Genomic DNA, 72,089 nt, shown 5'->3' on the forward strand with positions numbered 1-72,089 from the left:
CTTTTGAACATCTCCATAGAAGAGCTTTGGTCGGAGTGACAATGGACTTAGGGATGTTGAGAAACTTGAAAAGTTTGCTAAAGGATGCTGGGATCGTTGGTTTAAACATTCATTACATTGGTGGTTTCCATGTCCTTCTTGCCTTTGATGGCTTGACGGTTGCGGAAGAATTTTTGAAAAAATAAAGATATTTGGCACAATGGTTCACTAAATTGGATGAATGGAGGGGTCAGTCCCTTCCGTTTCAAAGGATTGCTTGGCTACGAGTTATTGGGGTTCCTTTACATTTGTCTGACGAGGAAGTGTTTAATTCGGTGGGTGCCATGCTAGGTAAGGTGATACATAAGTCTCAAATTTCTTGGAACAATGGAGACATGTCAGTCGACTGTATCGGTGTGTTAGTCGGAGACGGGCGAAGAATTACTGACAAAATCAAGTTAAAATGGAGGAATAAATCATTCTTGGTCTGGGTAACGGAAGAAATTGGCATTTGGGATCCAGAATGTGTGGGGAGAATAGAGGATGCTATGGTCGAAAGCGGAAAGGCGGATTCCGAACAATCAAGATTGAGGAACACGACTTCGATCAGAAATGTGGAAGAAGAAGGGTCAGTTGAGAAGGTGAAGGAACACTCGGGAAACAATAACGAAGTTAATGATATGTTGGAAGGTTTGCAATAATCTATTCCCGAGGGGGAATGTCGGCCGGAATTACATAGTAAAGATATAGCAATAAATGAGGAGGTGTCTCAAGAGGCTGACTTTAGTTTCAATTCGAATAGGCTGGAAGGAACCGAGCCACCTCGTAAGTCAGTTATTGGGCCTGGGGATTCAGGATACGCAAGCCCAGTTCTGGATAAGCCCAGATCTAAAAAACGGCCCAGATACGATGATTTTTTTGGGTTAGATGAATTGTTAGGCATGAATAGGGATAGAGTCATCATTTGTAATGGGATTTCTAAGCCCAAAGAAGTGGCTCAAGAGGGTAAATTGAGATCTGTTACTAGGTCAAATTCAATATCGAAGGAAGCGGACAAGGAGGAGGCACGAGAAAAGGTTCAATTACAGGAAGATGAGGATGAATAATGGGAGTTGCAAATTGATCAGATGGAAGAGACTGATGAACATCAGGAAGGGTTGGAGAAAGAAGCGACCGCCACTATAAAGGTAGTTCTCTAAATTGGCGTGGAGATGAATAATTTCACAGAGATGGTTAAGGATAAAATTAGGGGTGAAGGAGTTGTCGAGGTTAAACAATGAATTTCCTTTCCATAAATATTAAAGGTATAGGGGTGGAGTCTAAAGCTGCTTGGATCAGGGATATTAAACTTAAAGAAGCTTTGTCGTTTCTAGCCTTTCAAGAGACGCTAGCGGTTGATCTTGAAAGTCGCCAGGTTGCTAGATTCTGGGATAATTCTTCGTTTGATATGGAATATGTGGGGGCGACTGGTAGATCGGGTAGCCTTCTTTGTATGTGGGATAGCTCGGTGTTTAAAATGTCCGATTCTATCAAAGATAGGAATTTTTTATTGCTAAAAGGAAGTATAGTGGGGTGTGGAGATCCACTTTGTATTCTGAATGTGTATGCTCCTCAAGGGACGATAGAAAAGAAAGGTCTTTGGAATCGAATTTCGGATCTTAAAGATAAGCACTCAGGTCTTTGGTTTTTGTTAGGAGATTTTAACATTGTTAGAAATGAAAATGAAAGGAGAAATTCCAGTTTTAACCCGGTTAGAGCTAGAGATTTTAATTCCTTCATTTTCGAGAATAACTTGGTTGAGTATGCGATGAAAGGGGGAAAATATACGTTTTCGGTGGGCAAAAAGTTGAGTAAAATTGATAGGTTTTTGGTCTGTCCGGGAGTGATGAATTTATGGCCAGAGGCGTGTCTTAGAGTGTTGCCCAGATTTTTGTCGGATCATAGGCCGCTTATTCTCATTATGAAGGAATCCAACTTTGGGCCTCGCCCTTTTCGATTTTTTAATTCCTGGCTTGATCGTAAAGATTTTGAAGAAACGGTTCGGGTGGCTTGTGGGAAATGGCAGTCTTGCGGACCTGCTGATTTGGCCTTGGTGAATAAGTTCAAAATGTTAAGAAATGTAATTAAAGTTTGGTGGGGAATTACTAAGGGCAAAAAAGGAGATAGAGAACAAACTCTGAAAGATGAGTTGGAGAATTTAGAGACTGAAATGGAGTCGAGAGATTTGTCTGAAGAAGAGGAATGGATTAGGATGGAAAGTTTGAAAGATTTAACGGAGTTGGCAATGTTAAAAGTCAAAGACCTTAAACAAAAGTCCAGGGTCCGGTGGGCTATGTTTGGGGACGACAACTCAGTTTTTTTTCACAGTTTCATTAATAACAGAAAGAGAAAAAAATTACATTCCAGGGATGCTTATAAATGGGGTATGGTGCGACAAACCAAAAATCATCAAAAAGGAGATTTTTGGCTTTTTTAGAAACATATTTAAAGAAGAGGAGGAGAGACCGAATCTGAACTGTCACAACCTTAAAAAACTAACTGACGAGGATGCTTTGTCTCTTATAGCCAAGTTTACTAAAGAAGAAATTAAAGATGCGGTGTTTGAGTGCAACGGCAATCGGGCGCCAGGTCCAGACGGGTTTAACTTTCATTTTCTAAAAAACTTCTGGGGGGCTGTTCGAGGAGGATTTCGGTAACATTTTGGCCGAGTTTCACGATCGTGGTTGTTTTAGCAAAGGTGTTGGTTCGTCCTTTATTACTCTGATTCCTAAGTGTGTTGACCCGGTTAGTCTTAACGAGTACCGGCCTATTAATTTGGTGGGGCTAATTACCAAAGTGATCTCCAAAGTCTTGGCAAATCATTTAAAAAAGGTGTTGGGTTCGGTTATTTCCGAGTCTCAATCAGCTTTTTTAAAAGGGAAGGACTTCTTCAAGGTCCGCTTATTGTCAACGAATTAATTAGCTGGGCCAATAAGTCTAAGTATAAAGCTTTCTTTTTAAAAGGGTTACGCAAGCCTCGGCCCATCTTGGCTTAGGAATAACAAAGTTAAAACAACATCATTATAAAATCGAGTCTCTACACTAGGTCACCCCAGCAAAACACCGCAGCGTTTCGACGTACTTAGGTACCATAAATATACACAAGGTCATTCTCACTCGAACATACTTTGGTTCGGCCCATCGTGGATGGAGGTCGTGACCAGGCGTGGCACGATGTGCCCACCGCATTTAACCACATATGTAAGGGTCCAGACAAACGTATACTACAGCCTGAGGGCTAGGCTTTTACTCTTATTCATATTGTTTTTAGAGGCACTTGGTCTCATGTAAAGTTTTACACATAACACATTTATTTGTTTGAAAACAAGTTTGTAAAAGTGGGGCGTATTCACCTTTGATCGGGATCGGTTTCCAACACCGTCCTTAAATTCTCTTTCTTGCTATCTCGCACCTATAGTACGAAAATAACCTTTTGTTAGTCGGATATACAATCCGGCTTAAGACCTTTGGTCTTTATTTTACCTCGATGAACCTTTAGTCCATTTCTCAATTACTTGAAAACCTTTAGTTTAAAAGTATTGTTTATAAACCTTTAGTTTATTATAACAAAAAACCTACGTTTCTTCTTTTTTAAGAAACGTATTCTTTTTATTATTTAAGAATACTCATTAAACTTAAATAATATTTATAACAAAGAATTATATATATATATATATATATATATCATCATACACATATATATATGTATATACTTTTTATTTCTCTTTCTTTTCTTTTCTTTGTTATTTGTTTTCTTTTTATAATCATCGAGTATAATTCCGACTTAGGGCATTAAGCCTTTATAATATTTTATTATTATTTTAGTCGGGCATTACACTTACCTTTACTCGGCTTATAAATCTCTAGACACTCGAGCAGCACTTCTACGCCGCTTGGTCTTTTCAACACTCGCTTTTATCGCCACTTCACTTCGGCACGCTTCTCGAGGCACCAACACTTCACGGCACGTACTTCGAAGTGATCGTCGGGATGTCGGTACGGGATCACCTTCTTGATATACTCTTCGTCGGAAAATGGTACGCTTATCGAGGTAGGACACGAAAAACGAGGATTTGGGCAAGGTTTTCGAGGTGTAGTGAGATGTTTAGAGAGAGAGTAGAGTGTGAATTTTGGTGTGTCAAATGGAGGTCCCGGACTTGCTATTTATAGGCAAATTCTGGGATCCCATCGCGGTACGCGACAGCCTTCAAGGCACCCTTCGCATACCGCGACGTAGCCTTGGTGACGCACACAGTTGGTCTGCCACGTGTCGCCACGTGGCAGACGGTGTGCCACGTGTCGCCACGTGGCAGACGGTGTGCCACATGTTAACACGTGGCGGACAACATGCCACCTGTGGCCACGTGTCAGGACACGTGGCGACCGGTGTGCCACGTGTGGACACGTGGTGAAAAGGTGTCAGACGTGTCAGGCCACGTCATCGCGGTACGCGATGACGTAGGCTCAACAGCGATCGCATATCGCTGTTGACCTCTTCTTGAAACTTTGACCAAGCCCCATCGCGGTACGCGATGGGCTTGTCTTTTGTCCTATCGCGTATCGCGATAGGACAAGAAAACAGAATTTTCATTTTAGTCCCCGAAGTTTGAATTTTAGCGGATTTGGTCCCTATACTTTGGAAAGTTGATACTTTTGGCTCAAAATTCCCGTGATATTACAATCTCCCCACCTTGAAATAAATCTCGTCCTCGAGATTGCTTCACGAGAATAAGTGGGGGTATTTCTTTCTCATTTCGGACTCGAGTTCCCAAGTATACTCGGGTCCTCGTCGGGAATCCCATTTTACCTTCACGATTTTCAAGGTTCGTCTTTTGAGTTTCTTTAATTTTGAATCTTCGATTTGAATTGGTTTTTCAATGAATTTTAAATTCTCGTTTATTTCTACATCTTTTAAAGGCATCGAGAGAGATTCATCGGCTAAACATTTACGCAGATTCGAGATATGGAATACATCGTGTATCCCTTGCATTTCCTCGGGTAGTCGCAATCGGTATGTGATGGTACCAATTCGTTCAAGTACCTCAAAGGGTCCAACGAACCGAGGACTTAACTTTCCTTTCTTGCCGAAGCGAACTACGCCTTTCCATGGCGAAACTTTCAAACGAACTTTATCACCGACACTAAACTCTAACGGCTTACGACGGACATCGGCGTAACTCTTTTGGCTATCACGTGCCGTTTTAAGTCGTTCATGGATTTGAATAACTTTGTCGGTAGTTTCTTGGACTATCTCGGGTCCAGATAGTTGATTATCTCCAGTTTCAGACCAGCAGGCGTCCTACATTTTCGACCATATAACGCATCGAATGGTGCGGCTTGAATGATCGTGTGATAACTATTGTTATATGAAAATTCCATTAGGGGTAAGTGGTCATCCCAGCTTCCACCTAAGTCTATCACACAAGCTCGGAGCATATCTTCCAACATTTGAATTGTTCTTTCGCTTTGCCCATCAGTTTGTGGGTGATAGGCGGTGCTAAGGTTTAGTTTCGTACCGAGTGCTTGTTGGAAGCTTTTCCAGAAGTGAGACGTGAAACGACTGTCTCGATCAGAGATTATGGATAGCGGTACTCCATGCAAAGCAACGATTTTGTTTACATAAATACGAGCTAATATATCCATTGAGTACGACTCATTGATGGGTGTGAAATGTGCGGACTTTGTTAGACGGTCCACAATTACCCATATAGCATTATGTTGTCGAGTCGTTTTTGGGAGTTTGGTAATGAAATCCATAGTGATTAACTTCCACTTCCATACGGGAAGTTCGGGTTGCTGAAGCAATCCCGAAGGCTTTTGGTGTTCAGCCTTGACCTTCAAACATGTAAGACATTTCGCAACATGCGAAGCGACATCCCTTTTCATCCCATTCCACCGATAGTCTGCTTTTAGGTTATGGTAAATTTTGTCGCTTCCGGGATGCATCGTATATTTAGACTTATGGGCTTCGTTTAAGATTTTCTCACACAATCCTCCAACGATTGGTACCCAAATTCGGTTTCCCATTCTAAGAATACCATCATCACCTTTGACTAACGTGTCAATGGTGCGATTACGTTTTTCATTGGAGATTTGGTTCTTGTTGATCGCTTGAGTTTGAGCGGATATGATTTGGTCAATAAGATCGATTTGAAGTTCTGGCCTTAATGGTCTGACTCTTTTTGGCTTTTCATGCTCTTTACGACTTAAGGTATCAGGCACAACGTTGGCCTTACCTTCATGATAAACTGTTTCGCAGTCATAGTCGTTGAGAGTCTCTATCCAGCGTCGTTGGCGCATGTTGAGCTCCTTTTGATCAAATATTTGCTTTAGGCTCTTATGATCAGTGTACATGGTAAATCTTACTCCATAGAGATAGTGCCTCCATATCTTAAGTGCGAAGATTATGGCGCCTAACTCTAGATCGAGAGTCGTATAGTTCTTCTCGTGTACTTTCAATTGACGAGAGGCGTAAGCGATTACTTTCTTTCGTTGCATCAATACATATCCCAAGTCGGAATGAGATGCATCACAAAAGACAACGAAATCTTCAATACCTTCTGGCAAGGCCAGTATAGGAGTTTGGGTAAGATTTTGTTTAAGTATATCGAACGCCTCTTGTTGCTTTATTCCCCATTCGTATTTGATGTTCTTTCGAGTCAAGGAGGTTAGGTGAACATCGATTCGAGAAAAGTTTTCAATGAACCTTCGATAGTAGCCAGCCAATCCCAAGAAGCTTCGAATCTCGGTTGGCGACTTTGGGATCTCCCACTTAGAGATGACTTCAATCTTAGCGGGGTCCACTTGAATACCATTGACGTTGATGATATGACCAAGAAATTGCACCTCGTGCAACCAGAATTCGCATTTCGAGAACTTGGCGTACAATTTCTCGGTCCTAAGAATTTCAAGTAACATTCAAAGGTGATTTTCATGATCGGCCTTAGACTTAGAATAAATTAATATGTCGTCGATAAATAAGATCACAAATTTATCTAAGCAAGGCTTACAAATACGATTCATCATGTCCATGAACGCAGCCGGCACATTAGTAAGTCCGAATGGCATAATGGTGAACTCGTAATGGCCGTACCCTGTTCGAAACGCGGTTTTCGGGATATCTTCGGATTTGACTTTGAGTTGGTGATAGCCGGAACGAAGATCGATTTTCGAAAAGAAGCTAGCACCTTGAAGTTGGTCGAACAGATCATCGATTCGCGGAAGTGGATTACGATTCTTGATTGTAACTTTGTTGAGAGCTCGGTAGTCGATGCACATTCGCATGGATCCATCCTTCTTCTTGACAAAAAGTATTGGCGCTCCCTATGGTGATGAACTTGGTCGTATGAATCCTTTCTCGAGAAGCTCGTCAAGTGTTTCTTCAATTCTTTCATCTCGGTTGGTGCAAGGCGATACGGATCTTTGGCGATCGGAGCAGTTCCAGGAATAAGATCGATCCTAAATTCTACTTCACGATCGGGAGGAATGACGGGAAGTTCATCAGGAAAGACATTGGCAAAATCGGAGACTACAGAAACGTCTTTGATTTCTTTGGGTTTTGATTCCTCGGTGACGTAGGCCATGAATGCTAAGCATCCTTGATACAAACATTTGTTAGCCCTTACCATGGAGATTAGGCTAACTTGTCCAGCGTCTTTATCCCCTTCGACTCGTATGGTACGTCTGTCAGGGGTTCGAAGTTCTACGGTCTTGCTATCGCAAAGGATACGATCATGGTTGTCGGATAACCAATCCATACCCAATACAACGTCAAAACCAGCAAGAGTCATAGGTAGCAATTGAATAGGTAAAACGTAACCGGCCAATAAGATTTTTCCGTTTTCTATAGCTTCAGAGATTTTAATGATTTCGCCATTAGCGGTCTCGACGCTTAGAGTTTTATTAAGTTTGACTAAAGGTTCGTTAATAGACTACAGAATTTATAATATGTAAAACTTAAATTGGCTCCTGAATCAAACAAGACTCTAGCATAGGCATTGTTAACAAGGAACGTACCGGTGATGGTTTTCGGCATGTCGGCCGCTTTCTTATTATCCAAGACGAAGACTCTTGCGTTGCCCTTCTTGGGCTCGTTCTTTTGACCGCTACCACCGGCACCACTAGTCGCGGGCTTATTCTTGGGACACTCGAAACTAAGATGTCACATATCCTTGCAGTTGTAGCAGGTCATCTTCTTCTTCCAACAATCGGCCGTGGCGTGGCCGGGTTTTTGACACGATTCACAAAGTCGTGGAGTTAAGTGGCATCGACCCCTATGGTATTTCTTGCAAATTTTGCATTGTGGGATGCCGGGGTTGAAGCCAGATCTTCGTTGGTTAACTCCTTTACCCTTGAAACGGGTATTTCCTTCCTTCTTCGGGTCTTGTGTCGTCGCGAGCCTCTTGTCCTCTTCTTTATTGCGGATCATTCCGCCCATCAAATACCCAGCCAACTCCATCGCGGAGTCAGTGGTTTGTGGCAAGTGTGACCTCACCATGTCACAAATCTCTCGTGGTAGTCCCCAAATGTAACGTGTAACTTTTCTGGATTCCGGGGTAACCAGCTGGGGAACCAAACGACAATATTCGTGGAATTTTGTATTATACTCACGAAGGTTCATTCCGACAACCTTGTGAGATAGAAATTTGGTTTGAATCTGGTCCGTTTCATGCATCGGACATAATTTCGACATCAGCAACTCCTTAAACTCTCTCCATGACATGTTGTACATAACCTCCCTTCCTCTACTCATTATCAAAGTATTCCACCATTCTAAAGCCTCGCCTTTAAACATCAGGGCAGAATATTGAATCTTTTCTTCTTCCGAACACTTTCTCGTAATCACGATTGTCTCCATCTCTTCAAGCCACCTAACGGTCGTGATGGCTCCCTTATCACCATGGAATTCTTTTGGCCCATAGTACTTGAAGTCTTTGAACGAACATCCACCTATTTTGAGCATTTTTAATTCTTGACGAACGCCACAGTCGGCGTTTGATTCATGAACACTTTCCTCTCTATGCGAAGGTCTAGATTGAGGTTTAGAAACAGATTTTCGGGAAGGATTAGCTGAGTGAGAATGTTTTGTTTGTCTAGATTGAGATCTAGCCATGGATTCTTCCCTAACTTCATCTTTGATCATCTTTTGAATTCGATCCATAAATTTTTCGGGAATTCGATCTTCTTGTTCGTTTTCGGGTCCCTTTCCTTTTTCTTTTTGTTTTTCGGCTTCCTTTCGGGAAGCCTCAAAGTTATTACTTTGTTGAGACATATTATCTTTGCTTTTATTATTTTATATCTGAAATTTAACGAATGTTCTTTATTAAACACACATCTTATTTCAACATTTGTATATACCATACAAGGTATATACAAGGATTATTACAACACCAAATATATATACACATTCATACTCGATGTATATATATATTCTTATCCATACATCTCTTAACACATTACACACAAACTAGATTACACACATACACTTCATCTCTTGAAACACGCCATCACCACCATCTTCTCTTTCCGTCACAAACTTCTTAACAACCTTCGTCAGTTTGTTGCATTTGTGAAGAAGCTTCTCTCCCATCTTCTTCTTTTTCTTCCCTTCCTCAACCACCTTCTTCCTCCAGTCATTAGTCTCGTGCAGAGCGCGATCCAGGTGTTTTTCATATGACTGCGGGACTACGTCGGGGTATCCATATTGTGGAGGTGGGTCGCGGTAACCTAATGTCACCATCTTGTAGTGATTACTTGGTTCAGGATACGGGACCTCAGTCATGTCAGATGCTAGGAAGAAGAAATTCTTTGCAGCTTTGTTTTGCTCACGAATCTCATCGGCTTGTTCTTCTTCAGTTGGAATTACACCTTGAAACGGTGGGAAGCTTGACGAAGCTTGGTTCTTGATCTTCTCAAGATACTGAACATACGGATCGACGGAACCGTAGCTTGGGTTGTGGCAACTGAGTGATCCATCCATGGATGTTGATATCTCGTTAAGATTGTCGGGCTGCTCTTCTTCCGGTTCGGATTCTTATACAGGATCCTCCTCTTCCTCGGGGTCCTCTTCTTCTTCTTCCTCCATAGGTTCTTTCTCCTCTTCCATATATTGGGCGGTCTCATTGATCATTGCGGGCATTTTAAAACTCTCGTCAGGCATCGTCACCCTCATTCTTGGTTTGCGGGATGATCCTTCGCCATGGTTGGGTCGTGAGTGGACTTCGTTCATGGTGGAGCTTCGAGTAAGCAACCTTCATGGGTCAGATGGGCACTACATCCAGTCGGAGGATGGGGATCTTGGTTCTTCCTTTATTGGTCGGTTTGAAAGGAAGGCATAGGATGGGTGTGCATTTGGGAAATATCCAGTGGGAAAATATTGCGGGATCTCCGATGGTTGGTAAGCAGGGATCTCTGATGGGTGGTACGTCGGTATTTCAGATGGATGATATATAGGCATTGTAGGTGGATGATTGCTTGAATGTCTTGATGGTTCGATTTGTTTGGGTGGGCTATCAGGTAGTTTAATTGGGCATTGTTCAGTCCCGAGGAAGTATATTGGTTTGGGACGTTCGATGTATTGGTCTCGGCTGAAGAAAGCCTCAAAGTAATCTTCACTTATAACGTCTTTTGGGAATTTGTAGTATTTTCTTGCTCTTCTTGCTTCACGATCATAATACTCCATTAATTTCTCATAAGACATCTTTGGTGGGTGGTTTAGAATGTAGAGAGGGAAAGAAAGGGTTACCAGCCAATCTTATCCCTATTCAAATAAACAAGTAAGATATTTTTCCTGTGCTTGGATCGAAGCTTGGGTATTGTTTTATGATACCCAATTCGCTAAGATCGATGGCTCTGATACCAACCTGTCACACCCCCATCTTGGGCCTAGGAGTGCGACTCGATAGTTGGTACCACATTCGTAATAAATCAGAGTTACGGGTTATTAGCGGAAGACTTTATAAAACATGTGGATTAAAACTTAAATATTTACATTACAAAAGGACGAGACAAAAGTCTCGTTTAGATTTACTTGTTTATAAGTGTTTAACAAAATCATCATATTTTAATATTCAACAAAATATCCGAGCCATCGGATTCTTGAGCCTTCGTCCTTCAAGCTCTATTCTTGGTCACCTGCAAAATGTTATAAAAATACGTCAGCAAACATTTGCTGGTGAATATGCTGACGCAAAAATATTTTCTTTTACTTTGTTACCCCTCGAGGGTTACGCAAGCCTCGGCCCATCTTGGCTTAGGAATAACAAAGTTAAAACAACATCACTATAAACTCGAGTCTCTACACTAGGCCACCCCAGCAAAACACCGCAGCGTTTCGACGTACGTAGGTACCATAAATATACACAAGGTCATTCTCACTCGAACATACTTTGGTTCGGCCCATCGTGGCTGGAGGTCGTGACCAGGCGTGGCGCGATGTGCCCACTGCATTTAACCACATATGTAAGGATCCAGACAAACGTATACTACATCCTGAGGGCTAGGCTTTTACGCTTATTCATAATGTTTTCAGAGGCATTTGGTCTCATGTAAATTTTTACACATAACACATTTATTTGTTTGAAAACAAGTTTGTAAAAGTGGGGCGTATTCACCTTTGATCGAGATCGGTTTCCAACACCGTCCTTGAGTTCTCTTTCTTGCTATCTCGCACCTATAGTACGAGTATAACCTGTTGTTAGTAGGATATACAATCTGGCTTAAGACCTTTAGTCTTTATTTTACCTCTATGAACCTTTAGTCCATTTCTCAATTACTTGAAAACCTTTAGTTTAAAAGTATTGTTTATAAACCTTTAGTTTATTATAACAAAAACCCTACGTTTCTTCTTTTATAAGAAACGTATTCTTTTTATTATTTAAGAATACTCATTAAACTTAAATAATATTTATAACAAAGAATTATATATATATATATATCATCATACACACATATATATATGTATATACTTTTTATTTCTCTTTCTTTTCTTTTTTTTGTTATTTGTTTTCTTTTTATAATCACCGAGTATAATTCCGACTTAGGGCATTAAGCCTTTATAATATTTTATTATTATTTTAGTCGGGCATTACACTTACCTTTACTCGGCTTATAAATCTCTAGACACTCGAGCAACACTTCTACGCCACATGGTCTTTTCAACACTCGCTTTGATCGCCACTTCACTTCTGCACGCTTCTCGAGGCACCAACACTTAACGGCACGTACTTCGAAGTGATCTTCGGGACATCGGTACGGGATCACCTTCTTGATATACTCTTCGTCGGAAAATGGTACGCTTATCGAGGTAGGACACGGAAAACGAGGATTTGGGCAAGGTTTTCGAGGTGGATCGAAGGCTCGATTTTCGAGGTGTAGTGAGATGTTTAGAGAGAGAGTAGAGTGTGAATTTTGGTGTGTCAAATGGATATCCCGGACTTGCTATTTATAGGCAAATTCTGGGATCCCATCGCAATACGCGACCGCCTTCAAGGCACCCGTCGCGTACCGCGACGTAGCCTTGGTGACGCACAAAGTAGGTCTGCCACGTGTCGCCACGTGGCAGACGGTGTGCCACGTGTTAACACGTGGCGGACAACATGCCACGCGTCGGGACACGTGGCGACCGGTGTGCCACATGTGGACACGTGGTGAAAAGGTGTCAGACGTGTCAGGCCATGTCATCGCGGTACGCGATGACGTAGGCTCAATAGCGATTGCGTATCGCTGTTGACCTATTCTAGAAACTTTGACCAAGCCCCATCGCGGTACGCGATGGGCTTGTCTTTTGTCCTGTCGCGTATCGCGAGAGGACAAGAAAACAAAATTTTCATTTTAGTCCCTGAAGTTTGGATTTTGACAGATTTGGTCCCTATACTTTGGAAAGTTGCCACTTTTGGCTCAAAAATCCTGTGATGTTACATATCGAGACTAACAGATGTTAATAAGTCGTTATTAGTGAAGTGGTGTTGGAAATTCAAAACTAGTGAAGGGGGTTTGTGGAAGAGGGTGGTAGAGGCTATTCACTCGCAGAAAATTGGTTGGGAAGTGGTCCCGGTTAAAAAGCAGATCACTGGAGTTTGGTTAAATATTGCCAGAGTGGTTAACAAAGTAAAACTGGCAGGAAGCAAGTTGGGAGATTTAATTAAAGGCTATCTTGGTGATGGAAAGAAGTTAAAATTTTGGTCCGATGTTTGGGTTGGAAGTACATGTTTGAGAGATGTGTGTCCTAATTTGTATAAACTTGAAAAAACAAAGTTTGTAAGGTCAGCGATCGGTTTTGGAGACAAGGAAGTATGTTTGGATGGGACAAGGAAGTATGTTTGGATGGGCTTGGGAATGGTCCAGAAATCCAATCTCGGAGCAAGAAAGGACCGAGTGGGAGAAATGTTTTCAATTAATGAATTCGACAGTTTGGAAAGGAGGCTCGGATTGTTGGGTGTGGCTGGGAGATAAGGAAGGTTCCTTCAGGGTGAGTTCGGTCAAAAGATCTTTAGTATATAATAAAGATTATAGCAACAACTATGTTATGAAATGGAGTAAGTGGGTCCCGGCGAAGTACAATATTCATGGTTGGAGAGCAGAAATGAATAGAATTCCCACGAAGGACGTCCTTGAAAAAAGGAACATCCCGGTCTTGAACAACAGCTGCAGTTTGTGTGACTCGGGCATTGAATCGGCCAATCATATTTATACCGGTTGTACGGTGGCAGCGGTGGTGTGGGAGCACATTTGTCGTTGGTGTAAAGTTCCTCCTATCTTTTGTTTCTCGGTTAGGGATTTGTTGGAGCTTCATAAAGTCAATTATATTGGGGCAAACAAGAAGGAGGTGCTTCATGGGATTATTATCATTGCTTGTTTGACAATATGGAAGGCTAGGAACAAGAAAGTTTTTGAAGGTAAAGATGTGAAGATTGAAGAAATAATTGCGGACATCAAGTCTTTTGGCTTTTTTTGGTTCAAACATAGGTCTAAAAGTAGAAGCATAGAATGGTCGAATTGGTGTAAATTCTCGTTCATGTAGTTTTCCCTTTTTGCTTTCTTTTTTGGTGGCTTCTTTCCGAGTTGTGGAGGTGGCGAGTTGTGGAGGTGGCTTTGTAGGTGTTTGTTTGGCTGTTTATAAAAGTTCACAGTTCGGAAAAAAAAAATTGGCTGGTATTATAAATATATTTTTTTAATCTTAGTTACGATATGACTAGTTATATTTTAGAAGAAATTATTTTCAAGTAAAATGTTTTCTTGAGTTATTTTTTTCTTTTCTAAATTCTCAACTTTAAATGAAACATTAGATCGAAATTATTTGATAAAATACGTTGTCCAATAAAAATAGGAGATAGAAACAAAAAAAACCAATTTGGTTAATATTTTAAAATCATCAATTTTAATAAGTATTTTTTTCATCCACCTTGTTTGGTATAAAAAAAACTCAATTCTAGGTGGTCAAATGTTTGTTTTTAATGATTATCAATTTCTTTAAATTAAAGTGAAATTTATTTATAGTAAAAGCAAATATGAAAAGTGTTATATGCCATTTTCGGTTATTTTCTAATCATTATCCAATCTATATATATATCCGTTGTAGTTGAGCACAACATTAATCAAACCATTTTCTCTTCCTTAATCCTTACCACAACCACGACAATGGCTGTTGAAGCAAAGAGAAAGAAATCAGGTATTTTGATGAAATTTGTCAAATGTTTTCGTGTTTTAAGGTGGTCGATCAAATGTTTATTTTGATGTTTTTTCCCTTTCATTAATTTTAAGTAAAAGTATTTATAGTATTTGTATAACTATACAAAGTGTAACAATGTTTTTTTTGCCAATGTTTTGAAACTCCTGTCGGGAGATAGGTTATGGGCGTTTTCGGTTATTTTCTAATTATTCTTCCAAGCTATATACGTAGCATTTTACCACAACATTAATCAAACCATTTTCTCTTAATCGTTATCACAACTACAACAATGGCTGCAAAAGCAAAGGGAAAGAAATCATGTATCTTAATGGAAGTGGTGAACTGTGATTGTGGCGAAGCTTCGAAAAGAACGCCAGGAGGGGGCTCAAATTTTTGATCGAAAACGGGTAAATTTACATTACATATAAAAGTTTTCGGACGAAAAACGGCTAAGTTGACACTCCCGTGCCAAAAAACCAGTGGCTGGGCCATTTCTGGCCTTGCTATGATTCGCCCATCTCGTGATTGGCTTCTTTATTATTGATTACCTAATTTATATACATTTATAATTACTTTGATATAATTTTTGAAATACCTTTAACGAGCTTGTGTAGTACCTTAAACAAGCTAAAGTTTAGCTGCGCAGTGTAAAATTAATACGCAGAAGTTCAAAAAGGTAAAACTTAAAATTATTTAAGGGCAGACAAGTTTAAACGAATCTACAAGTGTTTATATAGTATTATCAATATTTTCTCTTATTGAAAGAAAACCTCTTAATATATAGGGGCGGATAACAACACGTATAAGAAAACCTAATAAATGGAAATCTAAACAAATCTATTTTAAATACAATATACATGAATCTATCGATCTTTATCCTCTAATCTCTGTTAGAAAATAAATCATATCCATGACGGTTTTTGTTGGAAAAGTTTCCAATTATTTTCGTGTAAAAAGCAGCTTGAGAAAAAGTGAAAAACACATGTTGGAATTCATTTTCAACAACTTTTTCTACAAAAATGATGCAAAAGTATGTTGTTGCAAAACTTTTACAATTTTTCAACAAAACCTATTTTATTTGATCTTTTTGATACAAAATTGCGTCTATCAGCACAAGTTATAATATCTTATCGTGTCATGTCTAAAGAGTTATACCGATTTTACTTTAAAACTGTTTATAGTATCAATATTTAGTGTTTCTCTTATCAAAACAAAACCCTTTAATATACTGGTTAGGAATTACAACACAGATAAGGAAACCTGATAAATATAAATCCAAACAAATCTATTTTAAATATAATATACATGAATCAAATTTATCCTCTAATCCCTACTAAAAATTTGAATCATATAGTTTTGGCGATTTTTGTTGGAAACTCCAATTTTCAATGATTTTCATATAATATAGCTGTTTGTGAAAAACAAATGTAGGAAGAATCATCTCCTAACAATTTTCCTACAAAATTGCTATAAAGGTATGTTATTGCAAAGTTCATATAATTTTACAACAAAAACCATCTTTATTTATTTATTTGCTACAACTTTCAACAAAAGTATAATACTACATAGATAGCACGAAGATAAGGTTGAGTTACAATAAGAAGATTAGTTTTTCTTAGGAAGGATAGAAAATAATCTTATCCATTCATTTTAAAATTGAATGGTTGAGATTAGATTAGAGAGATCATAAGGTGTAAAACAATGGTAAGGGCATAATAGGGATAACATATTTGTTGACTTTCTCTCTCCACATGCAAGGCACATGTTAAATACCCCCATCATTTTAAAACGACCATAACTTTTTTATACGGCATGTTTTTTTCAAAACAGTTTCACCATAATGAGTGTTTTTTTATCTTTTATATGAGTACCATATTTTTTTATAAAAATAAAAAAAAATCATGGGTTTTTACAAGGTGTGTTTTATCATAATTGTGTTTTACAAAATTGTGTTATACAAGTGTGTTTTGTTTTTTCATAGTGTTTTTTGCATTGCGTTTTTTACATTATGTTATTTAATTGTGTTTTCATTGTGTTTTTATTTTCATAGTGTTTATTCCATTGTGTTTTTTACATTGTGTCTTTTTCATTGTATTTTTCATAGTGTTTTATTTTCCGGCGAAATTTCCGAAGACTTTTCCGGCAAGGTGGTGGCGGTGGTGGAGGTGGGCGGTGGTAGTTGTAGGAGATGAGTGAAAATTTAAGTGTGTTTCAATTAAGTGAGTTTTTGAAATTAAATTAAGTGGGTTTCAATATTAAGGTAGTAGATTAAAATACCATCCTTTCTAGCCTTCTTAGGAAAACCAAACTTCTTATTTGATCCTTTCTCTAACTATATATATTCTTTGTGGTAGAATTAACACCAATTTTCCAATGAAAAATCATATAGTTATGATTTTGTTGCAATAACATAGCAAAATCAAGCCAGTTTATTTATTTATTTTTTTCAGAAATTTGTCTAAAATATGTTGGGGATTACATGTTGAGGAATTTATAAGAAATAGGAAAATGAGATGTTTTCTAATAGTGTTAATAAACGAGCTTTATTTGAGGCTCAACCTCATTTCGAGCTCGAAAATGTTCAGCTCGTTTCGATCTATTTATCATCCAATCTCCGGTAGCTCATAATTAACCGTTATTAGAAACATTTCAGGTATTTTGATGAAATTTGCACTCGTTTTCTTTATTGGGCTTTTAGCATGGGCTTATCAAACAGTATGTCCACCTGCTCCGAACAAAGTTGGGCCTCCAGATGGGCTTCCAATTACAACACCAAGAATCAAGCTTCGTGATGGAATATATTTATCCTATAAAGAATATGGTGTCCCAAAAGAATCAGCAAAATACAAAATAATATATGTTCATGGCTATGACTCTGACAAGCATTCTACTGTTATTGCCACGTCTGATTCTTCGGTATGATTCCTTCCTTGTCTTTTTGATCATTTGTTTAGTTTTAACCGCGCGTTACGACGAAAATATGATTAGGTTGACATTCGGTAAAAAATTATCGAAACATGTATGTGTTTTAAAAAAATTATAAAAAAAGTGTAAAAGTGTTATAATAACTTAGGGAATATAAAACAAACCATAAGGTTTATATGTTACTTTAATTGGTGGGGCATTAAAATACCTAAAAGAAACCATAAAATTTGTACATGCAAAAAAGGTTGTCTCAAAATGAATAGTGTTTATGTAAGAGAACAAAACATTGGTAAATTATACATGGGATGTTAGTGTCGACAAAATACTTTTGCAGGCTATAATTGAAGATTTGGGGATTTATATTGTGTCATTTGATCGACTGGGCTATGGAGAGAGTGATCCGGATCCTAAACGGACATTAAAGAGTTTGGCTTTAGATACGGAAGAACTTGCTGATCAACTTGAACTAGGATCCAAGTTTTACGTGGTCGGATTTTCTATGGGCGGGCAAGTGATTTGGTCTTATTTGAAGTACATTCCTCACAGGTATGTGTACATATAGGTTTTAACATGATAAAAAAGACATGTAGACACTTTTGTAATTATAACGATGAATAGAGTAATTACGCTACAAAAATATAAAATAAAAATTGAACTACACGCTAATCTGGTCAAGTGTAACGGGGCATCCCCAACTCGTTCGGCCTATAGTTGCGACTCATGTATATATGTGATGAAAACAGGCTAGAAGGAGCAGCTCTTATAGCTCCAGCAGTTAATTTTTGGTGGCCAAAGTTACCATCAAACTTATCACAATAAGCATTGTCAGAGCAGTTTCTTCCGGTTCAATGGAGTCTACGAGTCTCGCACTATCTTCCATCATTGTCTTACTGGTGGAACACGCAAAAATGGTTTCCAAGTATGAACGTTATGAATAACAACCCCAATATTCTTTCTCGTCAAGATTTGGAACTCGTGCCACTATTTTTAGCGAGTAGAAAAGAGCCACAGGTACTAAAAATGCAATTTCAATAACTATATTGTTTTAATAATAATAATAATGTAAGTATTATGTGGACATATTGTTAATTTCTTTGTTGTGTGCTATAAAGGGACTAGTGAGACAACAAGGAGATTATGAGTCGCTTCGCCGTGACTTGAGAATTGGATACGGTTCATGGGATTTTGATCCAACTGAACTTGAGAACCCGTTTCCAGAAAACAAAGGGTCCGTTCATATATGTGAAGAAACACTAACCGGACCCCGGGCAGATTACTGGTAACCTGGGGGTTAGATAGATGTTTCCCACGAGGGGTTAGACCCAGAGAAGATGGTTCTTCTGATAACCTACAAAACAGACACCGTGAGCTTGTCACTGAGAAGGGGGGGTTCCTCCTTGTGACCACCCTCCGGCGTGAGAATCAGACTAGATTGCTCTTTAAATATAAATGTATATTAAGAGATTGCTAGAGCAGATATCAGGTATAATATGATGATACAAGATAAGATGAGATGGTCATACCATTTGTGGTATTTATAGCCGAAGGTAGGTTTCCAAGGAGGTGTGGCCGGCTGCAACAGTGTTCCTGTTCCACCAACAGTGGCCTACGCACGTGCCCTGCTGGTAGTTGGTGGGTAGGCAGCGGCTGATAGTGACCAGGCCTGCTGTGTACTATTCCTTTTCGACCAACTGCCGGCTATGCACGTGGTATGGCAGTAGTTGGTGAGTAGGCAGCGGCTAATAGTGACATACAGTACAGGAGCATGCTGCTCGCCATACTGTTTTCAATAAGCTGTCGTATCTTTAGTCAGATCTTTTTCCCATACCTCGTCAGGTACAGTACAGAAGATCTTCCCGTATCGTACGGACTGGCTTATTTGGGCGGGAGTATTCCCCCTCCCGCCCTTGTGCGGGGTTGTTCCCGGCTTTGCTCATTCCTTCAGGTGACACTAAGTGATTGAGAGCTAAGTACCTTGTGCGTGTAGCCTTGCTGCGCGGGTGGCCTTCCCTGATGGCTTGTATCCGAGGCTGCGGGGACAGGCGGAGTCCTTCACCATTGGGAGGCATTTCCTGCGGGAACAGCTTGCGTACTGCGCGTAAGGACGTCACGTCTCTGAGCATGGTTGGTCCTGCGGATCCAGTTGGTTTCTGCGCAGACGTTCCTCTTTTAGGTGAGTCTTGCGGGTCCAACTGGGCTCTGCTGGGACCTACCTCTTCAAGTCCCCCCAGTCCAATGTTCTTCTCATGAGTGTTTAATAAAGTGAGGTGAACTTTTGGACTTAAGCAGAGGGTTTTGAAAAGGGTTTTTTAAGGTTTTTCATGGGGATTCCTCCCGCGGAAGTCCTTGTCACTTGCAGAAATTCCCGAGTTTCCTGCTTGGTCTTTGGGTATGATGCGGGTAGGTCTGTAACCTCCTCGCAAGTCAGGAGCGTTGAGTCCCACTTGTGTGGATTCTCCATGAGGTTTTGGTAGTTTTGAACATAGTGATCAATTATGTTAAAACCACCAATTCCATCCTGGAGCTTCAAACAACGTAGTTCTCGACGTTCCCGCTATGCGGGGATGTTATTTCTGTTTCCGCAAGCATTGCCCAGAAGATCCTTCTTGGTTTCAATTCCCAGCGGAGCGCTAGGTATGTGAAGGGTTTTGCCTTAACACTGTACCTGCGCTCGTCTTACGGTTACTTTACTTCCAAGGTATTCCTGGCGTCAATTCCCTGCGGGTGCTAGGTATGTGAAGGGTTTTGCCTTTACACTGTGGTTGCCGAGGTATACTTGGCTTCAATTCCCTGCGGGTGCTAGGTATGTGAAGGGTTTTGCCTTAACACTGTACCCGCACCCGTCTTATAGTTACTTGGTTGCCGAGGTATACTTGGCTTCAATTCCCTGCGGGTGCTAGGTATGTGAAGGGTTTTGCCTTAACACTGTACCCGCATCCGTCTTACGGTTACTTGTTTGCCAAGGTTTACTTGGCTTCAATTCCCTGCGGGTGCTAGGTATGTGAAGGGTTTTGCCTTAACACTGTACCCGCATCCGTCTTACGGTTACTTGTTAGCCAAGGTTTACTTGGCTTCAATTCCCTGCGGGTGCTAGGTATGTGAAGGGTTTTGCCTTAACACTGTACCCGCATCCGTCTTACGGTTACTTGTTTGCCAAGGTTTACTTGGCTTCAATTCCCTGCGGGTGCTAGGTATGTGAAGGGTTTTGCCTTAACACTGTACCCGCATCCGTCTTACGGTTACTTGGTTGCCAAGGTAAGGGGTATTTTCCCGCTTACTTTTAGATCTTTTTGAATTTTGAATTTTGAAATTCGAAGAGTTGGTGGAAAGATAAGAACAGTCCAAACCTCTGAAACGTCGTGCGACGGTTTCTTCTGACTGTGTCAGGACGTGCAGGAAGTTATGGTGACGTGACAGTACATGGTCATTCCAGACGCTTTTTCAGGCGCATGGGCGCGATTTTTCTGGCGCGTGGCCGCGAAATTAATGGTATGCGTCCTGTCAACAGCTGTTGCCAGCTTGCTTTTTGCCACGTGTCATAGTTTCATTGCACCTCCGTTTTCTCTCTCTTCCGCATTAATTTCATCGCATTAATTGCGATTAGTATATAAAGGGGGAGAGGGCTCTTTGTAATCCACACTTTCACTCTTCTCTTCATCTTCTTTGCGATTTCCGGCAAATACTCACCTTTTCAGGCAAGCATTCTCCCGAAATCGATTTCTTCTTCTTTTACAAGATGTCTCGTGATCTCGAATCTACAGTCGATGACAAGAGTACTGCTGGCGAGTGCCAGTGTGCTCTGCCTGGCGATCTGTATCGGTACGTCGTCAGGAAGTTCATGCTCGAGTCTCTCGAGCCTGAGTTTCCTGAACCCCACCAGATGGTGTACGATGCCCCCAGAGGCAAGATCGGGGTTTATGCTGCATTCTTTGTCTATGGGAATCTTAGGTTCCCATTGACAAAGTTTGTTTACCGTGTCCTTGAGAGGCACGACGTTCATTTGACCGAGTTGCACCCCATGGCGATCGCCAAGATTCGTCACTTCGAGTGGGTGTGCCGGATTTTGGGCATTGAGCCCTATGTTGACCGCCTGATGACCTTCTACACTTGGAGGTGCATCCAGGGGTGGTATACCCTGATAACCCGAATCAAGGGTTTGAAGATTTGCGCGACTGAGCGCAGTCTTCGCGCGTGGAAGCGGGAGTTCTTCTTCATCTCCGCTCGCGCCATCCCCCTTGCCATGAAGTTTAAGAACGGGCAAGTACTTCCCAGCCTTCACGCCTCCAACTACGAGGAGGCGGAATGGTTCTCGAAGATATCTCGGGTCCAATCTCCGGTTTACCGGTTTGCGGAATCCGGGATGGTGATGCTGGGGATGAGCCGGGTGTGGAAGGCTGCCGATGCGCGAAAGATCCCAATCGTCCTCGAATACGGTTCGAACTCTGTTCCTTACGGTATGCTTTGTTTCTTTTTGTTGATTTTGAATTTCTTCTAACTTCTTTCCTGTTTATTTCAGAGGGGAACGACTTGCAGTCGCTCCTGAACCCGCGGGAGGCTGACGGTCCCGCTCGGATGGGTACTCGCGCTCTAGACGAGAACGAGTTGCCCATCCTAGAACAAACGGCGGATCGGTTCGTGGATGTCTATCCGCTAGGCCACGAGATCCTTAGCGCCAGGAGGCCAGGTAAGGCGCTATTCGACCCTCGACCCCTCAATGTTGAAACCTCTGCTGGAATTCCTTTAATCGTATGTTCTGATGAGGAATCCGCAGATGGTCCTCCATTGGTGCGGAAGAAGAAGGCTGCCGGCGTGAAGGGGAAGGAGAAGGTGGCCTCCACTGCCGATCCGGTGCCTCGGTCTGGCTCGGAGACCGAGAGCGAAGAGGTGGCGGGGAATCCCGGTGGTGATAAGGTCACCATTCCGGAGGCTGTGACAACTGTCACCGAAGAGCCCAGGATGACGACGGTGACCGGCGTGAAGAGGCCGGCTCCATCGGGTTCATCCCCGCCCGTCCGTACTTTCAGGCTTAAGAAAACCCGTAAGTACAACTTCCTTTAGCTTTTATCTTCATAGTTTAATATCGTTTTAATACTTATCTTCTTTACGCAGGCGTGGATGTTGACGCATTCCAGGGTGGAGCGCAGAGGAGTACCTCTCCGCCAATGACGGTAGGCTTGGTCAGCCTACCTGAGGCGTCGACCCAGGCGCCTGCGCCTGCTTCCGCTGGTTCAGTTGCTCACTCCTTTGAGCCGACTGTTCCAGCTGAGATGACGTCACCGCCGGCTGTGAGTGCTATTTTTACAGCATCTTTCACCGAGCCGGCGGTTACTTTTGCTGCGGATTCCGCGGCGGCGACCGCGGCGGCTGCTACCATGCCCCCGTCATCGGCAAAGACGGCCGATCCATCAGGTACGCATGGGGCTTCTCGCCAATCTCTGCCACCTTCCCATCTGCCTGACCTCTTGGATGGATTTCCCTTGGGTTCAGGTGATGGGTTCGGCGGCTATCGGCCTGTTATTGACCCTACAGGTGCGTAGGGTTCTTTAGGCCCTTTCAATTTTTTTTTTTTTTTTTTTTTTTTTTTTTTTTTTATCTTTTCCTAACTGCTTTATGTTTTTTGCAGTGTCGGATTCCAATGAAGTGTATGTTCCACGATGGAACATTCGCCGAAGAACAACCCTTCGCACCCCTGTGGAGTGCGTGGATTGGGCTCGTCACGCTGCTCCCAGTGGTGCGTTGGGGGAAGCCATGGCTAGCTACCAGGAGGGTAGGCTAACCAATGAGCTTCGGGTTCTCTTGGCCCGGATGCAGCCGCGCGTCGAGCTGCTTTGTCGTGAAAACGACAAGTTAAAAGCAGCTCGCGTTAAAGAAGTAGCTCAGGCGCGGGCTGTCCGGGAGGAGAACCAAAGGCTTTCCGCCGTAGCTGCGGAAAAGGAGAAGGCCTTCAAGGCCCTCGAGGTTGAAGTTCAGGCACGACTCGAGGCCCGTTCCAAGGCTGCCCAAGCTGTTAATGAACAGCTTCGGCTGGCTAAGGAAACTGCAAGGAACGCAACCGAGAGGGCCACCAAGGCTGAAGCTGTTGCTGAGCCTCTACGCGTGGAGAATGAGGAGCTTAAAGCCAAATTAGAGGCTCTCCAGCAGGCTCATGATGCCTTGGCGATGGAAGACGCCAAAAAGCTCCAAGAAATCCTGGACCAGAGGGGGGTGCTTGACCATGCTGAGCGTAAGCTAAAGGGCGTCGAAGAGGCTGCTGCTATAGAAGTGTTGCTTGCCAACCTCAACAAGAGTGAAGCCGATCGCGCCCGTAACGAAGCTCAAGCTGCCCTCCAAGAAGCTCTGGTCGCCAAGGAATGGCTTCTTCGAGAAGCGTTGTCTCAGGTATGTTTTTCATGTCTTTACGCTTTTCTTTGTAAATAGAAAAGGTTTTGACACTTGTATGTTTTCTTGTAGGTTGTGCATCGGGTCTTTGCTGAGACCTCTTATGATGATGCTATGAGCGCAGCCTCAACGCTTCTCACGAGGATGGGGAAAATGTCGGCTTCCTGCTTGGTCTAGGGTTCGTTGAGAAAGGCGTCCCGCCTTCCAACTTCCCTTTGTACAATGTTGATACTGAATCTGTTTACGACCAAGCAGTGAATCAGTACGCCGCCTTCCCGCATCCGGTGGTGGAGAAGGTGAATGAAGTTGCTGCTGCTGATGATGGGCTAGCTATCCTTAAGGCTTTCCTTGAACTGCCACGCTCTACTGACGGTGCTGGTCCAAGTGGAAGTCGCCCTGAAGCCTGATCCTGAAGATCCCTTCCCACTGCTAGGATAGATTTAGCTTGTATAGATTTATTTTCCTGTAGGCGGGTAGTTACCCGGCCATTCTTGTAATGAATCATTGTGAAATATAAATCTTTGTGCGGGTAAGACCGCTTCTTTTATTGGATTCCTTGCTTTATAAACGTTATATGACTTGCATACTTTAGTTTAAATTAGCAATTTTCCAAGTGTAGAATAAATTAACCTTTGAACGTGGTAGATAATAGGTTGAAGTTTTGCTTCCTCTTTCGTGATTGTGCGGGTAGGACCGTCACTTGCACTTAGTAGGATGGCTAAACTTTACCTGCGTCTAACCTGCGTGTAGGTTTTCCTCATCTTTTCTGAGGATAAGTTAACCTTTGAACGTGGTAGATAATAGGTGTGAAGTTTTGCTTCCTCTTTCGTGATTGTGCGGGTAGGACCGTCACTTGCACTTAGTAGGATGGCTAAACTTTACCCATATCTGACCTGCGTGTAGGTTTTCCTCATCCTTTTTGAGGATAAGTTAACCTTTGAATGTGGTAGATAATAGGTGTGAAGTTTTGCTTCCTCTTTCGTGATTGTGCGGGTAGGACCGTCACTTGCACTTAGTAGGATGGCTAAACTTTACCCATATCTGACCTGCGTGTAGGTTTTCCTCGTCTTTTCTGAGGATAAGTTAACCTTTGAACGTGGTAGATAATAGGTGTGAAGTTTTGCTTCCTCTTTCGTGATTGTGCGGGTAGGACCGTCACTTGCACTTAGTAGGATGGCTAAACTTTACCCATATCTGACCTGCGTGTAGGTTTTCCTCATCCTTTAGAAATTCTCTGTTTTGAATAGTTTAACCGTTCGACGCGCGGTTGTCAATAGGTTAGTGTTCAGTTCCCTTTTTCATGATTCATGCGGATAGACCGGCACTTTCATTTAATGGGATAACTGAACTTTTCCCCTTCAACTGACCTGCGTGAAGGTTTGTCGTTTTTTGGGTTTATGCGGGTTTTGCCGCCTTCCCCACGCAACGACTTCACGTAATTATGCGGTGAAAACCGGCATATCCGTGTTGAATAAATAACCGTTCGACGCGCGGTTGTTAATAGGTTAGTGTTCAGTTTCCTCTTTCATGATTCATGCGGATAGACCGGCACTTTCATTTAATGGGATAACTGAACTTTTCCCCTTCAACTGACCTGCGTGAAGGTTTGTCGTTTTTTGGGTTGCGGGATTTGCCGCCTTCCCCATGCAACGACTTTCCACGTAATTATGCGGTGAAAACCGGCATATTCGTGTTGATAGTTCATAAAAGTATAAATGTAAAATCATCAGCGTCGATGTTTTAAAGAGAATCATTTCCATTAGAAGTGGCTCTTGGCCTTTTCTTTACAAATTTGGAATTGATTTACATGCAAACTGTGTAAATGAGCTCCCTTCCATGTTGTTAGGATGGGAGTGCCATCGAGCCGATACGCACCTGGTTCGGGATCTCGTTCTTTACGCAGCATGTAGTCTCCACATTGAAGCTGGAATTTTATTCGTGTTTTCCCCAGCTGGGGTTCTACACGCATCAGCCTGCTCAGCGTTCATTGCGCCACGAGGTGCGCAAGCGTCCCATCTCTAACAAATGCTTCGACCATGTCCTTTACGTCTATGCATTCTTCGGTGTTGTGGCCTTTTGTCCTTTGAAAGTCACAGTATTTGCTCCGATCAGCATTGTGACGATGTCGGATTATTTGAGGCTTTGGCCATGGGAGCTCCTCGGTGGCGAATATCTCGGTGACGCTTTTTGTGAGCGGCGTCCATCTAGAGTTCCTGTTTGACTGTACGTTATCCCTTCCGCCTAACCGATTTTGCAAGCTGGATGAGGTGTCAAAGTTTACCCTTGACTGCCAAATGCCTAGCTTTCGCTTTTTGTTTAATCGGGCGGTAAGGACGTTGTCTTCCCTTGTTTTCTGGGTGTAGAGGTTTGTGCTCTGTGGGAGATCTCTACCCAGTTGCTTCTCCGTTTCCGCAAAGCGTTTAGCTACTGTCATGATGGCATCCCATGTGGATGGCATGCCATCTTTACCCGTTAAGGTGCGGATGAGCTCTGGGTCGTTCGCGCCCTGAATAAAGGCAGCGCGAACAAGATCTTCGCTAATGTTACCCAGACTTAGCTTCTTCGAATTGAAGCGAGTGATGAAGTCTAGCAAAGATTCGTCTTTTTCTCGAATGCACTTGAGGATTGTCCATTGCTCCTCGGTATACTTTCTTTGCTGGCTGAAGTGTTGGCTAAACTTCTGTTGGAAGTCTGCCCAGTCGTAGATGTGGTTGACCGGTAGACGATCGAACCATGCTCTAGCAGCCCCGACAAGCGTCATTTGGAACATGTAACACCACGTGGGTTCCGTCCAACTACTGACGGTTGCCCCCGCTATGAATCTGTTCAAATGATCATCTGGGTCGGATATACCATCATATGTGCCTATGCTGGACATTTGTTTGGCACTTTTTGGGGCAATTGCTTCCGCAATGTCCCTTGCAAATTTGGACGTTCCCGCATTTGCAACATTTGGTCTGAATGTTTTGGAGAAGTCTCGTGGACTTCCACCTATGCTTTTTGGTTTGAAGGCTTGTCCAAAATGCCTTCTCGGTTGGGAGTCCGTTTTCTTACGCTTCCCTTTTGCCCTATGGTGAGGGTTCGCGTCGGAGTCGGACTCCTCCGAGTCATCGTCCCAGTATTCTTCGAATTCGTCAGCCTGTTGGACGGAACGCAAGCGTTCGTCCAACTCAGCTTGGAATTCCTTTTGACTTGCCTCCGCCCATGCCTTAACTTCATCGAGTGTTTGGCGGGGGAGTCTTGTTCGTTTCTCTAACTGGGTATCGGTGAATCCCAGTGAGCGATTATTTACTGCACTTGCCCCAGCTTGAGTAACTGGGGTAGTGTTCGTAAAATTTACTTCACTTGCCCCGGCTTGGGTAGCCGGGGTAGTGTTTGTAAAAACTGTGTTGCCGGTATTCTACCCAGTAGCTGGGGTTGTGGTTACCGGAGTTTCTTTAACCATCTTAGAAGTTTGAAAAAACTGGAGAAAAATGTTCTAGCTTTATGCACGGATGGCGCCAATGAAGAAACACTAACCGGACCCCGGGCAGATTACTGGTAACCTGGGGGTTAGATAGATGTTTCCCACGAGGGGTTAGACCCAGAGAAGATGGTTCTTCTGATAACCTGCAAAACAGACACCGTGAGCTTGTCACTGAGAAGGGGGGGGGGGGGGTTCCTCCTTGTGACCACCCTCCGGCGTGAGAATCAGACTAGATTGCTCTTTAAATATAAATGTATATTAAGAGATTGCTAGAGCAGATATCAGGTATAATATGATGATACAAGATAAGATGAGATGGTCATACCATTTGTGGTATTTATAGCCGAAGGTAGGTTTCCAAGGAGGTGTGGCCGGCTGCAACAGTGTTCCTGTTCCACCAACAGTGGCCTACGCACGTGCCCTGCTGGTAGTTGGTAGGTAGGCAGCGGCTGATAGTGACCAGGCCTGCTGTGTACTATTCCTTTTCCACCAACTGCCGGCTATGCACGTGGTATGGCAGTAGTTGGTGAGTAGGCAGCGGCTAATAGTGACATACAGTACAGGAGCATGCTGCTCGCCATACTGTTGTCAATAAGCTGTCGTATCTTTAGTCAGATCTTTTTCCCATACCTCGTCAGGTACAGTACAGAAGATCTTCCCGTATCGTACGGACTGGCTTATTTGGGCGGGAGTATTCCCCCTCCCGCCCTTGTGCGGGATTGTTCCCGGCTTTGCTCATTCCTTCAGGTGACACTGAGTGATTGAGAGCTAAGTACCTTGTGCGTGTAGCCTTGCTGCGCGGGTGGCCTTCCCTGATGGCTTGTATCCGAGGCTGCGGGGACAGGCGGAGTCCTTCACCATTGGGAGGCATTTCCTGCGGGAACAGCTTGCGTACTGCGCGTAAGGACGTCACGTCTCTGAGCATGGTTGGTCCTGCGGATCCATTTGGTTTCTGCGCAGACGTTCCTCTTTTAGGTGAGTCTTGCGGGTCCAACTGGGCTCTGCTGGGACCTACCTCTTCAATATGGATGGGTGATGAAGATAAGTTTGTGCCCGTGACACTGCAACGGCATATAGCTCGACGACTTCCATGGATAAAGTATCATGAGCTTGCGGGTGCGGGCCATATGTTCCCTTATGCTCATGGGAACACTGATGCCATCCTAAAAGCTCTTCTACTTGGCCAAAGTTAGTTTAGACTTTAGACTATGGTTTGGGACTCAGTTTGTAACTTGCTAAAACATTATCAAGCTAATTTATTAGAAATGATTGTTATATATACAGAGTATGGATCCAAAAACAACATCTAACTTCATGAAAAGTGTTATGAAGAATTTATAATACTGATCAAACAAAATCAATTAGTGGGATAATAATGTTTTAATGTCATAACTAAATGTCCTTCGTTATTAATCAACTCCTTTACTGATATGATTTATTTTTAAGGCTATACAGCCAGAGGCGGCTCATCCATTTTGGTCTCTCAAATCTAAATAAAAATACGAGGTCCTAATAACTAGAAATCAACTAATAAATGGTCAGATGAAAAATTCATGTTCGATAAAGCTATATTTAAGAGTTCCAACTAATATACTTTAGACATTCTGGGGATTGTGACAACCTATTACCACAAAATCATGTGACATACAATGAATAGTCCTTCACCATATATGTCACGGGGCATAAGAGTAACACTGGTTGAGAATCGATTAGTTGTGAATTTGCTTTGATTTAATAGATCTTATGATACATGTTCCATTATTGAGACGCTAAACCTACCCATTTGGATTCATAACCGAGACACCAAATCCTAAGAATGAGGCCCTAAATATTGTAGGCTTACCATATTAGGCTAAGATTATTTTCAGCTTAATTCTCCTATTGTATTAATCACAAATATATTACAAAAAAAAGAAAAAATACATGAATACATGGAAACTGGAAATGAATGCAAAACATAACAAAATTAAATAGTCTTGGATTACCTTGAATACCACCACCACTAGGCGCCACAAAAAATATAACATGTGTACATATTTTGATACCATCTTCTTTTTTCTAAAAACGACTCATGTTAACCGACTTTATTTTAATGAAACCCGTTTTGACATGAACCAAACTAATACTTTTTAAACTGTTTGTTTTAATCTAAAATTATTTTGTTTAGAACCTGTACTGACCCGTCCAGTTTGCAAGACTTATGTTCAGTTAGAAAGACGAAAATACCCTTGGGTATAAACCTATAAATCCTATAAAAAATATCCAAATTAGAGAAGACTAGTCTATTATGACTGGCTGATTGATTTTAATATGTGGGTGGAAAATGTCAAACTCAAGCAGATGGTTTCATCAAAATTTGCTTTTCTTTTGACCAATCATAATATTATATAATGATCATGTCTATCTGTTCCTGTTTCAGTAATGCAACAATTTAATCCTATGAGTTTACGTAAGCTCTGGATGCTAGTGGTGGTGGTGGTGGCCGTTGTATTCGCTGAAGCAGCGGCATACCATCGCCCTCCGCCACGTGAGAATCTTGATTTATCACTGCCTGAAGACTTTGATCCTACCACCCCACAACAAGTAATGAATATCTACTTCATTTGCTTCATTTATTGACTAGGGGTATGAACAGTTTGCAATGGAAATGAACAAACCTAATACATCACAATTTATCCAGAAAACACTTTTAAATTAGTGGCTTAAATTTACCTCATTCATTTTAACGAGCGCTTTTTTATTTTCATATATATATATATATATATATATATATATATATATATAAAACACTACTTAGATGTTTGTAAAACATAAACGAACGAAAATACATCAACGTAAATAAACTAACATAAAAGAACAAACAAAATGCATGTTCATGTTTGTTTGTTTTTAAAATAAATAAGATGAACTTCCAGCCGAACAGTTCGTTAATGTTCGGTTATTTATAGGCTTAAATTAGCATGTAAGCTAATTGGAAATACATTTAGAAGTTATAATAAATAGCGTATATTTTTAGAGTAGTAACTGTAAATATATTTATATAAACTTTCAGAAAACTTTCTACATTTACAAGCTCTAATTAACAATACTAGAAGAAAGAATAAAACATAATCCTAAAAGGGTCATATGGGTCACACATGTTAAAAATCGTCTGAAACTTATTGCATTATATTTTTGTAATCATGCTAATGGGTTCGCGCAGTCCGACCTAACCTTGGCAGAATTTTATGAATACCTTGACAGAAGATGAATGCTATTTTAGCTACATTGTATCCTAAAAATATAATTCTTCGGATAAAGAAGATACAACGGGTATACACAATTACTTTGTAATCATGCTTTGTAATGGACTGTTTATAAATGACTCATAATATAAACTTCATATTTGGCAGGAGGAGACATCAAGGCTACAGCTTCTATTATCATTTGCTTCATTGAAGTACCATGTGAACTCTAAAAGTTAAGTTACAAGATTCGTATTAATAGTTTATCTTCCATTTAAACTTGTTGGTTTGACTTCAAAAGTCAAAATTCACCCAATAAAACATATATATACACAATTACTTTATATGCTTTTGTTATTTTATAAAACATATATAAAATAAACGCACATATACAATATTTTTAGGAAACTGGTGGTGGTGGCGGTCATGGTGGTGGTGACTGCCATGGTGGTGGTGGTGGTGGCAGTGCAATATGTCACATAAACATGCCACATATATGCCAAATAAGAATGTCACATCATGAAAACTAACGACGTTAGGATTTCGTTAGTCATGGCTCATTGGTAGAAAAAAATATGATAAAAGGTGGGACTGTCATTAGTCATTTCGTTAGTTATGATCGGCAGTGGCCAAAATGTGATGGTTGAGATTTTTAAAACAAATATATTATTTTAAAAATGGTTGTAAATTGTTTTTGACACAATGTTTGATTAAATAAACTAAGAACAAACACAACTCCCTTCAACAACTTACAAAACTTCCACTTAACAACAAAATTTGTCCTAATTAAGTGGAATATTAACTTAGGGTTTATAATTGTTAGATGAAACGAAGGATTTGATAAAGAATACGAGAAAAGAGTTTCACAAGACGGTTTATTATCATTATAACGTCACTTTCAAATGACGGCTTCCAATTATTACCCATTTTAAAATATAAAAAAGAAATAAATCTATAAAACTACATAATACAAAAATTTGTGTATAAAATATTAAAAACGTATACATTATTAATAAAAAATAAATTTTTAAAAACTTAGTTTTACATCAAGCCTTAGACATAAGGCACATAACACTCAAACTATTGGGACACCCACCGATTGGTGCTTGTACCTTTGTCTTTCGGCTATCAACGCCATCACGTGATGCCTGATTAACTGTCCGCCACTTTTGACGTTATTTTCACGAAATTAGTAAAATAACGTCAAAATTATTGCAATTTCACTTTTGCCCACCCGAGGGCCCACACATATATACATATATACATTATTTGATAAAAATAAAAACTAATTAACAAATTAAATGTTCTTTCAATACATAACAATAACTATACTACAAAATCTATAAATACAACAAATAAATACAAAATAATAAGAAAATCACAAACTAAACATCCTACCAGAAATTATATAATAAATTAATAATTCACCCAAAAATGAAATGATAACACTTGACGTACCCATTTCATATAGACGTGGAACTAGAATTGGCCTATAGAAATTCAAATACATCAATTTATTAAAAGCTCAATTCACTATCAAGCACAAAATACATATTTTAAACAACAAAAAACAAAATGTTGGGCTACATTAATTGACAGACACATGAGAGTCCATTTTTGGTCATCCATCGTTGTACATCACCAACGAACTGTAACAACTCAATACAAACGAAAATAACACAAACCATATAAATTTCTTTATGCATTCATCTATATGCATTCATGTATATTAAGATGAAAATTTGCGTCTTAAATAACAAAATGTTGGGTCACGTTAACTACTAGACCAATGAGACTCATTTGCGATATAAACAAAAAATAAAACAAACTATACTTTAACTACATCTAATAAATATAACATATTTTCTAATTTCATGTAACATTTAAGTTTAATACCTAAACGCATCCTAGATTAAAAAATATACATATACAATAACTAAAAAACAATTATTAAAAAAAATTTAAAAGTAACCCGCGTAACCCGCGGGCTAAAAGTACTACTTTATATTTATGTATGATTTGAAATATTCCGATTTGCTATTATTTTCTTATAATATATAGCAGCATTACATATAATTTGTGTCCCCGCCATGTAGCTCAGTTGGTTAAGGGGGCGTAAGACTTGGAACAATAACCTAGAGGTCGTGGGTTCGAGACCGATCCTAAGCGTCAATCTGAGGCTGATTTACCTCTCACGTGATGAGCCTTGGACGGTCTGACGTGGGCCGGTTTACGTGTCCGAAACAACACGTTTTGGAACAATAATTTGTGGAGTTTAAACAGCAGACACCTCTCTATCTTAATAGAAAAGAAAATTATTTTACGATGTTTCGGTTAAAATATATAATTCTACGACTACATATATAAACATATAACATTTTGTAAATATAATTAAGCTCAGAACTATACCAATATATAAACATTTAAGCCCTTTTTTAATGAAGCTTTATATGCTTTTGTTATTTATATATGAAATTTAGTTTAGCATATAATAATTGTATATTTAAAAATCATTATATACAATCCTTAAAGATTTCGCCCCCCCCCCCCCTCCCCTAAAAAAATATTATGGGTCAATCACTTACGAATATCTGATTTTTTAATACCCGATCATACCTAAACCCTGTTTCATATCCGAACACGGGTTTTTCTAATACCCGATTTGTGCACCTCTCTACATGTATGTAGCGGTTCTCAAATAGTTTAGTTTCTTGACAATATTTTTGTTACACATTGGTTAGAGCATCTTCAATGGAAGGTTTTTAAAGCATATTATGTCTTATTTGGAGGAAAGAGAAAATCTAGGTGAAGGAGAGATTGAAGGAAGTGTATCGGAATTACGATACGGGTCTTTGAAGAAAAAGAGAGGAGAGGGGGGGAGAGAAGGAGGGTTTAAGTGGGGTTAGTGGGTGAGTATGAGAGAGATAAATAGTTTGTATTTCAAACCTTTCTATACCATTGGAGATGTCCTTAGATCTGATTAGCAACACATCTAAATCGTACCATTAGAGATGCCCTTAGATCTGATTAGCAACACATCTAAATCGTTTTCTTCTTTTCCTACTCACAAATACTACAGTACAACTTTTCATTCATTCCAAGCAGTTAAATATTGCATACACAATATACCATGTGTGTGATGTGTCTATATATATCACCTAGCTAGGATTAGAACTAACGGGCTCCTTATCATCAACATTATTTTGGTACTTGTACATCCATGAACACACCAAAAAATATCCAAAGTTAACCAAACCAGCAATAGTCAACACCCAATAAACATTATCCATCCTCCCATCATTTATACCATCAGGCAACCACCTTGTTGTTTTCCTGATCAAGTCAACCACCGCGGTCCCTAAGTAAAACGCGATCCCAATAAACAACGCCACCATTGCAGCTGCGGTGCTCTTGATCGACTTAGGAAACTCTTGGTAATAAAACATCACTTGTCCCGGGAACATAAATGCCTCTCCAACTCCCACAGCTACAAGTTGTGGGACCATCCAAAACACCGACATTGGCACGACTGAGTTCCCGGTTAGGTTGTGGTTATGAGCTGTTGTGAGTCGCTTTGACTCGACCAATGCAGAGATGGCCATGCTTGAGATGGTGAGAACGTGACCGATGCCTACTCGTTTTAGAAGTGTGGGTGAGGTGCGGGTTAGTTTATGGAACGTTGGAAGAAGGAAACGGTCCATTAGAGCTAGAGAAAGAGCGGTCGAGATCATAACGAAGATCAACATGGATCCAGCTGGGATTTGGAACCGTGGTCCGAGATGGCGGTCCATGGCTAGAGCTTGGAGGACAATGAGAGTTATTTGGGTGGCTATTGGTGTGTGCAAGAGTATGCCAGTTGACCAAATTGGGGAGATTCTGATTAGGGTTTTGAGATCTTCTACTTGTTGCAATGTGCATAGGTTCCATGGTTTCTTGATCGAGCCATCTGAGTTCAAGTCTCCTTGGGTCACTAGGGCTGCATGGTTCAGGAACCTGTACCATATTAAACCGGTTAATTGGATGTGTTACATGTGTAAGTAAACCATAACCATTTTCACACTCTTTCAAACTTGGAGTATTTAAAATTTAAAAATTAAGGACATTAAGCAATGAATTGTTAGGATTTGTGACGATTTTGAGGAGCTGGTTTTGGGTTCAGGCTCAAAGTGACAAGTAGAACAATGGCTTGGGCCGATATATTTGTTTATTCTTCATTAAGCTGTTAAACCTAGTTTTATCTTTATATATACCTTGTTATGTAATTGTATTTCTTGGTTCTCAGCTAATAAGAACAAACTCTAGTTGCAACCTAACGGACCGAACGACGTAAAATTCTTGTTTTGTGTTTTATTGTTCATTTTTATCATTTGTGTTTTATGCTTAATTATATTATATGTGCAGGCCCGACTCCGAGAATACGAAAAAAATTTTGGGCCAAAGGCAAAAAAGTTTTTAGGCCTTTAGTAAAAAGAACATTTTTTTGGTTTAAATAATTTAATTCCAAATGAGTTTACTTTATTATGATTTGAGTTGTGTATAAAAATTTATATAAAAAATAAACTTAAAAATGTCTCAAATAAGATTAGATCACCCACAACCTTTTGGTTAGATGTCATACGCATTACCCTTAGACCAAGCTAGTGGTCATGTAATTGTATTGAAACATTGAATATACATGTATTTTTTCATAAAAGTATATATAATTTTAAAAAAATAATAATAAATTCGGGCCTAGCTGGATGTCGGACATGTGGCCGTCGACTACCCCGCCATACCCTACAGCCGGCTCTACATATGTTTATTGTTTCGCTTCTGCTTATCTTTTTATTCCTAATAAGATTGTGACATCAATCATGCTTTATGCATGCTTATGTCCAATGCCAAGCATTTCTCACTAATAACTAGCTTAGCTAGCTATTCATGGTAACTTCGGGGTTTGACATGAACTTTATATCATGTAGCTAATGTGTTGTTATATACTTCGATACATATCAAGTTATGATCTTAGTTTATTATAATTTATATGTTCGGATTTTCTTTACCTGAAACATGATCTCAAACCCATTAATTCTGAAAAAGTGACATATAATTTAAAGTTCTATTTATTTTATCAATATTACATTATACTCTGTATAATTAACGAGTATAATACACAAAACAAACAAACAAATATTAATCCTACGTGAAGTTTTGGTCTTCGCTTTTTACCTTTTTTGACCTTATAACTTTATTTCATAAATTATATATATATTAAATTAACGTACAAATAAAATTAACATGCTAAACATGAGAATCAAATAGAGTATTTATGTAAATGTATATATAATTACTCTACTTGATTTTCACGTTTAGCACGTTAATTTCATTTGTATTTAATCCAAACCTTATTTATTAAAGCGCATTCTACATGAAAAAGCTCCAAACAAAATTATGTAAAAGCAAAAAATTATATATTTTTTTATAATTTTTTTACATCTAAAATTCATTGCTTCCCGGTTTTCCATCTTTTGTGGTTCGCTTGAAAACTCACCCCCTACATGTATATTTAAAATTTAGGGAAAATTCCCAAAATGACCCATTCAAAGAATATGTTTCCAAGTTTATCCCCACTAATTCAAGTTTCCAACTTTGTCGCTTTGGTATCTCGTCGCCGACGACATGATGGCGAACACCGACGATGCTTTACTGAAACAAATAGGATAACGACACGTGGCCGGAATCTGTGTTGACGATGCATTATGTTGCTAACGTAGGGTAGCGGCGATGCGTTATGTTGCTAACGTAGAGTAGCGGCGATGCATTATGTTGCTGACGTAGGGTAGCGGCGATGCGTTATGTTGCTGACGTAGGGTAGCAGCGATGCGTTATCACTAACGCATCGTGGAACCCTTGTGTTGTCATAACAAGGTAGCAGCAACATAACGCATCGCCGCTACCCTACGTTAGCAACATAACGCATCGTCAACCCTATGTTATACGTAACGTAGGGTAGCAGCGATGCGTTATGTTGTTAACGTAACGTAGGGTAGCAGTGATGCGTTATCCACTAACGCATCGTCGACGACCTATTCCAGCCACGTGTCGTTATCCTATTTGTTTCAGTAACGCATCGTCGGTGTTCGCTATCATGTCATCGGCGACGAGATAACAAAGGAACAAGGTTGGAAACTTGAATTATTTAAGATAATTTTGAAAACACATTTTTAAATGGGCTATTATAGGGATTTTCCCTAAAATTTATTGTATGGCAAAACTCCCATAAACAATTTTCGACTTGGTGCAAATATCTTGGAATATGCACAATACAACGTATGTTTAAGTGAGAACTGAGAACTGGTTTGAATTATTGTATATATTGGATACAATATAATTTTAACCACTATGTTATTTGTGTATATCATAGGTAATACATGGTGATTCCTAGTTAAATTTATTTTATGCATAACAATTTAAAATAATAATACTATTGTTATTATTATATGCATGTACATCAATGGTTTTGGGAATGTGGGTATCCACGTTTACCAACTACTTGCTTTGTCTTTGTTATGTATATTTTAACGATTGGGAAATTGGTTGTTGATTGCTATTTCTATATTATTTAATATAAATAAATATTATATCAATGATAGATACGTTTTGGAATCATTTAGTCAGCTCATCGTGTCAAATCATTACTACGACTCATTACAACATATAATTTATTTAAAAGTATTAGTAAGGTATACTATTGAACATATACTAAATAACAATCAAAGATGAATTTCTTTTACAGAAAGCAGACCTAAAATATCAAAATATTTATGTGTATAATTTTAAAGTTTATAACTAATTGTCTGTCTCACAAGATGTAAGATGAGATATCTAAAAATTATTATTATTATTATTATTATTATTATTATTATTATTATTATTATTAAAAGCCGGCCTCATATGTATGTCCATAAGGTCGCTCGTAGCCACGATCGGGATTTTGTCCTTAGACAAAAGACAAACCCTTATAATATCACATCCTAGCCACCATGGCCCCAATTCTGAGAGCTTAAGAAAACATATAGTAAATAATATGCATGTATCTTTTGTTTTTTTTTGTTTTGTACTGTTTCTTTTGCTCATGTTACTAATTTAGGTGATGTTTACACAGATTTGCTATTAGGGGTGTGCGTGGTGTGATTTGGTGCGGTTTTTAACTACGACCGAACCGAAAACCAAACTTTCGGTTTTATGATTTTTTAAAACCGTTTGGTTTCGGTTTTTTCGGTTTCCGGTTTTTGGTTTTTGAGTTCGGTTCGGTTTTGGATGCGGTTTTTTTGGTTTTGCTAATCAAGCCAAAACTTTTTGGGTAAAAAAAAAACTTTACCTAAGATATTGAAATTAGGCATGACATTTTTTTTTCTTTAAACTAATAATTAATATAATATTGAATATATTTTATCTCAAATATTAAAAGCCTATAAAGGATACTTTAAAATCAAAATTCGAAATCAAAACTAAAAGTATCAATATTATTAGCTATTAACCATATGCAGAAACTAAATATATGTGTTATTAACCATATGTTAAAACTAACAAATAGTCATTGACAGATTTTATTTTAATGGTTACGGTTAAGATATTATGGTTATTACGATTTTGTCATTTCGGTTCGGTTTTTTCGGTTCTTTACAAAACACAAAACCGAACCAAAACCAATATTTCGTTTTTTTCTAAAGTTTAAAACCGAACCACCGGTTTCTAATTCGGTTTGGTTTTTTCGATTCGGTAATTTTGACTGTTTCGGTTTTGGGTCGGTCTTTTCGGTTTTGTGCACATCCCTATATGCTACTTAAAATATCTGGTTCATATATTATATTTTATAGTATACCAGAAAATATTGCTTTTGTATTATAAGGTTATAATCCTGGCCTTCCAAAATCATTATTTATTAGTGATTAGTTATTATGACAATTATGCATGTTATATATATACTTTATTCGACCCATACATTAGTTTTAACTTTTAAGATGACAAAAGTTGACTTTATATTATCATCAAGAGCAATTATATTATTTTTATGTTGTTTTTTAAACTTATATGATCATTAGCTATGGATGACATATTGACATATAACTTGTAGATACTTACTTGAAGCTAGTTGTTGGAGTTGCACTCACCACCATTTTTCCTTCAGACTGTGGCTCTTGGCAATAATCTTCAATCCTTAGTGACAACAAAGCTTTCCTTTTCCGGAAAGAGGCCACTAAAACATAAGCCAGCCTTGTAAACGGGCTGCCTTGTGGCTTTAGTAGTAGAAAATATCGGCCACCCAACATAAAAGCAGCTAACCCAATTAAGTTAGCCGCACCACTTAAACCATACCCTAAAGCCCAACTCACGTTGTCTTGGATATAAACGACCCCCACCATGCTAACAAGTGTTCCAACATAGAAAGTAAAGAAATGCCAATTAAAGAAAGCTCGTTGGTGTTTCGGGTTGTCAAATTGATCCGCACCCATCGTGGCTAACGTGAACCTGGTACCCGCCGCACCCACGATCGAAAGCGCTATGCTCGTGTACAAGATTCCAATTTGGGCCTTCGATGGGCCTACACAAGAACTCGACCCATTTTCACATGGTGTGGGCCTCAATGCATCTAATGCTGATGTTAAGGTTAACACTACTATCCCCACCACGGATACGAGAGATGTAACCCAAATGACTATAAACGAGCCGAAATACGAGTCGGCTAATATGGCCCCAACAATCGGGAACAAGGCCGTGCAACCGCCCACAATGTTGGCTATCTGAGCTGCATCAATACTTTTGATGTTAAACTCGTTTATTAGATACACAACAAGATTATTGTTCCATCCTCCGGCTGCTAGTGTCAATCCCGCCATCGTTGCTACAAATCAAACATATTCGACTCCCATTGATTAATTGCTAATTATTTTTATTTAAAAAAAGTACTTTTAAGTTACAATGAAATACCTAGGAAGAATGGAAAGGTGACCCAACCACCTTTTTTGGGTGCACTAGATGGTCGTGGTTCTACATCCATAGCTACAATGCGTTGCAGCACAGCTTCTATTGACTCAACTAATCAAACTCTTGTGTGTGACAAATGAGTTTGTATTTTTTTGGAGTAAATATAAGACATGTGATGGTGCAAAGTCAGAAAGGTGAGATATTTTGATATTGCAAATTAAATTAATTCAAATATACATGATTTTGTCATTTTATAAATAGGTTATATATATTCTTTTAGGATTTAAATAGTAGAGCTATGTATAGAAAACGATCATTTTGTCTACAAATGACAATGAGACATTACCTTTATACCACTAAATGAAAAAGAAAGAACGTTGGTGAAGACTTTTATCGATAGTGATCCCTCGGCTAGCTGCTAACTAACATCGAAGAAACGAATATGCATAAACTCATCGACATGTATCATGGAGGGATCCGAGTTATCATGTTTTGAACTCACCGGCCCATATTGACACCTAACCCATATACGTTTTACCAAAAAAATAAGTTAAAGCATTTACAATGATCTTGTTGAAGTTACCCTCAACATTAGGTCCCTCCTTTTGATTTTCCACGTTCCAAGCCTTTTTCGTGTCCCTTAGAGACTCAACGTATTGACAAGTTTATGCATATTTGTTTCTCCGATGTAAATGCAGCTGCACTCAAATACACTTGATTATCATTGTTGATATAAGATTAAATATGCACATACACTACAAAGGCTTAAGTATGCACTTACACAAAAACGACTGAACATGATTTTGCGGTTTTTCTCAAGGACCTCGTTATAGTACACCAAGGATATTGAGTAACTTCCGTATAGTGGTACACTGGCGAGCAACACTAGTTGGGTTTATAAATCTGCAAACGAAAGACAAAATAGGTAATAACTTTATATTAATGATACAATATATTGGGAGTTAATCTTGAAACCGAGTTTAAAGTGACAGATTTAACTAAATTTAGTTTTTAATTAGTTGTTTGAGTTATCTACTACGATTTGGATTAAGTTTACATGTTTAAGAGTTGTCTAATAGATTTTTTTTTCTTTTGCAAGTTAAGTGATTTGAGTCCTGGTATGTTTAGGTTTAGTTATGTTATAAATAAGGTTTTTGGTCTTTGTTTTGAGTATGCAATTTTCAAATTAATAATAACTTTTGTTTGTTCATTGGGTTGGGGGTCAACAAAAACAGGTAGGCCCATGTCACATGAATTATTAAGGAGCTTTTTAGTTGTTATCCAAATTACTTGATCATTGCTTGTTCAATTATATAATTATAATAATATATATGATTCTGTCATTGTATTAATATTTAATCTTTTGGTGTTAAAATAATAGAGCTATTTATATGTAAAGAAAATGACTAAACAAGACCTTAACCTTCGTTATAAAATTTTAAAAAAAAGGGCTAGTGGAATGGTTCAACTCCAAAATTAATCACACCTGATTAAAATGAAACAATATAATACTATGAGGTATATATCATTAACGTCATGTATCTACGGATACACTTTACAATAAAACATGTTGCAATACAAGAGTTTAAGGTTGTCCATTGTAGATGTGACCAAAAGAAGCAGGTAAATAGGTCCGGTAACATGTACGAAGATTATATAGACTGGGACACATATTTGTTTAGTTGGATACTTGGGTTATAGGTTGACTCTAACATTTTCTTTTTAAAATAACCACATCATCCTCTGCCCCATCTAACCCTCAACAAAACTCAGCTTATACCACACCTTTTCCACCACCAAAAATTAAAGACCTAAGTGAGGTATATGATTATGCAAAGAAAATAGATGTTCCACCCAAGTATGATGATTTTCTAAATTGTTAGTTTGCTTTAACTTATGTGACCCATCTAAATTTAAAGAAGCATACGTGAAAACGGAGTGGCAAGAGTCAATGGTTGATGAATTAAGTGCAATAGAGAAAAACAAGATCTGGGAACTTGGAACTTGTATCCTTGCCATATAGTAAGAATATAGTCGGGGCTTAAATGGTTGTTCAAGACGAAAGTAGGTCCAAATGATGAATCGCATCCAAAGATTCTCAATTTTATTGAATATTCAGAAAAGTGATGATAAACAGAGACAATTACAACTCTTTAAATAGAATAACAAATAATGTAAACAAGAGAGAGCAACGACTCAACCCTTGTGACTCGGTAAAAGCTAATAGCTTAGATTAAACTGTCATTATTCAAATTTAAACAAGAGACAAAGTAGGACTAGACACATGCTGAATTTGAGAATCGTGTGGGTTGCACAAGGGCTTGAATCAGACTTCGACTGGCGACAGCCACAACTTCACGATTTGTCAATTCTCACTTTCACTTTTCCAGACTGCGCTATAAACCAAACCAACCAGCTACTTTTTGTATCATGTTAATGATCATTTTTAAAAGTAAAATGCCAGCCTCAGACTTTAACATTGGGTTTGTGTCAGAATTGAGTTTCTAAATTGCGTTAGAGAATACAATTTTGTTTGGGTTTTCAAATTTAAGTGTTATTAGATTTAATTAGTATAAATTATTTATATTAGATTTATGTATATAAATATCTAATTTTCTATTTTAAAATTTTTATTTATTATTAGTGATCGATCTTGGAATATAACTAGGTCATTCACTCGTTCTTGAAATTATAGGGAGTCAGTGTCAAAATTTCTTGGGGATCGACCGAGATATTCTAACATGTATGTAACAAAAAGAAAACTCACAAGGGATGGCCGACCTCGTGCCTTAGCACTAGTCTGCCGCTTCTAGTACACCACAAGTAGGTTTTCAAAAACAATCTACAACTTATATGTCAAAAAGAGTTTGCCGGTGATGGCGTAATGAACAAATGTTTATTCGCTTAAGAAAACACCACTTCCTTTTAAAATACAATGAAATGAAATTGCTAGGGGTGCAAACGAGGCTCAAGTCTGGCTCGTTTAACTTACACAGGACTCGAGCTCAGCTCGTTTCAATCTCTATTTTTAAAGTTCAAACTCGGCTTGTGAGGAGTTATTCAAGCTTAAGCTCGGCTCGGGCTCGACTCATTTACTCTTTATTAGCTAATTTTAGTATATTTATAACTATTTGTATATATCTTTTGCAATTGTAATATAATATATTACATACTAATATATATTGTTTAGTTATATTTTTATAACATTATATATATTTATTAATAATTATTATATATGTATATTACAAAAGTTATATAAATAACATGCTCATTTAGGATCGCGAGCCGGCTCGAGCTCAATAAGTGAAGCTCGAGCTTTGACTCGTTTATTATACGAGCTTACTTTAGGTTCAAGCTTGGGCTCTGGCTCATCTAAGTTTGGCTCAATCAAGCTCTTTTACAAGTCGATCTTGAGTAGCTCGCGAGCAACTCGGCTCATTTGCACCCTACAAATTGCCTACTTCTCCAAGCTTGCTAACATGTGTTAATTTCTCGCTTCCAATTTCGATTGTTATATTCTTTATAAGATGAAATATATTTCTATGAGTTAAGTGTCATTTTAGTACCTGTGGTTTGGCCAACTACGCAACTTTAGTACCTATTCTTTATTTTGTGTAAATGGCTACCCCAGTTTCAAAAAACTTACACTTTTAGTACTTTTTTCTAACCCCGTCAATTTTTTCCTTTAGGTTAGGGATAATTTGGTAACTTCGTTATGTTTTTTCTATTCTTCTAAACACGTATATCTTGTAAACACGAAATCCACAAAACATAACATCAAAATCCGAATCCTAAATCCCCAAACCCTTTCTCCATATCATCATAGGGTTTGAATTTTTACGATATTTGGGGGTTTAGGATTTGGATTTTGATGTTATGATTTGGGGATTTATGGTTTACAAGATATAAGCATTAAAAAGAAAAGAAAAAAACAAAGAAAATAACGAAGTTATCAAATTATCCCTAACTTAATGGAAAAAATAGACGGGGTTAGAAAAAAAGTACTAAAAATGCAAGTTTTTTAAAACTGAGATAGCCATTTGCACAAAATAAAGAATAGGTACTAAATTTGCGTAGTTGGCCAAACCACATGTACTAAAATGACACTTAACTCTATTTCTATTTCTGTAGTTAGATTATATATACCAATCATGAGTCTTGTGGTCTTGTTCAAATCTATGATGGTGATTTTGCGGATATTACTTTATGTAACTTGTTGCGCGGGTCCTCATTACTAGTAAACATTTATTTATTCTTTGGTAATCTAAACTTTATTTGGGTCTTGTCCCACATCGCCTTCGGACAACAGATTATTAGCATTTATAAGCTTACCAAAACTTCATTTGAGTTTTGTCCCACATCGCCTCCGGACAACAGATCATTAACATTTATAAGCTTTGGGCAAAAAGGTTTTCTAAATTTTGCAAAGATTATGAGGCGATGTGGGACAAAACCTAAATGAAGTTTAGATTACCAAAGAATACCCAAAGCTTATAAATATTAATAATTTGTTGTCCAGAGGTGATGTGGGACAAAACCCAAATGAAGTTTAGATTACCGAAGAATACCCAAAGCTTATAAATATTAATAATCTGTTGTCTGGAGGCGATGTGGGACAAAACCCGAATGAAGTTTAGATTACCAAAGAATAAATAAATGTTTAATAGTAATGAGGACCCGCGCAACAAGTTACATAAAGTAATATCCGCAAAACATCATATAAGTCGAAACAAACCGAGTTTGAAAACTTAAAAGTTAAGCGCACCAGCCTTAATCGACATGCCACACTACCATGGCTCCTGAGTTAATCCAAAATGTATACCTCTTTAACTTCAGTAGCATGAACCAACTGTAACAAACAACCAAATTAACTTAATACTGGCAAAACAAACAATTACTTCAATCTGTGTTATGATATGTAAAACACAAACCTTTTGAGTTGTATCAGGAGCGGCAAATTCAACATGTTTATCACCTGCAAAACAACAATCTCTCATGACAATAGCAGCAAGACGTGACCAAAGCAAAGGCTTCCACTTCCTAATTGACTCCCACCATATGTGAAATGAAACTGAAACCCAAACTCAAACTCATCACCAGAAAAGTAATTTAGAAAACACAACGGAAATAATTGAACAGGTCAAAATTCAAAGTCACCCAAAGTGAAATGAAATGTGTTATATTTAGAAATGTAGTTAAAAGCTTAAAATGGGTGTACATGCAGAATTAGTGTGATCATTAGAAAATTAGTATGCAAGTACTTATTTACAAACCAAAGACACCAAATCACAAAATGAGGTACCAAGTGACGGTGACTAAACTCACAAAATGGGACACCAAATGACATACTAAAATTCAACTAAGACACTTGCCATTGTTAATATTAAGTCTACTTGAAATTTGAAATTTGCCATTGCAACATAGACAACATCGTCTACAACCTTTGTTAGAATGAACAGTGATTTCTAGACACAAACCAAATTTGTGATTTAATAGGAAAGCAGTAACTAAAACAATTTTTCTAAATGGTACGTACAACAATGTTATCCTGTTCTTTTAACTTCTAAAAGATTGTTGCAACAAGACATAAGATCTACGACCGGGGTATCGTTTTCAAGTCGTATGAAAGGAGAATTTTTGTTAGACTGGTCGTAATTTGTAGGATATAGAGAAAAGGCGAGCATACAACATAGGGCTGCTAGACGGATGAAAAATCATAGGGATGCCATTACGTGATTGCTAAACTTGTTTTGCGGTTTGAGACAAAACAGAAACCGAATCAAACCATTCATAACTTAACAGATCAAGTGTTGGTTGCTTCGCGGTTTTAAATAGTAATTTAGCATATACAAGGCAGTAGCCAGTTATATGGGCTCCTCCTGAATCTCTTTAAACTGTTTCTGCAATTAATATGGCATGGGCTCATTATTTGTTTTCTTGCAGATGTCATAACATGTTTGGTTTGGTTACTTGTAAGCAATATATATATGTTTTTTTTAATTTACTGGAATTAGTCAATTACCTAATGAAATGTTTGTTGGTTAAATACAAAATAAATGAATGATTCTTTACCCATTTTTTTACAAAGGGTAACATTTTTTTAGATATAAGAAATGCTTTAAATGTTCCCAAATGAGTAGTTTAGTTCATAAGGTTTTCTGTCGCATAGAAATATCCTGTTAATCCATCGAAAGATATAGAGATCTGGTGTTTAACGACCTTCATTCGATCTCCTCCTAGGCTTCCTACAACCATAACTTGCGAAACCGACGATTCAAGGTTGGTGTTTGGAAACAGACAATAACTTCTATGCCGGTCAATATATCTAAAATCGATAATGTATAACATTTTTATGTGAGCGAAAGCTATTAATGGATAAAAAAGAGAAATACTAAAAAGGTTGTAGACGATGGGATGTGAGAGAGGTTTAGAAAATGAAAAAAATAATAGATATAAATTTAAGAAATGATGGTTTTTAGTTAAATTGTAGAGGATATGGAGAATTCATTTTGAACGCTTATATAAGAGTAATTTAAACCTATTGAATCCATTTTTCTAGGTTCGGATTTTCCATTAGAAAAATCGATTCCAACCCCTAACTAGTTTCACCAAAAATCTGTTTTTGACCTTTTTTTTTATCTAAATCGAACCAGCTTTAAGGAAAAACCACAAGTTTTGGATCTCTTTCGAGTAACATCTCAAAACAAATTTTGTTGGGCCATTATATTGAAAATTAAATGATTTTATTAGGGGTAAAGTTAAAATACAAATGGAAACAAAAATTAGAAGTGTGAGAAAGATTTGTGACCACACAAAAAAACCTCTTAAAAATAAATTCAAAAAAAATAATAAAAAAATCATAACTTAAAATATAAATAAAAAACGAAAAAAATTTAAAACTAAAATGTTTCCGTCATCATTCCCGTTAAAAAAATTTGAAATTTTTTTTTGACGAAAATACAAAATGTCGAGATCAAAGACACAATGCCAAGATCAAATACATAATGACGAAAATGAACAAAAGACACAATTATAACTGAAAAATACACAATTAATCGCAAGTATATAACATACCTTATAAACTTCAGGTATGTTATATATTGACATCCACCACCAACATATTAGGCTGCAAATATATTGACCACCATTTGGATTATAATTTATTTCCAACTAAAGTGCAAAGCATAAACAACAATTTTAACCAACCATTCCAAGATATAAAAGGAGAATTGGGTGATACGTTGCATCTTTGGTTGCAAATGTCAAACTCGTAGATTTATCAATCCCTAAAATAACCTTAAACCTTATATGAACTCAACTTTTCAATTTTGTTGCATTATTTTGTACAATATACGTTATGACTGCATAAACAACGACCAAAAGAAACAACAAACCTGCAGTTTAAAAAATCAGTTGCACAACCGAATTGACATCTCCAAAAATACCTTGAATGCAAAACAAACTGCAGCTTTTGAGTTTCTGATAGTCAAAATCAAAATCCAAAATTACCCGCTTGCTGAGAAAAAAACATCATCAAATTTTAAAAAGAAAATAAAAAAAGATATAACTATAAGAAATACAGTAGTTTACTACACACTAGCAGCTGAGAAAAAACATCAGACAATTTTAAAAGAAAATTAAAAGAACACATTTCACCATTTTTGTCACACTCAAAATATAAAAGCTGCAAAATAGATATCATATTACTAATGTAACTCGTATATTTACATTTATGTGTGTATCTAAAAGTCAACCAAACTACTTTTCAAAGTCAAGGTCAAACATAGATCAATCATTAACTCGTATATTTACAAACTTATTTGCGTGCATCTTTCTATAAACAGGATGATAGCTTCCCAGATGAAGTTGCTATAGCAACACATCTATGAGACTCGAACTATTATAGTAAATTTAATTGTAATAAGAATTTTGTCACAAAAATGGAAAACAAATTACTTGACCTTTCGAAAGTCAAAAACCAATATCTATCTCATATAATCCTGATTTTGTGTAAAACGGCTCAAAGCACATAGATTAAGGGGAAATTGAGTTTAGGTCAAAACGAGTTAGTATTTATGGTATACATGCCGGAAAAGAGTACCGTAAGGGGTTATGTACGTTTGTTTCTTTTGCTAACAATGCACGACCTTCTCCTTTCCCATCTTTTAGCAGCGCTAAGAATCCAGATTTCAGGTATTTGTAAACAGTTAATAAAAAAAGACAAATTGAAATAATAATCATAAAATTATCTAAACTATATATAAAAAAAAGGTACATAACCTCGGCATGATTTGTTTAAAGATCATTCCCCACCGATAGTACTCATCCAGCAATCATTCACGCTATCAATATTACAAATAGTTAGCAGTGATTTTTTTTCAAGTAATTCACAATACTTATATTAGATTAAAATTACTAATTAAGAAAATACAATAATACTGAATGAGACTCAAAGAACTTTACTAATGATATAACTTGATAACTAATGAGAACTTTATATTCGTATAGGTTAGTCAAATCATAACATCTACACTTTTATATATTCACTGATCTGTATGTTAACACATTAAGTAATTATATTTCCTGAACATTAAAATAAGTTCTTGGTTCCAGAAGATATGCAGACAATTATAATAACCAAAATGACAATAACAATCAATCTTTTCGTATGAAAACGATTTAAGAAGATTTAGGTATTAAAAAAGATTCAACTAATTTGACTCGCTTGTTTTGATCATGTTTGTTCATTTTTTAAACAAAATTGGTGTTCGGTGTGTATACATGCTTACACTGTTTAAAGTTGTAATACTTAAGAAAATAGTAAAAACGTGGCGGATAAGGACAACTTTGTGTGAAACTGTGAGATGTGAGTAAAAGTCAACTGTTAGGTTATTATAAAAGCCAAACCTACAACAAAAAACTGAAGTGAGATCACCTGCTAATTAAACAATAGATCAAAATCCAAAAGAAATGAAGACGTGGGAGTCGGATGGTCAGACGTGGGAGTCGGATAGTCATGAAACCGTAAAAGCAACTGTCAATTTTTTAATTGTGACGAAGCCACGTGTCTGACCAACATGAAGTGAAGATTAAAGGGGAGGATTGTTGTGAAGAAAACACATGTCCCAAATAAACTTTGTTTATTGGATTAGTGGTAAATAATAAGAAATAAAGGCTAATAAATTTTACATTTATTGGACTCATTTTATAATCAAAAACAATCATTCAAATCTAGTTATTTTATATGGAATCATAAAATAACAAGCAATTGCCCAAGTGTCGTTATTATTATTGGTCTTTGTCATTACCAATGTTAAGTTAAAATCAAGCACACTCGTTTCTCTAAGATCAATGAAGAGGTAGGTCCTAGCAGAGCCCAGTTGGACCCGCAAGACTCACCTTGAACATGGACGTCTGCGCGGTTGGACCCGCAAGACTCCTTAAACAGAGACGTCTGCGCAGTTGAACTCGCAAGACTCCTGAGGGACGTCTGCGCAAAGACCAACTGGATCCGCAGGACCAACCATGCTCAGAGACGTGACGTCCTTACGCGCAGTACGCAAGCTGTTCCCGCAGGAAAAGCCTCCCAATGGTGACGTACTCCGCCTGTTCCCGCAGCTACGGATACTAGCCATCAGGGAAGGCTACCCGCACAGCAAGGCTACACGCACAAGGCACTAACTCTCAAATAATTCAGTAGTCACCTGAAGAAGGAATGAGCAAGCCGGGAATACTCCCGCCCAAAGCCGGGAATACTCCCGCCCAAAGCCGGGAATACTCCCGCCCAAATGAGCCAGTCCGTACGCTACTGGAGGATCTTTTGTACTGTACCTGCCAAGGTATGGACAAAAGATCTGACCAAAGCAGCGACAGCTCACTGACAACGGTACGACGAGCAGCACGCTTTAGTACTTAAAGTCTATCAGCCGCTGCCTACTCACCAACCCTTGTCGTGGCACGTGCACAGCCTGCAGTTGGTGGAAAAGGAATAGTACACAGCCGGCCATGTCACTATCAGCCGCTGCCTACCCACCAACCACCAGCACGGCACGTGCGTAGCCCACAGTTGGTAGAAAAGGAATATAATACAGCCGGCTGTACCTTCTTGGACACCTACCTTCGGCTATAAATACTCCAACACCTTGGAACGGTATCATCATCTTCTCTCTAGCTATTTCTCTTAATATACACTTATATTCAAGAGCAATCTAGTCTGATTCTCACGCCGGAGGGTGGTCACAAGGAGGTACCCCCCCCTTCTCAGTGACGAGCTCACGGTGTCTGTTTTGCAGGTCATCAGAAGAACAACCATCTTTGCCGGACCTAACCCTCGTGGGAAACATCTACTTAACCCCCAGATTATCCGTAATTTGCCCGGGGTCGCTTAGTGTTTCTTCATTGGCGCCATCCGTGCATTAAAGCTAGAACTAATTCTTTTTCAGTTTTTTTTTCAAAACTTCTGGAAAGATGGTTAACGTTACTCTGGTCCCAGGGTCAGCGAGTGACCAAGAAACCCCGGTAACTAAAACCCCAGCTACTGGGGGGAATACCGGCGAGTACACACATTTTACGAACACTACCCCGGTTACCCAAGCCGGGGCAAGTGCAGTAAATTTTACGAACACTACCCCGGTTACCCGAGCCGGGGCAAGTGCAGTAAACAATCCTTCACTGGGATTCATTGATACCGAGTTGGAAAGACAACAGACGAGGCTCCCCCGCCAAACACTTGAACAAGTTAAAGCGTGGGCGGAAGCACGTCAGAAAGAATTCCAAGCTGAGTTGGACGAACGCTTACGTTCCATCCAACAGGCTGACGAATTTGGAAGCACTCGACAACAACTCAACATGAGCAACGAGTGCAAGTCCTCGGACGATGATCGGGAGGAATCCGACAGTGACGAAACCCTCGCCATAGGGCGAAAGGGAAGCGTAACGAAACGGACTTCCAACGGAGAAGGAAGTTTGGAGAAACCTTCAAATAAAGGAACGCGGGGGGAAACCCACGTGACTTCTCCAAAGCCTTTAGACCAACTGTTGCAAATGCGGGAACGTCCAAGTTTGCAAGGGACATTGCGGAAGCAATCGCCCCGAAGAGTGCCAAGCAGATGCCCAACATCGGCACTTATGATGGTATATCCGACCCAGACGATCACTTGAACAGATTCATAGCGGGGGCAACCGTCAGCAACTGGACGGAACCCACGTGGTGTTATATGTTCCAGATGACGCTGGTTGGAGCGGATAGAGAGTGGTTTGACCGTCTACCGGTCCACCACATCTACGATTGGGCGGACTTCCAACACAAGTTCAGCCAACACTTCAGTCAACAGAGGAAATATACTGAAGAACAGTGGACGATCCTCAACTGCGATAGAGAGGAGGGTGAATCTTTACTAGACTTCATCACTCGCTTTAACTTGAAAAAGCTGAGCCTGGGCACCATAAGTGAAGATCTTGTTCGGGCCGCTTTCATCCAGGGCGCCGAATACCCAGAGCTTATCCGCACGTTGACGGGTAAAGACGGCATGCCATCCACATGGGATGCCATCATGATGGCGGCCAAGTGCTTTGCCGAAACGGAGAAGCAACTGGGTAGGGATCTCCCCCAGAGTACAAACCTCTACACGCAGGAGACTAGGGAAAACGTCCGGACCGCCCGGCAAAACAAAAAGAGGAAGCTAGGCATGTGGCAGTCAAGGGAAAACTTTGACACCTCATCCAGCTCTCGCCCTCTAGTAGGCGGAAGGGATAACACGCACCCATCAAGCCGACACCCCAGGTGGACGCCACTGACCAAAAGCGTCACGGAGATATTTGCCACCGAAAAACTCCCATGGCCAAAAGCTCCAACAGTCCGGCAGCGACATAACGTGGACCAGAGCAAATCCTGTGACTTCCACGGGACAAAGGGTCACACCACTGAGGAGTGTACATCCTTGAGGAATATTATTGAAACATTCGTCAAGGATGGCAAACTTACATACCTGGTGGCATCAATCAAGAATAGAGGGAAGAATGACAACCGATACAAAAGCAACGGACGAAAGCCCGTTGACATCAGCATCCACATGGTTCATAGTAACATCAGAGGAAGAAAAAGACGGATGACAGAACCATGCGCATGGAAGGAAGCTGAGGTGCGCTTCCCGCGAGTACCAGGACGACCCAGCAAAGAAGGCCCTATCGTCATCAAAAGCCAGCTGGGGCACTACATCACTTCCCGCACTCTTGTTGACAACGGCGCCTCGTCAACGGTTATGTACAGGCAGTTCTTCGACAAGCTAGACGACGAAGACAAGGAAAGCCTGGAAACGGTCTACGCCTCGATGGAAGGGTTTGACGGCAGCACAAACACCCCCCTGGGTATCCTATCCTTCCCCGTCATTCTCACAGACGGGAAACACTCCCGCATAGAAGACGTGGACTTTGTCGTAATGAGGAAGCCACACCACACATACGACATTCTCTTCGGGAGAGACGGGATGGCAAGATTCAATGCCGTGGTATCTTCAGTCCACGGCATGATGGGATGGCCAACAGCTGAGGGCGTAGCGATGGTCACCGGTATTCCCCAGGTATGCATCGCATCTGTCTCATCAACACCCAAACCAAAGATGGCTAAACCAACCATCACCGAACCAGAAGAATGGGCCTTCAATGGCAAATATCCTGACTAGGCTGTTACCATTGGCCCAACAGTCACTGATCCTACGCGCACCTTACTCAAACGCTTACTATAGAAAAACGTTGACATCTTCGCGTGGACACCAGCTGACATGACTGGTGTACCCCGAAGTAAGGCAGAGCATAAGCTCAAGTGTGACCCAGCTTTTACGCCGGTCATACAAAAGCGCAGAGTAATGGGGGCGGAACAAGCTAACGCGTGTAGAACCCAAGTCAAGGAACTCCTTGACGCAGGCATCGTACGCGTTAGCAGATATCAAACATGGGTTGCAAATCCCGTCATGGTACCGTAGTCTAACAAACAATGGCGCATGTGCATAGATTTCAAAGACTTAAACAAAGCATGCCCCAAAGATTGTTACCCGTTACCCGAAATTGATCTTAAGGTAGATTCGTTAGCACCGTTTCGCCTTAAATGCTTCCTTGATGCGTATAAAGGGTACCATCAAATCCACATGGCCGTTGACGATCAGGACAAAACCGCATTTCGGACGCCCGATGGCACATTTTGTTATCAAAGGATGCCATTCGGACTCAAGAATGCCGGGTCCACATACCAACGCCTGATGGACAAAGATTTCATGCCCAAATTGGGAGTAACTTGGAAGTCTACATGGATGACCTGGTCATCAAAAGCCTTGACCCAGAAACGATGTTGAAAGACATCGAAGAAACTTTCAATATACTCAGAAAGATAAACATGAAGCTCAACCCGAGCAAGTGTTCCTTTGGGATGGAAGAAGGGAAGTTCTTAGGAGTCATCGTTACTAAAGATGGCTTCAGAGCGAACCCTGAGAAGGTCGAAGCCATTATTAAAATGGAATCACCTACTACCATCAAGCAAGCTCAGACACTGAATGGACGCCTAGTCGCGCTTAACCGCTTTTTGGCAAACCATGCGGATAGGTCGTTCCCATTCGTGTCAACGCTGAGAAACTGTTTAAAGAAAACGCACTTCCGCTGGACACCAGAAGCGGAAGCAGCTTTTCAGGAAATTCGGTCACGCTTGATCGAACTCCCAACGCTCACAGCACCAGAGGCGGGAGAGGAATTAATCCTATACCTCTCCGCCACAGATAGAGCAACCGGGGCCGTCCTGCTAGTCGAGCGAAAAGGCATCCAGATGCCAATCTACTATGTTAGCCGTCTCCTAACAGACGTCGAAACCCGGTACTCTACCCTGGAAAAATTAGTCTTAGCACTTGTACAGGCTTCACGCAGGCTAAGACGATACCTCCAGGGTCACCCAATCACCATTCTCACCAACTTCAAACTCGCAAACGTTATAGGCAAACCCGAATTATCGGGACGCCTAGCCAAATGGGCAATAGAATTGGGAGAATACGCGATAAAGTACAAGCCGAGACCAGCCATAAAAGGCCAGGTCTTGGCCGACTTTATTGCAGAAGTCCCCGCCTCGCGGGAGAAAGAGTGCCAGGAAGAGGCTCAACCCTCTCCAGCACAGGACATCGATGATGTCTGGCGGCTCTACACTGATGGAGCAGCCAACAAAGAGGGCTCAGGCGCAGGGTTGAAATTAACCAATCCAGCAGGCCAAGAATACACTTACGCTATTCGACTGGATTTTCCAAGTACAAATAACGAAGCGGAGTATGAAGAATTCTTGGCCGGGCTGAGAATTGCGCGTAAAATGGGAGTGAAAAACTTGGAAGCCCACGTGGATTCCATGTTAGTAGCCAACCAGATAAACGGGACGTACACGGCCGTGAACGACACAATGGCCCTATACCTCGCACAAGCAAAAACCCTTATGCGCGATTTTAACGACTGTAAAGTCATACACGTTAAGCGTAGCGAAAACAAATCCGCGGATGCGTTAAGCAAGCTTGCGTCATTGGCCTTCACCCACTTGGGAAAAGACATCCGCATTGAACTCCTTGGAGCACCATCAGTCCCACACAAGGAAGTCTGTGTCATCCAAACCGGCACAAGAACGTGGATGACACCAATAATAAATTACCTTGCGGCGGGTATACTACCAGAGTCAAAAACGCAGGCAAGAAAACTACGCTGTAAAGCACTGAACTATCAACTCATCGATGACATCCTTTACAGACGTAACTTTCTTGGCCCACTCCTACGATGCGTGGACGACCAAGATGCTGGCTACCTCCTAAGGGAAGTACACGAGGGCATCTGTGGGATACACGCAGGTCCACGCGCTGTTGTAGCTAAGCTAAACAACGTGGGATACTTTTGGCCGGGGATGCATACGGATGCGCTGGCATACATCAGAAAGTGTAGGTCTTGCCAACTCCACGCACCTAACACACATCGCGCGAAGAATGAGCTTGTTCCAGTCACCTCCTCATGGCCATTTCAGAAATGGGCCATCGATGTGACAGGCCCATTTCCCACAGCAGCAGGGAACGTTCAGTATCTAGTGGTAGCCATCGACTACTTCACCAAGTGGATAGAAGCAAAACCCTTAGCCCAAACAACCGCAAAACATATCAAAAAATTTATTTGGGAATTTATAATTTGTCATTTCGGACTCCCACAGAATTTGGTGAGCGATAACGGCACCAACTTTGCTGACAAGAAGCTACAACAGTGGCTGAAAGAACTTCAAATCACCCACACCTTTACCTCAGTGGCGCACCCACAGGGTAATGGTGAGGTGGAAAGAGCAAATAAGAGCATCGTCGACGGCATAAAGAAAAGACTCTTGGAACACAGATCCGGCTGGGTGGACGAAGTTCCACACGTCCTTTGGGCAAACAGAACAATGAAAAAGGCAAGCACGGGAGAAACCCCGTTCAGCCTCACTTATGGCACTGAAGCCATGGTCCCGGTCGAAATTGGTCTACCCTCACCAAGGGTCATGATTCAACCAGAAGACAATAATGCAGAAAGTCGGTTAGACCTCATGCTAACCGAAGAACGCAGACACTTAGCCGCAGCGCGTGAAGAAAATTACAAGCGACAAATGCAAAAATACTACAACACGCGGGTAAAACTCTGCAACTTCAATGTAGGAGACTACATATTGCGTAACAACGAGGCTTCGAACCAAGAACGCCCAGGAAAGCTGGCCCCGGTCTGGGAAGGTCCATACATTATCAAAGAAGTTCTGGGAAAGGGCGCATACCGGCTCGAAAGGCTCGATGGCACTCCCGTCCCAAGAACATGGAACGGAGCTCAATTACGCAAATGTTACATGTAGATCAATTCCAAACTTATAAAGAAACGGCCTAGAGCCACTTCTAATGGAAATGATTCTCCTTTATCACATTGTGTTGATAGTCTTACATTTATACTTATGAACTTTCCGGACGGATATGCCGGTATTCACCGCATAAATATGGAAAGAAGTCGTTGCGTGTAGACGGCGGAAAAACCCGCATAAACACAAAAAACGGCAAAAATTTCTAAGGAAAAGATGAGGAAAACCTTCACGCAGGTCAGTTATAGGTAAAGGTTGGTCATCCCACTAAATGAAAGTGACGGTCCTACCCGCACAATCATGATAGAGGAAACTCAATATTAACCTATTGACAACCGTGCGTCGACAGGTTAACTTATTCAAAAACACTTAGAAAATTGCAAAGTTAAACTAAAATATGCACGAGCAAGTCATATAACGTTTATAACGCAAATCAAAAAGATCCAAAAGTAAGCGGGACCATACCCCTTACCTTGGCAACCAAGTAACTATAAGACAGGTGCGGGTACAGTGTCAAGGCAAAACCCTTCACATACTTAGCACCCGCAGGGAATTGAAGCCAGGAATACCTTGGAAGTAAAGTAACTATAAGACGAGTGCGGGTACAGTGTTAAGGCGAAACCCTTCACATACTTAGCACTCCGCAGGGAATTGAAACCAAGAAGGATCTTCTGGGCCATGCTTGGGGAAAGGGATATAGCATCCCCGCATAGCGGGAACGTTGAGAACTAGATTGTTGGAAGCTCCAAGATGGAATTGGTTGTTTAACATAATTGATCACTATGTTTAAAACTACCAAAACCCCGTGGAGAATCTACACAAGTGAAACTCAACGCTCCCGACTTGCGAGGAGGTTACACACCTACCCGCATCATACCCAAAGATCAAGCAGAACAGTGGGAAATTCTGCACGTGACATTAGGACTTCCGCGGGAAGAATCCCCATGGAAAACCTTAAAACTAAACCCTTTTCAAAACCCCTTGCTTAAGTCCAAAAGTTCACCTCACTTATTAACAATTCATGAGAAGAACATTGGACTGGGGGGACTTGAAGAGGTAGGTCCCAGCAGAGCCCAGTTGGACCCGCAAGACTCACCTTGAACATGGACGTCTGCGCGGTTGGACCCGCAAGACTCCTTAAACAGAGACGTCTGCGCAGTTGAACTCGCAAGACTTCTGAGGGACGTCTGCGCAAAGACCAACTGGATCCGCAGGACCAACCATGCTCAAAGACGCGATGTCCTTACGCGCAGTACGCAAGCTGTTCCCTCAGGAAAAGCCTCCCAATGGTGACGTACTCCGCCTGTTCCCGCAGCTACGTATACTAGCCATCAGGGAAGGCTACCCGCACAGCAAGGCTACACGCACAAGGCACTAACTCTCAAATAATTCAGTAGTCACCTGAAGAAGGAATGAGCAAGCCGGGAATACTCCCGCACAAAGCCGGGAATACTCCCGCCCAAAGCCGGGAATACTCCCGCCCAAATGAGCCAGTCCCTACGCTACTGGAGGATCTTTTGTAATGTACCTGCCAAGGTATGGACAAAAGATCTGACCAAAGCAGCGACAGCTCACTGACAACAGTACGACGAGCAGCATGCTCTAGTACTTAAAGTCTATCAGCCGCTGCCTACTCACCAACCCTTGTCGTGGCACGTGCATAGCCTGCAGTTGGTGGAAAAGGAATAGTACATAGCCGGCCATGTCACTATCAGCCGCTGCCTACCCACCAACCACCAGCACGGCACGTGCGTAGCCCATAGTTGGTAGAAAAGGAATATAATACAGCCGGCTGTACCTTCTTGGACACCTACCTTCGGCTATAAATACTCCAACACCTTGGAACGGTATCATCATCTTCTCTCTAGCTATTTCTCTTAATATACACTTATATTCAAGAGCAATCTAGTCTGATTCTCACGCTGGAGGGTGGTCACAAAGAGATACCCCCCCCCTTCTCAGTGACGAGCTCACAGTGTCTGTTTTGCAGGTCATCAGAAGAACAACCATCTTTGCCAGACCTAACCCTCGTGGGAAACATCTACTTAACCCCCAGATTATCCGTAATCTGCCCGGGGTCGCTTAGTGTTTCTTCAATCAACAATCAGTTTTAAATATCAAATCACAAATCATAATTTTGATATTGAATCAAAGCATATGGATTTCCCAACCCAACATCACTTTCTTGTAGTTTTCAAACGGACCTGCACATTAACTCCAGCAGATTTTGTACATGTTATGCACTCATGCATATCTTTCTCGCTAGTAAGCATAATCTAGTCACCGTCCATGTCGAGATACTTGAGACGGTAACTCCCGGTCTCAAGATTAAAATCTTTTGCTATCCTTGCATCAACAGTATTGAAACTCACCGGCATTGAAAAGCAGAATCTCTTTATATCACAATGCCAATTCTCTGCTTTTAGAATCACTACTTCATTAACTTTTTGTGGACACCATTTTTTGCCAGTAGACTCATCCAATCGGGTTTTCTTTTCTATATTCTGCTTATCTATGTTGAGTACTTCGTCAATGGACGCCGGTGGCTTTGTTAAACCCCTTTTCTTCATATAATTTGGTCCAGGCCATTGTCATACGCCAGCCAGGTTCAAGTATTTAAGAACAATAACTTCGGAGACTATAGCAAAATGACACTATTTATTATTACAACTTTATATGAATTAAGTTCAAACTTAAAATGAAAGAATACAATACCTTGAACAGTTTTGGCAGCATTTTTCTTGGTTTCCCCAAATTGTTTCACTATTCTTGATAATAACGCATGTGTAAGGCCCCGTTACCGGTAGCCCTACTTTGATGTTGGATTTACTCATAAACATAATTCTAAATATCAGATTTAATTAAAACTTTCACAGAATAACATAAAACATCAATAGTCATTACAAACATTCATAACTTGTCTTTTAAACATAACTTAAACATGTCTTTTAGTTCAAAACATAACAAATAGATCTTCAGATGCCAGTTTCTTTATTCTACCGCCATGTGTCCCCGCTCAAGCCAGCTGCCTCATTCTACTCACCTGCGTGCATACTAAAAGTCAGCTACGCTGAGTGAGTTCTAGTTAATCACATAACAAGCAATACGTACACTTACCTTCCATTATGTATCCGAAGACATAATAATTACGTTACTATTTTACTTTCATTACATAACTTCATACATAAGTACATACATACTTTATTACTTTTATACTATATATTTACTGTCCATTCTATCTCAGATATTATTAGGGTCTGATCCTTTCCTTTTCTATCTCAGATATTATTAGAGTCTGATCCCTCTTTCCTTTGTCTATCTCAGATATTATTAGGGTATGATCCCTTTCTTGTCTATTTCAGATATTATTAGGGTCTGATCCCTCTTTACTTCTTTATCTCAGATATTAATAGGGTCTGATCCCTTTCTTCTCTATCTCAGATATTATTAGGGTCTGATCCCTTACTTCTTCATCTTCGTACATTATGTCTTTACGTACTCGTAACATACATAAAATTCTTTACTCTTTTATACACATTCATACATACATCTATCATACACATCCATCTATCATATACATACCTCCCTTGTCAATACGTGCAATATCCGAAGATCGTTCACGTACCGACAAGCTTTCGATCACATTCAAGATATACATAATTAACATATAAATCATACATGGCATACACTTACCATTTAAGGTAAGTGTATTAACTATCACATCGAGTATGCACACAGCCCCGAAAACATAACAAGGAAATGGGGCTAGAAACTCACCTGTACGCGGTTACGTTCACCGTGAATGGTTATTCCCTTCTTGAGCTGTGCACGGCTAACTGTATAATATTCACATGTATCAATTAATTATTAATACTCAAATTGTATTTCTATCTTTATATAACCCACAACGAACGGGGGTCCGGGCAGCGCCCCTTGCAGCGGGGTTCTAGGGGCGGCAGCCCCTAACGGGGTCCAAGAGGCAGAGCCCCTGGCAGGGGTTAAGCTGCCAGGTCATCTTGGAAAAATTTTATTTTTATTAACTGTCTTAACACATTTTCTATTAGGATTTTAATTTATTTTTCTAATTCGCTATCTCATTCGCTATAACGAATTAAGACTAATTCGCTACTGATTCATCACCTTACATGCCTGATTCGTTAGTTGATTCGCCATTCTAGTTCGTTAGCTTAACATAGCGAATGATGAGTAACGAATCACTGATTCGTTATCTAAATATAACGAATTGGTCATTAACGAATCTCCTGATCCGCTGTCTGGTTCGCTGTCTTATTATAACGAATTGACCAGTAGCGAATGACCTAGTTCTCTGTTGTAATCACAACGAATTGCGAATCACCTGATTCGTTATTTTAGCGTAACGAATTGGCTCCATCTTATCCAACCTTGACGAATTAGCCTATATACTTATCCAGACTTTGACTCTTGGGTCAAGGTCAAAATTATCAAGAACAATAACAGTCAACACGAACCAGATTAGCAATTCAGCCTCAAATCTCCAACGAAAACACACGAGTTTGGTATCAATCAACTCGTAATCACCTCGCCTACAAACCCTAACCACCCAAACATCCATACATTCGCGTTTAATGGGTGCGATTTGTGTGTATATATTACGGGTATTTCAAACTAACAATTAGCCTATCAAACTGTAACGAATTTTACTACGGATTAGTTCGTTGGACTCGTTTTCATCACATTCGTACAGATCTAGGACCTCCTAAATGAATCCGAACCTAGATGAATGATTTATAGATATAAACGTACCTTAAACGAGCCGAACTACGAACACGAGCTGGTCCTTGATGTTGTTTTGGTCCGTCACGATGTTCCAGCACCAACAAGCTCGAGTTTTCGCCTTCGGATCTTGGTTTGGGTTGTGTGTGTTTTCCAAGGTGTAGGCTATGATGTAGAGATTAATAGAAAATGGAGAGGTTTAGGGTTTAAGGGTATTTATACCCCCTTAAACCCATGGACCTAAGGCCCATTCCATTTCTTATTTTTCATCTTCTAAAGTCCAAGCCCAACCGTGTACAGTTTGTTATCTAGACTGATAAACGACACAATATAAAATAAACGACATTTATTTTATTATTATAATATAAAATAGGATGTTACATCATGTTGATTATCATCCATTATTTTCTCTTTACCGTACCTTGGTTCTATTTTTTTTTTTCAACACATAGGTTGTTCGCCTCAATGGAAACATTGGTTTCCCATACTGATTCACCATTCTTTCTATTAACTCTTGATTGTCATCCATCATATTTTCCTTACTATACCTTGGTTCTGTTTCTTTTTCAACAAAGGGGTCGTTCGCCACAACGAAAGCATTATCTGTTGAAAAACATAATAAAGAGAAACAAGTTTTCTGCGTATCGAGTATGAGCCTGAAGTTTGATTCATTGAAACTGTTGAAATTATTGACCGGTTCGGGTAAGTTAACGTGGCCAACCAGGTTGTGACCCGCGAGAGTTACACCGTTAGTAACGAACTAAAACACCTGCTTAATTTAGTTAACCGGTATTGACAAAATAACGAGATAAATGGATGGAACAGGCTTTGGGGTTAGAGATGGACTTGGTGCCCCGTTGGGTTTAAGTAGTTAGTTTAAACCTAATTAGTTTTATATAATATGTGATATTATCATAAACCTAATAACAAGAGAATAAACCCTAGCCACCAAGAAACTCTCCATCTCTCTTCCTCTCTCGGTCTACTCCACTGTCGGCCGCCACCCATCGACGGCTGCCACTCATGTCACACCCCAAAACCTTAATTTAATAGCGGAAGACTTAATTTGGGCTGTGGCAGACACTGCTTAACCATCAGTATTTAAGCACAACATATTCATATTTTCATTATAAAATGTTATAAATCATATGTGTCAGAGTACACGATTTATTTTAAATATAAGTCCAACAGTCAGGTATTACACCTGTTTTCCCACATCATCTCCATTAAGCATCCGACTTTTTCATTTACCAGAAAAGCATATTAAAAACGTTTGTCAACACGAATATTGGTGACTTCTCTTTATTATATAAAAATAGTTTATACACACACACACACACACATATAGGTATTGGATCATTTCAAAAGTTTTTTTACAGCGAGAAGTACGAGAAGTGAAGGTGTAACTCCATTAATCCCTAATTTCACTCTCTTTCTTATGTGTAGGTGTGTTGTGTAGGTGCATATGTATGTGTGTACGTGCGTATGTTTGTATATGTGTATGTATGTTTGTATGTAGGTACATAGGTTTGAATGTGGCTCAGTACATTTATAGGTTTGTAAGTAGGTTTGAATGTGTAGTTAAGACATAAATACAACCAACCTACATATATGTATGTAACATCATATGAAAGGGAGTGAAATTAGGGATTAATGGAGTTATACCTTCACTTCTCGCTATAATATCACTTCTCGCAAGATCCATCCCCAATATATATATATATATATATGTCACACCCTAACTTAGAGCCTAAGCGTGTGACCACAAGTTGGTACCTGTTTTGTAATATATCAAAGTTTGTTGGTTAATTTTAGCGGAAGACTTTTGGTTTGAATATAATATTAATTTACATTGAAAATTTACTCGGGCATTAAATACCCGAGTATTAGTTTACAAAAGATATGTTTCATATTACAAGGATTTAGTTTATTAAAACGGAGCCATCTTGTACACGCTTTTATCTTCATTAAGACTCCAATCCTTGCTAATGCTACTTATGCTTAATTACCTGCAATGGGTTGGAAAAATACGTCAGCTATATGCTAGTGAACACATATGACTCTATAAAACATTTGAATGACATTACAATACAAATATAGTTTTCTCGACAATCTCAGCGGAAGCATTTCTACTTTCGGTATATATACCATTGCCCTATATACATAACGGTATTCTCCGAGCCACGGGGCCCTGAACAGAGAATTAGTCATGACCATTTCAGTCCGCGGCTACCTCGCCTTGATTGATTTATTGGACTTAACAGTTATGTTTGGATCCAGACACATGCATATTCGGTCTGAGTTGATTTTATTCTCTACTTTCTATTATAATGTTTTAGAGATCACATAATCTCATATAAATATTGACTTACTCTTTAAGACAAACACCCGTTCATCCTATCGAGTATAAATATATTTTGATTGATTGAAAAGGTTAACGTATTCACCTATACCGTCGGTGTTGGAAAACCTTGACTGATTGATTGATTGTGAATGATATTTAGCCTATACATAATAGGTTTGGATAAATACTTGAATGATGTTTTGATTAAGCTATGATTGCTAAGCTTAACCTTAAAATCGTTTATCTTTGATTGTGAATGAAAAAACTTAGTTTTTATGTGACGTTTGATGTAGCATGCTTTGGCTTAAAGGGTTATAACACGTTGGTAAGTTTCTCCAGATAAGTAAACGGGTCCCTCGGTTGATTGGGATTTGTACGAATTACTTTTCCTTAGGCAAGAAACTTACTACTGGTGATATCACCCTTACAGTTACTACATGTCCGTCAAAATATATCTTTAGTTAACATTACTTTGCTATGAAGTAACGTTTATAAAAATTCATTTATGAATGTGAATGTTTACAAAATACTTTCAAGGTTAAAGGCCATAGCCTTGATTGATTGTCTATGATTTAATTCAAATACATAAACATAACTCCTACTTTAGAATGGATACTTAGATTGATAATAAGAAAAAGGCAGGATCTTGATCTACTCGATTGTATGATTGCTAACTCGATTATAACTTCTTCCCTTGCACGAACTACGAGACAATGGCACGTCGACTTGACACGGCAATAGGGCACGCTTTTCAATGTTAAGTGTGTGAAAATAGAGGTGTGATGGGATGAGGAGAACTCAATACCCGTCACCCCCTTTTTCAGGCTGTTCTGGTGCCCCATCGCGATACGTGATGGGTTCCTTGTGGCCCGTCGCGTATCGCGGCGCCGCAATTTGACGCCGCCTTACCGGCTCGTGACACGTGGCCTGTCATATCGTGCCACGTGTTGACACGTGGTTGGACATGTGTCCAATGACTCAGCAAGGTCATCGCGATACGCGATGATCTCGAGGGTTTGGGCCGTAGCGTATTGCTACGCCGCCCATTTATGGGTCAATGTGCAAGTCCTTCGCGCTACGCGATGGGTTTACATGTTACCGTCGCGTATTGCGATGGAAGAATGTAACACCCCGGCTAAAGCGGAATACACCTGGGTGCGACGTACAAATTTCCCAAAACATATTAAGTGACAATATTATCATTAATTCATTCAAAGGCATCAAGTACACAAGTTTATCAAATGAACAACCACAAAGAAGAAGGAACAAAAACAAATGTCTTCTTGTTTATTATTTAAATAACCTAACTTCTAGTATCTTCGTCATTTCATCCTCTAATGAAAGTACCTGTAGCATATATATAAAATAAAGTCAACTAACTGAATAGTTGGTGAGTTCACAAAATTGAAAATAATATATAAAAATCATACAATTCCATGAACAAGTGTAAATGAGCAAGCAAAGACCTTTCAGTTGGGATTGTGCACCAACGTACTTGGATAATAGCGCAAGTAAGTGTCTTTTCCGATGGTAACAACCAACGTACTCGGATCGGGGGGTCCATATTCCACTCATAACATCGAGGTCCTGAGTGCATAGGGGGGCGTATGATCATACTTAATGAGGAAACCATGAGCAAGTAATTTTTGAGCAAGTAAGCAAGTAAACACACAAGTCCGTGTAACGAATTGTAGTTTGTAGATAATAAATAAATGAAATTGAATTGTTGATATGATATATATATATATATATATATATATATGCTACCCCCAAAATAGTTAAAAAGGGTAAAAAGGGGGGATGTGAGAAACTCACCTTGAAGTTGAAGACAAACTTGCAATAAAACCGAAAGTGCGTAAATGAAACCGAAGCTATTGAACTTCACAAACTAGAATTAAAAGTACAAAATCAATATTAACTAACAACTTATAAAAGGTAGATAAATCGGGCTGTCGGGTTTTAGAAGTGTTGAATGTACATTTTATTATGGAGTTTGATATTATAATATTATTTTATACATTAACGAATGTTAATGTTTGACGAACAGGAATATGCATACACATATATAAGTTAAGCTAGTTTTAAACGAACTTGACGGGTTTAAGATTTATAATGTTTATGAATTATGGATATTAACGGAATTTTAGTTTTGAAAATAATTATGCTAACGTATTATAAAGTTTAACTAAATATTAGTTATTAATATAATATTACTTACGAGATTAATATTAACTTTGAATATATTAATGTTTACGGCCTTTACTGGTATATTTTAGTTTAGTATAAACGTTTTCGTTTGGAATTTATAAAGTTTACGACGATATTGTATACATATTTATATATTTATTTCACGAGTTTTAACAAACGTTTCGGGTTGGAAAAAACTTGGTCTCCGGATGAGAATGTTATAAAATAAACTAAAAAAATTTAATTATAAATGATTTTATTTGATTTATAATAATGTTTATAAATGTTAGTTTGGTTATTATATAATGTAAAATGATTTAAAAAGAAAATAAAAAGTAAAAACGGGCTGACCCGGGTTCGAACCCGGGTCTTTGTGACAAAAAAAAAGTGACAAACCAACTGGACTGCATGTTTATTTGTTAATCTGACCAAAAGAATAAAATAAAAATAATACTTTTGGTTCATCTTCTTCTTTAGAAAACGCTAGATTCAATTCATTAAATCCGTTCCAAGTTTTCTTAATCTTTGTTAGGGGTTTTGTTAATTGGCTAAAAACGAACCAAAACCACATAATCATTACCTTGAATGATGCCGGAAAGACGATGAACGGCGAGTGGCCGGAACCGAAATAATAGAACAAATTAGAGGTTATAGAGTGTATATTAGATGGAGATGAAGGTGTGAGAGAGTTTAGACGAACGAGTAGGTTCTATTTATAGTGTCAATAGGGTTGTTTAACGTTTAACTATCGTTAATTGGTTTTTAATTTAGTCTGGCCGTTTTGATGATTCATACGAGTTAATTAGGTTGTTAATGGTGAAATAAAGTATATATTAATGCTTCGTAATAGTGGAGAAACCCTTTAGAATGATTTAACGGACTCAAACAACGGTTAGGTATGATTTTTGGTTTACTCCGACGCCGATTCCGGCCGCCAGAGGCCTCGCCGGAAAACCGAAGAATGAGACGGGATGGGAGCTGATGTTTTTATTATTATTGTTATATTATATATATTCACACTAATAGTCCCTCATGTTTCATATAGTATTAAAACATAATTTAATAAATATTTACATAATAAGCCTTAAACTTTTGATTTGTTATAAAAATGATATAGAAGTTTTATGAACTTAAATATTTTTTGTATTATACCCGGATAGTTCGGTACTCGTTTAAGTAAATACTTTAAATAATTGTAAATCATCAAGGATAATATATTAATGATAAACAAGAAATTAGAATAAACTGAAACGACAAAACGAGTCGGTTTGACGAATAAAAATACCAAAAACTCAAACATAAATGACACGAAACTCGGGACATATATATAACAAAACCGAAAAATTAAAATGGGTCGGGTTTTCAGGTTTGAAAAGTAACGAATGTTACAAAGAAGTTTTCAGAATTTTCATTTTTGGTCCTTATACTTATTAAGTTAGTATTTTAGGCATAAATTTTATAGGGTAAAAGGCGCGGTGTTACATCCTCCCCACCTTTGGAATAATCTCGTCCTCGAGATTTATTGGAATAGATAGGGATATTTTTTCTTCATTTATGACTCGAGCTCCCAAGTATACTCGGGTCTTGTCTTGAATCCCATTTGACTTTTACGAGCTTGAGTCGTTTGTGCTTGAGAAACTTGATCATGCTATCTTCTATTTGAATCGGTTGTTCCACAAACTTAAGCTTCTCGTTGATTTTAACATCTTTTAACGGCATAGCAAGAGTTTCTTCAGCTAAACACTTGCGTAGATTGGATACGTGAAACACGTTATGAATGCCTTTCATTTCATCGGGTAACTCTAATCGGTAAACAACTGGTCCGATTTTATCAAGTATTTTAAATGGTCCTACAAAGCATGGACTTAGTTTTCCCTTCTTTTCGAACCTTACTACACCTTTCCAAGGCGATGCTTTCAATAATACTTTATCACCTTCTTTAAATTCCAATGACTTGTGACGAACATCTGCATAGCTCTTTTTTCTATCCCTTGCTGCCTTCAATCGTTCACGGATTTGTATAACTTGATCAGTGGTTTTTTGAACAATTTCTGGTCCTGATAACTGACTATCATCCGTTTCAGACCAACATACAGGTGTTCTACACTTACGCCCATACAACGCTTCAAATGGTGCCATTTGGACACTCTCTCTCTCTCTCTCTCTCTCTCTCTCTCTCTCTCTCTCTCTCTCTCTCTCTCTCTCTCTCTCTCTCTAAAAATGAGTAAATGTGTAGAAGAATTAAAAAATATGTGGGGTTGCCCACTTATATAGGCCCATATTGTATTTGTGAGCCTAAACATGAAGATAATTAGGGTCGTCCAAACCGCTCGTCACTCGAACCCGCTGGCCGCTCGCTCGGAAAATGCTCGCTTGTTTTTCCGCTCGATTGTAAACGAGCCGAATGGTTCCTTTTGGTTAGTAAACGTGCCAAGCAACGAGCAAAGGTCTGCTCGGTTCAGTTCGACTCGAATATTTTTAATTATTTTACATATAATTATATATAAACAAATCTATATCTATACTAAACTTGTTGCTTTTAGTACAAACTATAATGCATAAGATTGAGATATTTTAGGGGCAATTTGTCTTTTGATAAATTTGTCTTTTACCAAAAGTAAAAATCATGTTACGATTGATTTTTAAGTTGTTCAAAATTAACTACAATTTGGTCCTTTAACTTTGTCACATTTTGTTAACTTATATAATATTTACATATATACCCCTTATTTTAAACCAACGACCCCGACGACGTTTAAACGTTTATAACTTTTTCACACGCTAATAGTTTTTAAAAATATTATACCATAAAAATTAGTATTTTATTATCTTTAATTTGATTATGGTATTGCTATTTTCCATTTTAAAATTTTAGCGTGTTACGTGATTACCGTTATAGACCGGAAAACGAATCGTGTGGGTTCGGGTCATGGGTCTACAAGGTTAAGGTTGGAATGAGTCGATACAAAAAGGTTAATTTGGTTTGGGTCCAGACGGGTTTAGGTTGAAAGGGTCCAAGTCATAACGAATTTCAGGTTATAACAGTGTCAAACGAAACTGGTTGCGGGTCAAGACGAGTTCAATGTAGCTTCAAGTGCGCACCAACACCTGATTGCACGCATACAATCGTTGTGTGACGTGCTTACTAACACCAGTTAAGATTCCAATGCCGCAATACGAACATACTATATTCAGGTTACGCAAATACTATTGTGAAGTCACGCGCATACCGAAACAGTAACACCGGTTACGCATCCGATGACATGTTTGTGTGTATACCGCCGCATTGCGCGGGCACGTAGCTAGTATATAAATATATAGACTACACACATAAAATATATACACAATTTTTTAACCCTTTTAAATTGTTCATATTCCGTCAATTTTATAGTTTCATTAGTTCAATTCAAGTTTTCAAAATATTAGAAGTTTGTTTACATGTTCATTATATCTCACTTTAAACTACTTTCTTCTAAAAATTTACAACCTATTACACGTTTATCTAAAAACTATTAATATGTTTACAAAATATATTATTTACAACATTCATACTTGTTTTTTATTGAAATTTTTAGAGTGATAAAGAAATAAATAATGCTTTATATCGCTCGATGTTTGATCAAAAAATGCTCGATTCGATTTTGGCTCGTTTCGATTTTCACTCGGTTCGAATTTCAGTCGTTTGGTTCGGTTGTAAACGAGCCAAGAAACGAGCAAGCCTTCGCTCGATTCGGCTCGGCTCATGAACAACCCTAAATATAATGCAAGGATGCTATACAGTTTGATCCGAACACATCCATCATTTTTATTTCCTATGTTTTTTAAACCTTTTCCTTACTGTAACTTAACCTAGACCTACCACTAGCAGGCAATAACCTTTACCAAATAAGTTTCGGCATTTATTTATTTTTTATAATTACGTGAGATTTGCTCTATTTGAGATCGTGTTGGCGTCATATAGATACAAATGATCCACTGGGAGCAATAATTTCCAGGAACATTTGGAACATTTCCTTTCTGAGCAGAAGAGCCGTTTTCAAGTAGTGTTCGATCGATTACGTATTTCCACACCACAACAGCAACACAACCTGCCACCGTCGTTGACACCGCTATCACTAATATCTCCATCTGCCACCACTAACTGCTATAAAAGTTATAACGGATAAACATATTTTTATACTTTTATTCTAAAATGCCTTATTAATTGAAAGCATGGCCATTTTGTTTATAGCGTATGTTATTTTGACCTGAAACGATTTGATTTTTCTTTAACCGGCTGTTTTAAATCGAACATATTTTACTTAAAACTTATCAGAGTAACAGTTACCTAACCTTGACAAAAACATAAAAGCAGTTAGGGGTGTTCATCGGGTCAACCCGATTGGGTTTGGGGTTAATTGGTCGGGTTAGTAGGGTTTTCCTTAAACAGTATATAACCTGCAACCCGACACTATTAAGTTTCGGGCTAGTCGGGTTCGGTTTATTCGGTTTTAGGGTTTGTTGGGTTAATTGGATTAACCATATTACTTTATAGTTTTAAGTTGTTTTTTGTGTTTGTAACTTGTAGGCTGCAAAATTATTCATTCCACTTAATTTTCAATTTCGTTTACAAGTAATTATCTTATAATTACATATATAGACCTATAAACGAACCGAATGGACATGAACAGGCATGTTCGTGTTCTTTCATTTAACTTTTAACGAACACGAACACTTAATTGAACAAATATTTGTGTTTATGTTCGTTGGTTAAAAACTAAGCATGTTCGTGTTCGCTTATGTTCGTTCACTTAAAATCTTAAAAAAGAGTTCACGGGCATAAACGAACATAATTAAACAACGATAAACAAACATGAAGGAACGTATATGTACATACATTAACGAACACAAATATACATTAACGAACATAAATAAACACATTTAAATAAACACAAACAAACAAATATAAAACATATTAGGGTGATATAATTACTAAATACAAATAATATTTAATAATTTTTTATTAATATGTAAACGAACATGAACGAATGTTGATGTGTTGTAAAACACACCTATTTTCCGCACCTTTTTATCATATTTTAAGTGCTTAAGTATATAATAAATAATAGTTATGGCTAGTTTGTGCATGATCTTACAAAGTTTAATATTTGTGTAGGTTATGAGTTTTTACAAGAGAAAAGGATTGGGTTTGGAAGATAAAAGAGGCTTTTATGATCAAGTTTTGAAGAGTAAACTCAAGGTCCGACCCAAGCCCACAAGAACAAGCCTTTCATGCTTAATATATTAATATAACAAAAAAAAATAAAAAAAAAAACCCTAATCGCTAACACCTTGTCTAATGGGCACTTGTTTCATACAAGAAAGAAAAAAAAACAAAAAAAAACTCAAAAGCTTGGGATAGTGGTGGCGTACGGGAGAACAAGAAAGCAATTAAATCAACACATAGGTTGATTTAATTGTTGATTGGCTAAAAGGAGTAGCAAGTGGATAGTAACATTAACAAAAAAAATAATTAAGTCTCCACCCTTGGTACAATCGGCGGCAACAAGTGGGAAGTAAACTTATTTTTTGAAGGTTCTTGTAAGCTAAGGAGGAAAAAGGAACTGCAAAGGGGAACGGTAAATCAGCTAGGGTCGGTTCTCATCACTAATCTCAGCCATAATTGATAGTAAAACATTCATAAACTTTACGTTTTTGTTTATGTTCATAACTCTTATGATTAGATCTTTAATGCTGGATTGTTTTGCACTTGAGTAGAAGATTGAGTTGTGTTTGATTATACTTGATTATGGACTTAGTTTAATTATGATTTGGTTGAGTTTTATGATGGTTATAATAAGTATTTGCTATTGTCCAAAAATCATGAGTTGCTAATCTTATTTGCACTACCTAGGTTGAGATGATTATTGACATTGTTTGACGGTTTATTTGGTTTTGATTGATCACTTGACATGTTACTATTGAAAGACTTTATTTAATTTGATCTTTGGTGTGTTAAAATAATGTTTTTATATAATTATTGCTTGCGATTCTGCGTATTACTTTGATTGATTGATTGTGTGTCGTTTGGTTAGAGTTCTACATTTAGATCTTAGACTTGGTGTTTTTGATCTGTTTGTGGTTAGCGCAACCATAGGAATCTTGAGTACGATTAATTATTAAAATTCAATAGGTTCACCTTCCTTGCGACCGAGAGGTAATAGGGAGTCGGATTGTCTCGTATCTTTATGCGGTTAGATTAGAATTGCGCGAGAGCGAGTTTTGGTCTTATCCGGTTTAGTTTTGCGTGCAAATATGTGTCTTAGATCGGGTTAGTTATTGTTACCCCTTTATCCCTGGAATTGTTAGTACCAATTTTTAGCGGGTTTTGTTTCATTGAGTCCGAGAGGAGATGCGTCATTAGGGTACCTTAGTAATATTTTTACCGGTGCATTTATTCAATCTTCTTAGATTTGTGAGGGTTAGTTGGTGAGACCGAGAGGTAATCTAGCGAACTTTAATGAGCCTTAGTTGATTATTTTAAGATCCTGGTGTCGTGTGATTAGTTAATTTCGTTAACCGTTGAACTGTCAATAGGATTCTTGCCTAGGTAGTCTTTTCTTCATATTCGCTAAGAGCTCCGTTAATGCCGTTAAGTTTTCTTGTTAGTTTCGTTAATTTGTATGTTAGTTAAATTAGTATAAAATAAAAGAAAAAAAATAATATTAAAATCAATTAAATATTTTAAGGTAGGACTTGGATTAGGGTTTATAATCTGAGCCGTTCTCACATGTCTTCGAGTTCGATATCCGGACTTTCCTGATCTATGCTATACGCGAGCGGTAGACTTGTCGTTTGTGTGAACTAGGATAGATTGTATGATTTTTAAAGCTTAGTTGCGATTCGTGTTTTATATATATATATATATATATATATATATATATATATATATATATATATATATATATATATATATATATATATATATATATATATATTTCCTCATCAAAGATAAACAAACTTAAATGAACGATCATAAACGAACGTTCACAAACATAAATGAACGGGTGGATCATGTGTTCATGTTCGTTAGTTTAATTAAATGAACACAACATAAATGAACTTTTCCGAACGATTCATGAACAAACAGAATAATTAGCTCCTATAAATCTTACATTATTTCCTTTATAGTGTTTATTTCACATTTTAATCATTGTATTTAATTTTAAGTATCACCACTAATCGGGTTATTCGGGTTAACCCAAACCCGACTTTTTTCCAAAAATGAATCTGAAACCCGACCC

The 72,089-nt window shown here is 39.0% G+C and overlaps 2 protein-coding genes and 1 pseudogene across 2 annotated transcripts; 2 read left to right on the top strand and 1 right to left on the bottom strand.

The window, feature by feature from the left end:
- The first annotated feature begins 1,255 nt into the window (after positions 1–1,255).
- On the top strand, positions 1,256–2,455 carry LOC143631690 (uncharacterized). Its single transcript, XM_077100372.1, has one exon. The coding sequence runs from the start codon at positions 1,256–1,258 to the stop codon at positions 2,453–2,455; it is 1,200 nt and encodes a 399-aa protein (XP_076956487.1).
- Positions 2,456–17,193: 14,738 nt separating this feature from the next.
- Positions 17,194–31,209, top strand: LOC143631691 (uncharacterized; annotated as a pseudogene).
- Positions 31,210–33,837: 2,628 nt separating this feature from the next.
- On the bottom strand, positions 33,838–39,775 carry LOC143631692 (protein NRT1/ PTR FAMILY 2.7-like). The gene is made up of 3 exons (XM_077100373.1): positions 39,650–39,775; positions 38,804–39,563; positions 33,838–34,672 (listed from the first exon to the last, which is right to left on the bottom strand). The coding sequence occupies exons 1-3, from the start codon at positions 39,717–39,719 to the stop codon at positions 33,838–33,840; spliced, it is 1,665 nt and encodes a 554-aa protein (XP_076956488.1). The 5' UTR covers positions 39,720–39,775.
- Positions 39,776–72,089: the final 32,314 nt, after the last annotated feature.

This window comes from Bidens hawaiensis, unplaced genomic scaffold, assembly GCF_021521415.1.
Source record: "Bidens hawaiensis isolate Kalapana, Puna unplaced genomic scaffold, B.hawaiensis_p1.1 tig00006228_1, whole genome shotgun sequence".
Classification (NCBI taxonomy): domain Eukaryota; kingdom Viridiplantae; phylum Streptophyta; class Magnoliopsida; order Asterales; family Asteraceae; genus Bidens; species Bidens hawaiensis.

Bases quoted from the DNA above. Each gene is read 5' to 3' on its own strand.
- LOC143631690 (XM_077100372.1), top strand. From the start codon at position 1,256: ATGAATTTCCTTTCCATAAATATTAAAGGTATAGGGGTGGAGTCTAAA.
- LOC143631692 (XM_077100373.1), bottom strand. From the start codon at position 39,719: ATGGATGTAGAACCACGACCATCTAGTGCACCCAAAAAAGGTGGTTGG. The intron at 39,564-39,649 runs GTATTTCATTGT...TTTGATTTGTAG, and splicing joins CACCTTTCCATTCTTCCTAG to CAACGATGGCGGGATTGACA. The intron at 34,673-38,803 runs GTAAGTATCTAC...AATATGGTACAG, and splicing joins ACTCCAACAACTAGCTTCAA to GTTCCTGAACCATGCAGCCC.